Source organism: Pezoporus wallicus, unplaced genomic scaffold (assembly GCF_028554395.1).
Source record: "Pezoporus wallicus isolate ANWC-B61680 ecotype Strahan unplaced genomic scaffold, APGP_CSIRO_Pwel_v1 contig_380, whole genome shotgun sequence".
Lineage (NCBI taxonomy): Eukaryota > Metazoa > Chordata > Aves > Psittaciformes > Psittacidae > Pezoporus > Pezoporus wallicus.
This window is the reverse complement of record NW_026642520.1, coordinates 905,002-977,090: the sequence shown is the minus strand read 5'-3', so window position 1 is coordinate 977,090 and position 72,089 is coordinate 905,002.

Genomic DNA, 72,089 nt, shown 5'->3' with positions numbered 1-72,089 from the left:
CTGTGTTTAGTTTTAGCAAGGCTGATTTCAGATATCTAAAGAAAAAGAGGTTGGTTGTTTAACATTAAGACAAGAGCTATCTCCTGGCCTTTACTCATTATTTGCTTCAAGTTTTAAACCAGTCAAATGCAAAGATGAACAGTTTATTTCCAGGCACTGTCAATTATTATACTGCTTAGTTTGTTCCTTTATTCCACTGCAAATGTAAGGTAAGTAAATACATTTTAAAATTCCCTTAGAAATGTCTCTCTAAAGGTTTAATTTTGAAAGGAAGGGAAAACAACTCTAAGAGGGAAAAATAAAACACTGCCAAAGCTGTAATGCTTTCTTACAATTTCAGTACGTATATTTTTTTATTGATGTTTATAGAAAGTAACAAAAACATTGTTTCAAGCCTTTCACTATTTTTGTTCAAGTTCTATTCCCTGAATAGTGCTTTTAGAAATCCTTGCACCTGCAGGAAAAATTATGAAATCTGAGAAAGCCAGCTGTCAGGATTTTAATTCCTCAAGAAAATATTTTTATAAGAACCTGACATGCAAACATATGATGAAACCAGTAGCTTTCATTTAGTAGTGGAAAACAATATGTACACACAATTTTTACATGAGAAAAAAATTGTGGGTGTGGGTTGGTTTGTTTGTTTTTTGGTTTGGGTTTTTTGTTTGTTTGGGGTTTTTTTGTGTTTTTTGTTTGTTTGTTTATGTTTAAAAAACAATTTGACAGGGCATTTTTGAAAATTATGTGCTTGTATGTTTACATATTTTTTCTGTTGTTCTTTTCATATGAAGACCCCTGCCATCAGGCAATAAAAAAGCCTTAGTTTTATGTGGTGCAATGAGAATAGAAGTGAAATTTTCAGAGTGTTACATTGTCAAACAATCTTACTTTTTAATTTTTACTTTTAAAGTAAAAAGTCAATCACTAAATTTAGAAAATGTTTTTAAAATTAAAAAAAAAAATATTTGAAAATTTTTCATGACCTGCTGTTATCAGTCCAGTATTATTAGCCAAATTTTTGAACATACAATGGATTCCTACAATAAGATAATTTTCTTTTCTAATGAAATATATATACAGAAAAGTTGTGTCCTGGGCTCAGCAGTAGCAGTCATTTTTCTCCTTCTTAGTAGCTGGTGCAGTGCTGTGTTTTTGATTTTCAGCCTGGGAACTGCTCTGATAACACCAATGTTTTTAGCCATTGCTCAGTAATGTTTAGTCTGACCAAGGACTTTCTGAGCCTCATGCTCTGCCAGGGAGGAGGGAAAGCCGGGAGGAAGCAGAGACAGGACACCTAACCCAAACTAACCAAAGAAGTATTCCATACCACAGTACGTCATGCCCAGTATATAAACTGGGGGCAGTTACCCGGAAGGGCTAGATCACTGCTCGTGTCAGACTGGGTATCCGTCGGCAGGTGGTGAGCCGTTGTATTCTCTTCCCTTGTTATTTCCATTATCATCATTATTATTGGTGGTAGCAGTAGCGGTTTTAGTTACCGGGCTGTTCTTATCTCAACCCAGGGGTTGTTCTTATCTCAACCCATGGGAGTTACATTCTTTCGATTCTCCTCCTCATCCCTCTGCAGCGGGGGGAGGAAGGCAGGGGAGTGAGCAACCAGCTGCATGATTCTGGGTTGATAGCTGGGCTTAAACCAGGGCAGTTTTTTGGCGCCGAGCACGGGGCATGATGGGTTGAGATAAAGACGGATCTGACCAGAGTGTATCTAATCGTGTTTGTGATAAGCATTCATTGTTTTGGATTAGTAGTCACTCATCACAATGCTGATTTATTGGCTCTCAAAGTTGTTGCTCTTGATCTTGGAGTTTCAGCATGTCCTATCTTACTTACAGCCAGTACTTGCTGTGTTAGTGTTCATCAGCTGGGGGCCTTGGGCAAAGGTTCTTGTTTCATTGTACTTTATGGCAATGACTTGTAATACAATAGAGTCATTGATCATGAAATTGGTCTGGCTTGCGTTCCCAGTGTGGTCACCACCTCTGTACTTTGGGAGGTATATAATAGAAGTGTTTAGCAATTACACATATTTTTCCCCTCCTTTCTTTTTTCCCCAGCATGTAAAAATAGTTACATTAATTCTTGGCCTTTGCTGACCTCTGGTCTTCCAATGATCTGTTTTTTTTCCAAGCTAATGTTTCTCAGCCATAGACTAGACAATAGCCTCACTTACTTGTTTTGTTTTTTTTTTCTCTTTTATTCTGGGTTTTAGTATCAACATATTGTTGATGTTATTATTGTTGTTATTATCGTTGATGTTATTTCAGTGATACAGTCAGACTGCTACTAGAGTAAAAGACATCAAATGACTTTACAGGCCATATCCAAAAGGTATCAACATTTTATTAGGAAATCAATCTGAAAGAATAAAACATGATAAATGCATTTTCTTAGCCCATCTACAAAAAATATTTCTTATTGTGAAAGTGAAAGGAGCTCATCTCCTGGAGAAGAAAAGGCACCAGGAAGACCTAATAGCAGCTTTTCGGTACCTACAGGGGGCTTACTAGGAAGCTGGAGAGGGACTTTTTACAAGGGCCTGTTATGATAGGACATGAGGGAATGGTTTTGAACTTGAAGAGCATAGATTTAGATTAAGTATTGGGAAGATATTCTTTACTATGTGGGCAGTGAGACACTGGAACAGTTTGCCTAAAGAAGTTGTGGATGCCTCACCCCTGGCAGTGTTCAAGGACAGGCTGGACAGGCATTTGAGCAACCTGGTCTAATGGAAGTGCCTCTGCCCATGGCAGGGGGTTGGAACTATATGGGAACTATATGATCTTCAAGGTCCTTTCCAATACAAACCATTCTATGTTTCTGTGAATTTAGTTATTGTTGATAAATAAGAGCTGACAAAAATGATACAGTAGTTTGTTTGAAGTAGTTGTTTGCCACAGGGAATTCATTCATTATAGGTTTGGGTAAATACTATCACTCCAGGAGCTTATCCAGTCTTTTAAAGTAGTAATACAGGGGAATGTACTAGTAGGTCATTGAGCTAATACTTCAGAGAAAAGTATACCAAAATAGGTACATGTACGCCTACTTTTTTCTACATGAGTGTTGTATGTTCATTGTGTACACATTTGATGAAAAAACATGCCTGTGATCAATGTAATAATAGATTTTTCCTCTTGGAAATATTTGCATGACTATATACATGACATTTTTTAAAGTAGACTTTTATTTTGCTTTATGTAGTTTAGAAACAGTAACCAAGTTATGCTATCTCAAGGTTGCAATAAGAGTTTTATTTAGAATAATGTGGGACAAGATTTCTTTGAAAGATTTGGTTTTTTCACTTGCTTTCACACATCTGCCTGTGATTAAATTTAGGATATAGTGACTCTACACGCAGACAAAATTGTGGGGCTTTTTTCTGAGTTACAGATACACTGAATTTTATAACATTGTCTGCAGAACATTAGAATTAGAAACATTAGCAAACATTTCTAAAACTGAAAACTTCTGTACATCAACTGTAAAAGAAATTAACTGTAGAGGCAAGAGAAAGCTGAAAGCACTTAAGCATGGAGTATAGAAAGAAAAGCCTTTTTGCTTTTCACAGCAATTGTACTTGGCTACCTTGATGTTATTACATTACAATGCCTGTTAGACACTGTGTTTAGTTAAATTATGAAAAAAGTTCTTAAGTTTCCTCTCCTAAAATGCCTCATCTCAGATTTTGTACTTTCTAAAGTAGAAAGGTTGATTGTACCCATGTGAATTTTCCTGTGGAAATACAGATATTAACAAAAACCAGACTAAATATCCCATTACAGGAGCCTCTATGTGTTAGATTACAGGCGTTTCCATGTGTAAACTGAGAGCTAACAATAACTGTTTAGTAAGAAACCAAAGATTATTTTTTTTCCCCTTCTCTTCCCTCTTGTCTCTGTGTCCTGGGTTAAGCAGTAGCAGTTATTTTTCTCCTTCTTAGTAGCTGGTGCAGTGCTGTTTTTTTGACTTTCAGCCTGGGAACTGCGCTGATAACACCACTGTTTTTAGTTGCTGCTGAGTAATGTTTACTCTGACCAAGGTCTTTCTGAGTTTCATGCTCTGCCAAGGAGGAGGGGCAGATGGGAGGAAGCGGATTCAGGACACCTGACCCAAACTAACCAAAGAGGTATTCCATACCACAGCATGTCATGCCCAGTATATAAACTGGTGGCAGTTAGCCGGAAGGACTAGATCACCGCTCAGGTTGGACTGGGTATTGGTCGGTGGGTGGTGGGCCCGTGGGAGTTTGATTTTGGAACAACTCCAGAGGAAGGGCCACGAGGATGATCAGGGGACTGGAGCACCTCCTGTATGAAGATAGGCTGAGAAAATTGGGGCTGTTCAGCCTGGAGAAGAGAAGGCTACGTGGAGACCTCATAGCAGCCTTCCAGGATATGAAGGGGGCCTATAAGGATTCTGGGGAGGGACTATTCATTAGGGACTGTAGTGACTGGACAAGGGGTAACGGGTTCAAACTTAAACAGGGGAAGTTTAGATTGGATATAAGGAAGAAGTTCTTTACTGTGAGGGTTGTGAGGCACTGGAATGGGTTGCCCAGGGAGGTTGTGAATGCTCCATCCCTGGCAGTGTTCAAGGCCAGGTTGGACAAAGCCTTGGGTGGCATGGACAAAGCCTTGGGTGGCATGGTTTAGTGTGAGGTGTCCCTGCCCATGACAGGGGGGCTTGGAACTAGATGATCTTAAGGTCCTTTCCAACCCTAACTATTCTATGATTCGTATACTTGATGTTATATTGACAGTTACTGACAATCTGCTTTTTGGTAACTCACCAAAAGTTAGCACAAAGAATGTAATGTAATTGCTTTGTACTAGTACATTAAACTTTTCATGAAGTTACTGTGGTAGAACAGTAAATGCATATCAAGTTAACTTTACTTCCTCTATATCAGATGTATAAGTAAAGGATTATGCCTCTTAGACCTTGTCCTGGTTTAAACAAAGTCAGCCATAAATCATGCAGTCGCTCTCTCACTCCCTCCCTTTTTGCCCTCCCCCTGCTCCCGGAGGGATGGGAAGGAGAATCAAAACAATGCAACTCCCACGGGTCGAGATAAGAACAGTTTAGTAACTAAGGTATCACACAAATCAGTACTGCTACCACCAATAGCAATAATGATAAAAGAAATAACAAAGGAAGAGAATACAACACCTCACCACCTGCCGACCGATAACCCGCTCCACCCCACCCGACCGAGCACCAACCGATACCTAGTCCAACCCCACGGTGCCCTAGCACTTCTGGGTAACTCTCAGTTACCTCCTGGGCATGACGTGCTGTGTATGGAATACCTCTTTGGTCAGTTTCGGTCAGGTGTCCTGTCTCTGCTTCCTCCCGCCTTCCCCTCATCCCTGGCAGAGCATGAGGCTCACAAAGTCCTTGGCCAAACCAAAACATCATTGTTACCAGCTCTGTTCCCAGGCCGAAAGTCAAAACACAGCACTGCACCAGCTACCAAGAAGGAGAAAAATGACTGCTACTGCTGAACCCAGGACACCAGGGAAGTTGTGAATGCTCCATCCCTGGTGGTGTTCAAGAGCAGGTTGGACAGAGCCTTGGGTGACACTGTTTAGTGTGAGGTGTCCCTGCCCATGGCAGGGGTGGTGGAACTGGGTGATCTTAAGGTCCTTTCCAACCCTAACTATTCTATGATTCTATGATTGTATGATTATCCTCCCCATCTGTCTGGAGAGGGAGTTGGGAGGTAAGAACGGAGGGAGCGAGCAAGCAGATGTGTTGCTTGGAGTTACTGGGTGGGCTTAAAATACAGCACACATAGACAAGATTCTATGGGCAATTAGGAGAAATCTCTGGGTAGGTAGCTCTTGTCCTTCTGGGAGATTTCCATTTCCCACACCTCAGCTGGCAATACCATACTGTCACTGCTAGGACAAGTGAGGCTGTGGAATTCCTGATGTTTGCGAAAGGCATCTTCTTCTCACAAGTACTCAGTGATCCAACTAGGAAAGGTGCCCTCCTAGACTTGCTCTTTGTGAATCAAGAGGGATGCGTGTGAGGTGTGATGGTAGGAGGCTGTCTTGGCCACCCTAATCCCAAAGACCTTGAGCTCAAGCTTTTGGATGTCATGAGGGAAAAACTCAGCAGAGTTGCTACACTGGGTATCAAGAGAGCAAAACTTAAGCTACAGAGGAACCTATTTGGTAGGGTCTCCTGGGCATGAGCTTTTGAGGACTTCAGGGACCACGAGAGCTGCTCGCTTTTAAAGAACCAGTTTTGAAAGCACAGGAGCAGCAATCCCATTGTGTCAATAGAAGCCAAGCAGGTGCAGCAGAAGAGCAGCTTGGAACTCCTCCTGGAACGGGGGTGGGAACAGAAATTGTGTGCTCTCTAGAAGCAAGTTCAAGCTTCTCAGGAAAACTATTGAGATGTGGCTCACACATGGAGGGAGACATCACAAAAGCCCAAAGCTCAACTAGAGATGAAACTGGTCAGGGTTCTGTCAGACAGCAACAAAAGGCTTTTTGAAGTATGCTAATAGCAAGCAGAGGCCTAAGGAAAGTATTGGGACCTTGACTTTATGAACATGACCACTGAAAAGTGCAGATGAAGGAAAGACAGAGGTATTTAATGCTTTAGGATTGCCTCAATGTGCATGGTAGACCTGGGGCTACCCAGGTCCTGTGAGTCAGAGGACCATGGCTGCAGGAGCCATGACTTTCCATTGGTGGACACTGCCGTTGTAAGGGAGCAGTCTTTGGGGTCAGGGCTGGACATGGGCATCATGGGGAGAGTCCCACAGGGCTCTGCCCCATCTGGGCCCTGGGTTCCAGAACTGAGGTCACAGTGGTGTTCCATACTAACCCAGTGGTGGCCCAGCAACAACTCCAGTGCCTGTACAGATGGTGCTGCAAGTGGCAGCACCAGCGGCACTGGGGGTGCCAACCTCTTGTAGAGGAGCGCTCCCATCCTGAGTGTGACAAGTTTTTATTTGCACGCCTTCTTGTGCCCCTGTCAGGATGGGGCAGTGGCTCCGCTGCTGCTGGTCCAGGTGGGTTCCCCCACAGCTCGGGGATGCACCAACACAGTCAGGCCCCACTGCAGCTGCTTTGATCATGTCTGACATTGTCTGCCCAGCAGGGATGACCATGGCCCCGAGCAGCAGTGCAAGCCCCACCCGGTGTTGCCTGAACCGCTGCTCCAGGCATGCGTGCGGGTGACTCGGGGCCGTGACCAGAGGAAGAAGAGGGACCTCCTCCTCTTCAGAGACACCCTGGTCATCGTCAAGACCAAGTAAGACAGCCAGAGCCCAGCTGCCTTTCCTCCCAAGCCCTGCCCCTGGCACCAGAGCACCAGAGCAGGGACAGCCAAAGAGCAGCCTCAGGGCCCCGGCACCCTGGTGCTGGATGCACACGTGGCCATGCCCATGGCAGGTGGGCACTAGAGGGGAGCCAGCAGGCTCGGCCACCTCCAGCTCACTCCCTGCTGCTCCTCTCTGCAGACGTGGCAGCACCCTGCGCCTGCTGCTCTGGCTGGCCCTGGGCCTGCTGCAGGTGCTGAGCAGCGGGAAGGGCTCAGCTGGTGATGCTGCTGAGGAGGAGGAAGGGAAGGCCATCAGCTCCCTTGTCTTCCTCTGGCCCTGTGGCTCCTGTGTAGTCACCTTCTTGTGAGTCCCAGTGCAACATCCCACCAGAGGGGTGGGCCGCACCTCTGCCCTGCCCCATGAGGCATCATCTGCTGGGGCACAGCAGGCACTAAGGCTGTTTCTCCCCTCTTTTGGCAGCTCCCGAGCAGTGAAGGAACTCTGGGTCAACGCCCTCCTTAGGTAAGCCCTGCCTGGTACTGCAGCCTGGCTGCCCATGCTCCCATCATGGGGAGATGCTCCATGAGTGTCAACCAAACAATTAGAAAACACCTCTGCTGAGCTGGGCACAAGTACCCCACAGCTGCAGACAGAGGTGCCCCCACAGCTGCAGGCAGAGGTGCTCACACAGCTGCAGGCAGAGGTGTCACCACTGCCAAGCAGGCACAGCTGGCAGAGCTGCTTCATCCAGCTGTGTCCAGACAACACTTGCCCAGCCCCATCCTCGGCACTGCTGCTGCTCCTGCTCCACTGCCAGGTGGTCCCGGCTGTTCCTGGCAGTGTGGAAGAGCTCACCAGGCTGGCAGCAGAGGGAAGAGCTGGCTTGGGTCTCACACAGCTCTTTCTCTCCCCCTTCCCTGTGCACAGATGACTGGAAGGAGTTCAGGGAGCCAGGGTGACCCAGCTGCCGTCCATCAGGCTGCTGCTGAAGGAGCTGAGTGGCTGCCATGCTGTGAGTGTCCCTCCTGCCTCTGCTCTGTCCCCAGGGGCTCCTCCAGCCCAGCATCAGCTGCATTGCTCCTCACCTTCTGCTCTTTTCCCCTTGCCCAGGGGACGACACTGGATGCCAGCAGCATGGAGAAGCTGCTCCAGCACCAAGCCCAGGTCAGAGTCACTTGAGGAGCAATCTCACTCATCCCCACCTCTCACACACAGCCAGAGGCTGATGCAGCTCTCCAGGGAGCCTTTCTGCTGTGGGGCTCCTTGGTGAGCACAGCCCATTTCTTGCAGGCTGGTGCCAGGCAGCTGCCACTTCCTGGCCCGCTCCAGCAGTGAAGGCAGACGTGGCCACGTGGATGGTGAGTGTGGAGAAGACAGGGGCAGGATGGCCCTTCTCTCCTGCTCTTGCAGGAGGGCACGCGTGCTGCAATGGGGCTGCCGCTGCCCTTCCTGCAGGGCACGTCCATCCCCATCACTCTGTGGCAAAATGTGACAGAAAACAAACATCAATAATTTGCTGTCCATAAACAGAGTTAGTCGAGATGTTATCAAAAATGTTCCTTGGTGGAATTGTACCAAAATTTTAGCTTGCGACTCTGACACCGAAGAAATCACAATACCTCCAGTTAAAATTGCTTTAATGGCACGATGTGCATGTCGAGGACTGAGAACTGGAGGAAAAGTGATATAGGTCCCAATTGACAATGTAGACTGTAAATATTCTATGGTGCGTAATATAGGACATTTTGTTTGGGCAGCAAGTGATGGAACTTATCTGTGGATGGTCCAGCTAAAGAAATCACCTTAGGATTACCAACTCTTTGTCCAATTTGGAAGAAGTCACCATTCAAAGGCAGATTGGAAGCCCTGAAGATTCGAACAAAAAGAGATATAGGTGATAACAACAGTGATGATGAAGACACTTGGCAGGAGCGCTCCACAGGAGTTAAAATAGGATGGGCTTTTGAATCCCTATTTGCCCAAGTAGCAGCATATCGAAATAGAGAGATGATTGACAGCCTGATTGGCCAAACAAAAAGATTAGCCAGAATAACAAAGAAAGGATTCAAAGATTTAAATTTGCAATTACAAGCAACAACTAAAATGACTTTGCAGAACAGAATGGCATTAGACATGTTGTTACTTAAGGAACATGGTGTCTGTGGATATTTAAAGGACAGAGTGGATCATTGCTGTATTCACATTCCTAACGTGACTGCGGATATAGAACACAACATTTCCCAACTAACCAACATTGAACAAGAAATAGAAAAAGAAAAAGAAAATGCTGAACAAGATTGGCTAGGGACAATATTTAGCAGTCTGGGCCTTCACCTTACCGGATGGATTCGTTCCCTCATACAAACCGCAATTATAATATTAATTGTGTTTTTGATAACATATCTGATGTATTTTTGTATCCGAAGGGAAATAACTCGCAACAGTGCCTGGACTCATCGAATCACAGGAGCAGTAACTAGGGAACATCCAAAGTACCCCACACCTTCACCTACCTACCAGGAGAGAGCTACCTAAGAGAATGAAAATACGTGCTTAAGTTAAATGAAGTATTTTCAAAGGGCGGAAGTGTTAGAGAGGTTGAAGTTTTTACAATAAAATAATCATATAAAATAGTAAAATGATTATATTTGAGAAATTTATAAATCAATAGTGAGGCTTTGTATATTAGAAGATGTTGTAACTTTGCCGTTTTGTATCATAGTTACTCTGTAACTACATGATACAATGGTAGTCTTGGTAGCAAGAGCTAACATAACCGCATATAGTGAGGGGAGTATATGTGTATGTATTGTAAAACTCTACCCGAGCAGAACCTAAGTTTAAGATAGCCAAAAAGGGCATACCAGAAGCATCCTGGTGAAGATAAGAGAATGCTAACGTCCAGAAGACGACTGGGACCTGGCCAAGTAGAGAAAAGGTGAAAAGGACAACCTGAGGAAGACTTCTTACTTCATCTGAGGAAGACTCCTTACTTCATCAGGGCGACCACCAGAGGGGGCAGCGCAAGCGCAAAAGAGGCTGATGTCGTAATAGATTGATGTAGCAATCTTTGATGCATATGTATTAGTCAATGATGTAATCTGTGTTGAATATGTATTAGTTACGAAATTTTTAGTGTATAAATTGCGAACGCGATGTGACGGGAATCGGAACCAGATTTGGGTGCGTACCCCTGGTTCCTGGCGCCTCAGTAAAGCACCTCATATAACCATTCCGGTGGTTATGTGTCAGTTCTTACGCTAACAATCCCATCCCATCCCATCCCATCCCATCCCATCCCATCCCATCCCATCCCATCCCATCCCATCCCATCCTGCTGGCTCCTCCATAAAGAGGTTGTCCCCAGCACCTACCTCAGGACCTCTCTCCAGCCCAGCAACTCTCCTCCTCTGTGCCCTCAGGACCTGCTGGCTCTGCTCAATGAGCATGGCCCATCCACGAAGCGGATCTTCCGACTGCCAGCCAGCCAGCGCGCCTGCCATGAGGTCAGGGAGGCCCTGGACAGCGGGGTGCCGGTGCAGCTGGAAAACCAGCTCATGCTGCTGCTGGCTGTCTTCTTGAAGGTGAGCCCTGCTGACCCAGAGCCCTGCAGCTCCTGGCTCTCTTGGTGATGATGGGCACCTGCGGGAACACAAGCAGAAACCCAGCCACCTGCTCATGAGCCAGAGGGCTGGGGATACTGCAGGTGCTCCTGGAGGCAGTGGCCAAAGCCTCATGTGGAGCTCTTGGCACTGCAGGACCTCCTCCGCAATGTCCCCTCCAAGCTCCTCAACATCCAGCTGTTCGAGGAGTGGATGAATGCCATGGAGAAGACCAGTAGGCAGGAGAGGCTGGCAGCACTGAAAGAGTAAGTGTGGCAGCAGCCAGCAAGGACTGGCACAGCCTGGGATTCCAATGCAAAGCAGTGGCGTGCCTGAAATAGCCATGGCTCCTGCAAGCCACCTCCTGTTGCTGCGGGGTTTATGTTTGCAGGGAAAGGGGCACCAAAAGGCTTTTCTCTCTGGGGAGCACTTCCCACAGGCACTGGGGCTTGTTCTAACAAGAGCCTCTTTCAGAAGAGCAGGGAGGGAGGGAGGTGGTCGCATCTCAGCAAAGGCAGAACCTCTGCTTTAGAGCAGGCAGTGGCCTTGGGTGAGATCAGCCTGGGAGACCTGTGTTGTCAACACCAGCTTCATTAACACTGTGCTTCTGTTCCCTCAGGGTGGCCAGCAAGCTACCAGAGGCCAACCTGCTCCTGCTCCAGCACTTGCTGTGGCTGCTTAGCAGCACCAGCAAGAATGTGGCCACAACCAAGATGACGGCCAGGAACCTATCCATCTGCCTGGCATCAAACCTCCTGAGCCAACTCCAGGAGATGCCCCTGGATGTCCTGGCTCTGGAGACAGGGAAGGTACGCTGTGTTCACCACCTGGCTACAGCATTCCAAGCCCAGCCCAGCTTTGCTGCTCGGAGGGTCCTGGCTGCCTCCTCCTATCAGCAAAGCCACGGGGCGGCAGCCAGGAAGAGCAGCCCCACAGCTGCACCTGCCTGCACAGAAGCGTGGGTCAGGCTGGGAAAGGCTGTTTGAGCCCTCATCAGCCCCCTCAGTGAAACAGTGGTTTGCTGTGTGCAGGGAACGCAGCTCGTCGAGTTCCTCATTGACCAGCAGGAGGAACTCATTGGAGAGCAGGTGGCTGGGCTGGCCAGCAAGGGAGACGAGGAGACACCAGCACTACAAGCAGAGCTGGAAACAGCAGAGGTAAATGAAGTGCACAAGCAGTGTGACAACAAAAGCCTCCCCCCTCAGAAGATGGGGCTGCTGCTGCAAGGACAAGCACGGTCATCCATCAGCCTACAGCTCTGCCAAAGTACAGAGCAAGGATGATGCAGGTTGGCCATCCCACTTTGTGAGGTGATCCCACCACACCTGGCTCAGCTGAGCTGAGCAAACCCATCCAAGGTATGTGCCTTTTAGAGCTAGGGTAGCAATTGTGCAGGGAGGTCCTTGCCCCCTGCTAACCTGCACATTGCCATTGCAGGTGCCTCCCATTGCTCCCAAGAGCGAACAGCAGAGGAGCTTTTCTGGGGAGAAAAGGTAAAACTGCCTGGCTTTGATTGGTTCAAGGTAATCATGGCTTCGCCTGTCTAACAATACTGTTGAATGGAAAGGTTCCCTGGCTCTTCGCGGAACACCAGGAAGCAAAGAGCAACCTGGGAAGAGGGCAGTGACAGGCCACCATCCCGGAAGAAGACCAAAACTGAGCTCTCAGGGATGGGCAACTCAAAAAATTCAAGCAGGGGAAGAGCAAGGCACCCAGGTATGTAGCAGAGCCTGTGTTCCATCTTTTTGCCAAGCTCTGAGTATAGGAAACATTCCTGAGGTGCACAGGATGGTCCTGCCTTGGGGGAACATGTATGTCAGGAGAAACATGCCACCACAGCATTGCCTGCCAACCTGCGATTTTAGTATGGCAGTGTGAGGGATGCTGTTGCTTGGATTTTGGAAAGGACCATATCCCAGCTTCCCAGGCTCCCTGCCGAGCCCTGCTGCCTGGCAAGGGGGCACTGTGTATCTCTGTCAACTTGTCATGCTCTGAAGGTGTTGCATGTGTTGAGAAGGTACCAAAGCAGCACTGTAGTTGTCAGTTAGGAGACAGTAAGGAGCCTCTCTCCTGTGCTAGCAATGACCCTTTTTACAGCATACTTCCAAACAACCCAGGAGCCAAGTCCTGCCTGCTCCTCCCCTCATGTCTTCATCAGCACTTTCTGACTGCCCTTGTAGGTGCCCATTTACTGCTTCGATTCCCTGCATGCGCTCTGCTGCCTGGGCTTGGAGTTCCACCGTGTGGCCCCAGCACCACCTCGGCAGCGGCTAGGACAGAACCACCATGTCCTTCTGCTCTGGATAGAAGGTTCCACCACCTCGCCCCGGAGCCAGAGCAGAGCCCTCAGACCCATCCCAGCCCTCACAGGCGGCCTTGCTGGCTCACTCCTCAGCTCTGCCAGCCAAAGCCCACCCACTGGAGCCTCTCCTCAAGTGGTGAGCTGGCCTCTGGACTTTGTTACTACCGTTGTTACTCTGCTTGTGTCTATGTTTGTTGATACACTTGTTTCTGTGTTTATAACTGTGTTTATTCGTCTATTACTATGTCTTTTTAAAACAAATTTTAGGATATACTTTAGGATAGATTTAGGATATAGTTTAGGAAGCACGTTATAGGATGGTAGTTATTTCACATTGTGTTAGTACGCACTTCATGGGATCGTAGAATAGTTAGGATTAGAATAGGATAGTTAGGATTGGAAAGGACTTCCAGTAATTTCATGTAATGTCACAAGACTGCTCTTTGAATGGCTTTTCATCTGTATTAGTAAAAATAAGAAAGAATTACAAAAGTCATATCTCTCTCTGCCTTGCCATCTGCATCCTGCAGAATGGAAAACAGAAAATAAAGTGTATTGAGAGAGTCTTTGGATTAGGAAAGAAATGACAGAAAGATATTTATGAGTGCAGAAGAACTACTGCTACACCTTGAAAAAGATTCAGATAAGCTCTAAAGAGTACTGCCTGCTGTTGGAATACAGCTGCATATCTTAGACACCTTTTAAGGTCCAGAAGTAAAGAGAAACTTGCTTCTGAAAGAAAAATGAAGGCAGGCAGCAGATAGGAGCATTGAATTGCTCCACTGTACTTTCATTGACAACTGCTCGCGGTGGGGAGAGAGATGCTGAAACAGAAAGAAAAAAAAACAAACAAACCAACAAGGAAACAAAATAATAATAAAATACCCCCAACACAAAACCAAACAACCGCCTCCCACCTCCTCCCCAAAAACCCCGAAAAACAAAAAAATAAAAAATAAAACAAAAAAAAACAACCAAAACCCCCCTAAATCCTGTTTTGAAAAAAAAGAAAAATAAAAAATATACCCCTCAGATCCCTCTCACTCTGATGGGAGAAACACTGGGAGATGACAGCAGGTGTCCCAGGCATCTGCAAACAAAGTTGTCTCAAAACTGGATAGGTTTGAGGGGTAGAGGTGAGTGGCTGATAACGCACGTATTCCCCTTGCATTTGCTGGAATACATTGTGCAAACTGCCTGCAGTTCTCAGCATTGCTTCATATGTATTATGCCTCCTGGAGCAGGGGGAGGAAGGAGGGGGACTGAGTGACTGACTGCGTTTTGGTTTGCTGACTGGGCTTAAACCATGACAAGCTGGTATAATAAAATTGTGTTGGAGTTAATAGCTACTTAAACTAGTACATCATCCTGTGATCAACATTCAATTTTAATTCCAAGAAAGATATAATTATGGAATTTTCTTTATAATTCACATTCTGGTAAGCCCATAACATTTGGCAAGTATAAGAATTCATTTTAATAATCTAAATGTAATAGAGAGACAAATATTCACATCCTGAAACTGGAAAACAATATTATCTTTAACTGAGTGCTTAATTTAACCTTTTTTATTGTTGTTTATTATAATTTTTATTGATTAGCTATTCTGTATTGTATAGATTTTAATTACTTAAAATATGTAGCTCTACCTGAGGAAAAAAAGCCTGCTAATACATAAAATATTACTGATAATCAAATAGCTTTTCAGAAAATAAAGCTCTGCCAGGGCGATTGTGAGAAGAACGCTAAAAGCCATTCAGAATCCTTGATCAGCCTGTTGTACAGCAAGAGAACAGTAGAAACTTTTCACCCTTTTCTGTCTAGCTGTTCCTTATGAAAGAGTGAGGTTCTCAAGTTCAGCTATGTGATGGATAGCTTACTGCAGCATGTGGGATTTAGATTTCTGGTTTTTTTTCCTTGGCACAGTATAATACTGGCTAAGGCAGGAACATGAAAAATCATGAAAATATACTAGCCCAGTGATAAAATCTTTCAATTGTTCTTCCTTTATGGAAGCAGAGGATAACTCAAGGAAACCAACCAACCAACCAAACCTTACCTGGAGTCAGTTTGTTATATATTTGATTGCCAGTACATCTAAATTACAAAAATTCTCTCTTCTTGCCTTCCTGGATACAAGAAAATTTTCATTTCTTTATGCACTGACCAAAATGACTGGGTTATGTGAGGTGAAGGTAATTAATCTTCAGGTTCTTTCCTGAAGGAGAGGCTTAATGTACAAAAATAAAACATATATGTGAAAAATTAATTACGAGTACAGATAGATCAGTTGCTTGTACACACACACATATACACACATTAAATATATTTTTCTTCAGTGGAATATTTCCCTACAAAGAGAAAAAATTATTTTGCATCATTCTAGAGAATAAATTGGGCAAAAAAGATCACAAAGATAAAAAAAAAGGAACATGCGGCAAGGAAAGAAAGAACTATTGGTTAGGATACTAGCCAGGAACTCAGCACATCTGATTAACTCTTTTGATGGCCCCAGCTATCTATTGTCCTCTGCTAAGACTTAAGGCTAGACCTAAAATAACGTTTTTGGTCAGCTTTTTCAGAAAAGGCCTTATTTTAGACCATCTGGACTTCACACAAAGGAACATTTCAGTGCATTAAGTTCAACTTGGGTGAAATGAGTACATAAAGTCAAGACATCAAAATTAGAAAGACCTGTCTTAAAGTATTTGTGATCACGAATCATCTATATCTGTATATAAATGCTGAAAAGGCACCAACTTGTGATGCCAAGAGACACTGAAAAGTTTTTATATGTATTGGGTAGGGGTAGTTCTTTTTTAGTGCATCGCCTTTGGAAAAAGGTAATTCATGTGGTAAAGAGCACAAGCAGGAAATGAATTTACAGATATATATGATAGATAATCAGGAGCCTGGTGCATGAGTTTGAGAGACAAATCGAACTTTTGTAGGGGAAACTCCATAACTTGCAGTTTGGTTCACTTTATACAAGCTCAGTTGCCTGGAGGTCACATTTCTAGTCTAAAATAATTTTTTAACTCTGTTTAGTTCACAGAAAGATAAACCAGTTAATTCTATCTCAAAATATGAGTTAGGATTCAACTAAATGAGATACTCGCTTTCTATTTTAGGAAGATTTCTATTTAGACAAGAGATTCAGAGCAGCTGTGTGGAGAAGGGCTTGGGGGTGTTGGTCAATGAGAAAATGAACAGGAGCCGGCAGTGTGCGCTTGCAGCCCAGAAAGCCAACCGTATCCTGGGCTGCATCAAAAGGAGCAAGACCACCAGATAGAAGGAGGTGATCCTGCCCCTCTACTCTGCTCTTGTGAGATCTCACCTGGAGTATTGTGTGCAGTTCTGGTGTCCTCAACATATAAAAGGACATGGAACTGTTGGAACAAGTCCAGAGAAGGGCCACGAGGATGATCAGGGAACTGGAGCACCTCCCATATGAAGATAGGCTGAGAAAGTTGGGTCTGTTCAGCCTGGAGAAGAGAAGGCTGCGTGGAGACCTCATAGCAGCCTTCCAGGATATGAAGGGAGGCTATAGGGATGCTGAGGATGGACTCTTCATTAGGGACTGTAGTGACAGGACAAGGGGTAACGGGTTCAAACTTAAACAGGGGAAGTTTAGATTGGATATAAGGAAGAAATTCTTTCCTGTTAGGGTGGTGAGGCACTGGAATGGGTTGCCCAGGGAGGTTGTGAATGCTCCATCCCTGGCAGTGTTCAAGGCCAGGTTGGACAAAGCCTTGGGTAGCATGGTTTAGTGTGAGATGTCCCTGCCCATGGCAGGGGGGTTGGAACTAGGTCCTTTCCAGCCCTAACTATTCTATGATCCTGTGATTCTATAAGATTCAGATTTCCAGACCACAGGACCCTAAAATTAGAATTCTGAAAGTAACTATATCTGAGTGAAATATAAATTTGTATATTTTTATAAAGGAGGTACAGTTCTTCATTCATTGTCTGAACAAAATTTAAAGGAAGAGTCAGTTTTTTCTGATAATAAGACTGCTTAAGCATTTTGGAGGCAAGAATGAAAAATAAAATATACAATAAGGCACCAACAGTCTAGTTTCACCGTATCTGAACTAAAGTCTGAAACAATGAATTTCAGGTTTGTATCAGTGCTTATCCACAGGCGTAACTTATGGAAGTAGTCTAGGAGAGATGATAGTATTCAAACCTGTCCCCCTGTCCAATGTTTTCCATTAGTGGGCTTAAGTTAAAATCAGCACATTCATGTCAGAGATCCTCTGTTTTCCAAAAGAGAAGTAAGAAAAGGCTTGCTGACCAACATGGTACTGGTTGCTGGAAAATACATGCTCCATTATCTTACACATACTCTGTTTTGTTTGTTTTGTTTGGGTTTGCTTTAAATACATGACTGTGCTGTCATGTGCTGGGATCATGTTAATTTTCTTCATAGCATCTTGTATGGGGCTGTTTGGATTTGTGCTGAAAACAGTTTTGAAAACACAGGGACATTTTAGTTACTGCTGAGCAGTGCTTACACAGAGCCAAGGCCTTTTCTGCTTTTCACCCCACCAGTGAGTAGGCTGGGGGTGCACAGCTTGGGAATAGAGAGTCAGTGTCATGTTAATTTTAATTTAAACTCATTTAGAGTGGCTTAGATTTGCCTTTTTACTTTATATGGTGTGAACTACTTGTGAATAAAGTGCCTAAACTTCTGTAACAGTCAACATCATAGTTATAACACTAGCTCTACCTTTCATATTCAGCTGAATTTGTTTGCCTTAACCTGTATGTTCTTGTGTCATTTAAAATATCTTTGTGAATAGGGGTCTCTGTCTGGCTTGGCAAATAAAGCACCTAAAAAATAATCCTGCCCTCCCGCATCAGTAAGTAGAGGTCAAGCATGAAACACCGGAGCATTTCAAATGGTACTAAGACATCAAGATTAAAGCCCCTGATTTCTACCCTAGACAATTACAATTTGAAAAAAATCTGGAGTTCAATTCTCCATGAAATATTTTTTTTCTTTTTATGAAAAATAATAATTAGGCAGTTCTTCTTACTTGTATCCTTAGTAATATTATGAATTCATTAATAAATATGTATGCTTCAAAGCACTCTCCCTTAGGATCTTTGGAATTCAGCAATAAATAAATATTCATGGTATTGTTCTCTTTTTCCTAAAGGTTAACACCTGAAATTAAAACATTTATTTTTAAAGGAATACATGCTCTAAATGACTCTAGTTCAAGAAATGGAGCATTCATGAATACAGTGACTATCCTTTAAGCTGCTAATTGCTCAATATGATCTGACAGTAATTATTTAGGAATTACCTTTTTTTCCAGTATTCTAGGTATTGCTAATGAAAAACTGCTTGTTTTCCTTGTTTTCATAATATAATACTCATGGAGATTGACAGCATTTATGTGAGTAGTTTTAATTGAAAATGAATTACACATAGGAAATATTTGGTTAAGAATAGGAAACCACATAGCTGTGTTAATGCTTTGCTGTTTATTGTATGTAATAAATGAATTATAGTGCTTCCATAAAAAACAAATAATTTTAATGCAAATCCATGCTTATTTCTCATGATAGTCTGATGTAGTCTTTGTTATATCTCCTCATTGTTGCAACACTTTCTGTTTTAGAAACATTATTCATCTGCATATTTTAAAATAACTTCAAAATGAGTTTATGATTTAACCTAATGTTTAGCTTTTTCTTTTTAAAAAAATAAAAATCTTCCAGTATTAGATTTTTTTAAAGCTTAACTTTGTTGTTTCATATTTTTTCCTCATGATTGAGAGTACTGAAAAGTTCCTAATTACATAAAAAGGTCAAAGATAATTCAAACCAAATTCAGATTTATTTCTTTTTAATTTTGAAATATTCTAATAGTTTCTAAATTAAATTTTAGGTATAAACATGCAGACAGATGATGGACAAACTCTTGGGTTTTAAGTGCATCTTTATGAATTCTGAACATTTTACAGCAGATTTAAGAACATGCAGATTGTTCACTTTTGCTCTTTTCTGTCAGAATTCTTTGTTTCTCCACAGAACATGACAATATATTTAAGCCTTAAAGGATGGTTGTACAAAGTGCTTGCATGATGTGGAAGCAGAAAATTATTACAGTTAAAATAGTTGCTAGATGATGATTCTCAGATGCTTTTCAAGATGCATTAAGGCTGAATCCTTTACTGAAAGATGTAACATCAATGCTACAATCAAATTCTATAAAAATAACACTGACACTTCCAAGCACTTTGAGGAGAGCTGTGAAAGCAAAACCAAAATGAAGTATTACTGTATCAGACAAAAGCAACCTGCAGTTATTCCTTTTCAGATATTTACAGTATTATTCTGCATTAGATTCCGAATAAAACTACTTACCAGAACTATAACAGAACTGTTTTACATATTGTAGAAACAAGTAGAAATATATTTTGCAAAGATAATATAGTAAGTCAGTTAACATTGGTAAGATTGCTAAAGATGTTTGCAACCTGCTGCAGCTACAACCAGCACTGTTGTAAGAGAGGCCTTTTCAATATTTCAAGTTACAATTTAGGACTTTTTTTTTTGTTTTTAAATGCTTTGAGAAATAGTTTGAAATCACATTCTGATAAACTGCAGGATTTGGATTCTTTATAACTTTTTTTATGACTTTAGGATGGCTGTGGCTTCACTTCTCTTCAAACAGTTTTCTTGTGAAAAATGTCTATAGTTTTACATTATTACTTGAGCATATTCTCTTAAAGAAATTTAGCCCCTCTTGTCTTCTCCTAGCAGAAAACTGAAGGGATTCAGCTAAAGTTCCTCCCTTTCATGTTACATAATATAAATGCATTGACTCTTTGCGGCTGATAAGATTTTTCATGCAAATTCAGGATAAACCTTAAAAAACTGAATCTAATGTTCTGAATAATTTTGTTTACATTAAAATGTTCATAAAATATGAGAAAATAGTGGTAATATAACCTTTACAGATTGGAATAGTGGCAAAGAATGAAATAAAATTGAGGGGTTTAATACTGTTTTATGAAAACCATTTCAGGGATTTATTATTTTTTCTGTTGTTGCTGTTGCTTTCTATCTTTTAATTTTCAAAATTTATTTTAGGGTTGCTTTTATTTTAATGTCATTACACATTAATCCGCAAAGCTGCAATATTGCTATTACATTCTCAGTTCTCCCGTTTGTTACTGTCAAAGTTAATAAAATACTTTCACATTGTATTATTTTTTATATATAGCTGTTAAAACATTTTGAATAGCCAGCAGTCAGTGATTCTATCAAAATGGAAGATTAAATGTTTAAATTACAGCAATCCTTAATGGCTAGAATAAGATAATAAAATGTCACTAGTAGGCCAGAGGAAAAAAAAATGTTACAGATAATGAAACACAGAAAAGTAAAATACTGTATTAAAAATGACAAAAAGTTGAAATAATACTTTGAAATCCAAATTTTAATGCTTAATATTGTTAGAGGGCTGTATCATTCAGGATCTGACAACCCAAGAGAGATAAGGCTGCTGCAGCTCTATACCACAAGGTCCAGCCCTTAGCAAGGCTGAAAGTTCCCAGCAGACACAAGTACACAGAGCACGTGCACACACACCACTTATGTATATACATACATACATGGGCAACAGCCTCACTCAGAGCAGTCACATAAACACAATGGTGTCATCGCTTTTGCCTGGGCAAGATTGTGATCTAATGATGAGAATATAGATTTAGACGTATGTATGTATGTACAAAAGGGACCCCTCCCTCAGACATTCAGTCTGCCTAGTAGCTGCTCCTGGATCCCAGTCTGCTTATTTGCTGCTACCTGAACCCCCAAAGCCACAGCCCCACTCTAGCTGAGTATAGTATCTCTCGTTCATATACACCCCTTCTCCCTCACACCGCCCCAGGCTGTCTGGGAGTCCCCAGTCCCACAGCCAGCCTTCCTATGCTCTCACTCTTGGAGATCACAGGCGCTCTCACAGCCAGAGCTTGTTCTTAGGGACACATACACTCCCAAGTCACTACACCTGCTCTCTGCCTGGTTCAACCTCATCTTCATTCATGATCGCACACTTGCTCACACATCTGCACTCATTCTGGTTGCTGGCAATAGACTCCTGAACACACATGCACATGGATGAGAGCCCCCCTGGAAAACAGCTGAATGTGGAGCTCAAAGAGGCTAAACCAGCCTCCATCCCATGGTCTGACTTACTTATACTCCCATAGACACAGGTCAGAGAGCGCACGCCCAGGGAAGAGTTAGAAAGGAATTTAACATGAAGACAGGAGAGATGGCAGTGATCAGGCACATGGCACAGCCAGACAACCACACTGATCAGCTCCTGCTTATATGTGTACTAACCCATTTATTCCCTTATCCCTCTATTTCACACAACTGTTACTCTCTAAATCATCTAAGCCCCTCCCTTTTTCCTGCCTTTGGTACCTCCCATAAGTATCCCATAATGAGTCCTGTACAGTCTCAAAATGCTTCTCTGCATCTTATAATAGGTCCCACAACCCTAGGGAGCAATCCCCATGGATTTGAAAGGTGTTTTGAAGAACTTCTCCCTTTGACTCTTCCTGATGTGTTTCACACTTGGACATTGGGGCTGAGGATCTCCCGGGATAGCCATGGGAGGGGACTGGACAGGGTGTCCCTTCCTCTGAGTCCTCAGTTTGGGTTCCTGCTCACCACTGTTCCTCCCTCTGCTCCTCTCTGCTTGTGAAGATGTGCCTTTGATGGGCTGATGGCCCCTCTGATGGGCCTGGGAGTAGCCAGGCAGAGTTATATTGGGGGGTCCTCATCTGCCATGGTCTGTGTTCCTTTGTGGGTGTGAAGACAAGATTACTTTTTTATCCTATAATCTACCAAATATGTTTCTGGAAAAATAGCTTTTCCAATTTCACTTTAAATAAAAAAAAAAAGGAAAGTTTCTTCTAGAAAATCCCAGTCTTTTTTTCTTCCAGAAAATCCCTATCTGAATATAGATGATAATTTAGTGATATAATATAGAAGCTGAATTTATTCTGAAGATTTCTTTGGGCACTGAAGTGAATGACAGCAGAGGCAGTAATTAGTAGATAGTATACCAACACTATTGACAGTCTGAAGCATGACTCAAGGATTGTCAGAATCCTCAAGGACTGGAAGAAATAAATCATATCAAATAAAAGTCAGTCAGGATAGCAGCTGTGGAAAAAAGAATATAAAGGCTTATTTCAATTAGAGTCACACAGATGAAAGTGAGAAATATTGGGTGTCTTGCAATTCAATAAGGTATGAACTTCAACAACTTTGGTCTCCTGTGAAGCACTAAAAGATAACTGAAAAGCAAATTTCCAAGAGAAGCATCTGTAGTAGAACCTCCATGGAATCAATTTCAAGACTTCAGACTGTATTTCTAAAAGAAAAGTAAAATTAATATAACCTTAAAAAATAAACAGAGGTTAAAACTGAATAGGAAATATGCAGATTGACAGGGATAGAGCTTATGGGTGAGGGATGCCTGTAGTTCTAGCTTGGTGCGTTAATTGAAAAATAATTGCATCAGAGCTGGATGTCAAACAGCAGGTTTTACCTGATGCATTTTGCAGACCTACATCAATAATATTTTATCAAGTCATATTTGAGAAAGTAATGATGTCAATACAAAAAATTTAGTTAGAAAAAAGCTGGGATCAAAATGTTCAAACAAGTCAAGTACATTTTATGATAATGAATAGAAAGCACTCTTTTCTTAGCATTTGATTAATTAAACACTTATATATTATGTTACAATGATAAAAAGGTTTTGAACTTACACTCTGTTCTACTCTGTTTATAAAATAACTACACATAAAAGAAATCCCATCCAGTGCTACGCTCCTAGCCTATGGCATGATTACTTATCTACTCATTGAAGGAAGCCTTTTAAGCCTGAGAACTTCTTTTTCTTAGGAAAAAAAAAAGTTAAAGAAAAAAAAAAAGAAGTCTTTCCAAAGGCAGCAGAAATGCAGATATGTATACATTTACATGAAGGATGTTGAAGAAAAATAATAGTGTCAAATTGTTGTGAGATAGTATTAAATCTAATCTGGTATATTCCTGTTCAACCTGCTCTAAGTGGCTCTGCCTTGGCAGGCGGGTTGGACTAGATGATCTCGAGAGGTCCCTTCCAACACTAACAATTATGTGATTCTGTGCTTTCAAAAATACATATCACTATTTAGGTAATTCTTCTTAAAAAGAAATTAAACATTATGTAGATAATGTTATTTACACAAGAGGAAATAGAGCCTATTTGTTGTTGCCTTAGTCCAGTATTGATGCCACACATTAGGTCTAACTGCTTGAGTGTGCAGAGAACACACCGGCCATGGGAAAACTCAAGAGAGGCAGTGAAGGAGGTCCTGTGTGCAAACAGACTATGAAATTGACTGTACTATTGTTGATTTGTGACTTAAAATGTGTACTTAAAGAAATCTCTAGAAAATGCTGCCTAGAAGTCAGATCAGAAAGTTATTCATCTGCACTTCCAGCTGTTAGTCATAGTTTTCAGCTGAGATTTAGTAATTGCCCATGTCAGTACTTCAATCTATTTCAAATAAAATCAGATTCATTTAAACATAGAAATGAGTTGCAGTTTTGCCTGAGGGAGTACGAATCTGTATGAGTATATGCCCTGTATGCCAAGTACCAGGTAAGATATTAATGGAAAAGATTCTCCTTTAATGTTCCACTTGTCCTATCTTACTTGTCTAGTCTTGAAGGCACTCATTACAGGGAAGGGAAATCTTTGAAGTGAGTATGTGCATTTCATTCTATATCTGTCAAAAATAAAAACAAAGAACAAAATTGGTGAAAAACAAAATAAATAAAATCTATTGTTTTTTTAAGAACAGCTCAGTTTGTCTAAATGAATATCCTGAACATAAGGTTGAAGAGTCTCATCTTCTTTCCAAGGACTTATTTAAAACTTTGCCATAAGTGTGAAGTACTGTCACTTTAAAGGAAGAGGCTGAAGCTTTCCATCATGCCTTCTTTTATTTAGAGTTGTATGTGGACTAGTCTTTAAAGTATGCTATTATGAAGGGGGAGCTTTAGGATGAGAAAAGATTTAACAGATTTCTTCTATTTTGATTGAGAAAATTTAAATGTGTTTCCTTTGAAACAAGGGACTTCAGAAGAAAATTCAAAATGGGTGTTAGATACAAACTGGTCAGACCAATAAGAACAGCTTTAAACTAGATTTAGGAGCAGGAGGGGTTGGAGGTTTAAGTAACACAGAAAAGCCAGGGGCTGCTGGTGTGTTCGGAATCAGCAAAGGAAAACAATTGTGGAATACCACAAAGGAATTAGGGCACTTTCCTCTACAAAGACGACACAGCCTAATTAAAATATCTTTATAGCAATGCACGCAGTATGGATAACAAACAGGAAGAGCTGGAAGCCACTGTGCAGCTAGAAAGCTATGATCTAGTTGGTATCATTGAAATATGAGGGCATGAGTTGCATGATTGAAGTATTGCAATTGACAACTCTAATTTGTTGTAAAATAAATGGACTGACTGCAAATAGTGGAATTTGAAAAACAGTGATGAAAAGGTTGAGAGTTTATGAGAGATTAGGTCCACATTAACAAAGGAAATCTTGTGTTCTGTGTTTACTTCAGTCCACCCAACCAAAGTGAGCTCACAGATGAAACGTTCTTACTTCAGCTACAAGAAACATCACTGTCAGGGGCTCTGATCTTCCCAGGAGACTTCAGTCATCCTGACATTTTCTGAAAAAGCAGAAAAACAAGCTTTAAGCAGCCCAACAGATTCTTAGAGTACATTATGGAGCATAACTTCTTAAGATGGAGAGGAGCATTCAAGAAGTGCAGGATGTTTTACTCCTTCATTCCCATATAGTGAGGGGATCGGTGAACATTTGGGATTATACGTCCAGATCTAGAACACCGTTATCTCACTACAGGGAATATCAGGAATCAAACAATTCCCAGTAGCTAATGAAAAACAGTAACATTAAAATCCGTCCTGGGTTAAGCAGTAGCAGTTATTTTTCTCCTTCTTAGTAGCTGCTGCAGTGCTGTGTTTTTGATTTTCGGCCTGGGAACTGCTTTGATAACACCAATGTTTTTAGTTGCTGCTCAGTAATGTTTACTCTGGCCAAGGACTTTGTAAGCCTCATGCTCTGCCAGGGATGAGGGGAAGGCGGGAGGAAGTAGAGACAGGACACCTGACCCAAACTGACCAAAGAGGTATTCCATACACAGCATGTCATGCCCAGGAGGTAACTGAGAGTTACCCAGAAGTGCTAGGGCACCGTGGGGTTGGACTAGGTATCGGTTGGTGCTCGGTCGGGTGGGGTGGAGCGGGTTATCGGTCGGCAGGTGGTGAGGTGTTGTATTCTCTTCCTTTGTTATTTCTTTTATCATTATTGCTATTGGTGGTAGCAGTACTGATTTGTGTGATACCTTAGTTACTAAACTGTTCTTATCTCGACCCGTGGGAGTTGCATTGTTTTGATTCTCCTTCCCATCCCTCCGGGAGCAGGGGGAGGGCAAAAAGGGAGGGAGTGAGAGAGCGACTGCATGATTTATGGCTGACTTTGTTTAAACCAGGACGAGGTCTAAGAGGCATAATCCTTTACTTATACATCTGATATAGAGGAAGTAAAATTAACTTGATATGCATTTACTGTTCTACCACAGTAACTTCATGAAAAGTTTAATGTACTAGTACAAAGCAATTACATTACATTCTTTGTGCTAATTTTTGGTGAGTTACCAAAAAGCAGATTGTCAGTAACTATCAATATAACATCAAGTATACGAATCATAGAATAGTTAGGGTTGGGAAGAACCTTAAGATCATCTAGTTCCAAGCCCCCCTGTCATGGGCAGGGACACCTCACACTAAACCATGCCACCCAAGGCTTTGTCCAACCTGGCCTTGAACACTGCCAGGGATGGAGCATTCACAACCTCCCTGGGCAACCCATTCCAGTGCCTCACCACCCTAACAGGAAAGAATTTCTTCCTTATATCCAATCTAAACTTCCCCTGTTTAAGTTTGAACCCGTTACCCCTTGTCCTGTCACTACAGTCCCTAATGAAGAGTCCATCCTCAGCATCCCTATAGCCTCCCTTCATATCCTGGAAGGCTGCTATGAGGTCTCCATGCAGCCTTCTCTTCTCCAGGCTGAACAGCCCCAACTTTCTCAGCCTATCTTCATATGGGAGGTGCTCCAGTCCCCTGATCATCCTCGTGGCCCTTCTCTGGACTTGTTCCAACAGTTCCATGTCCTTTTATATGTTGAGGACACCAGAACTGCACACAATACTTCACGTGAGATCTCACAAGAGCAGAGTAGAGGGGCAGGATCACCTCCTTCTGCCTGCTGGTCACGCTCCTTTTGATGCAGCCCAGGATACGGTTGGCTTTCTGGGCTGCAAGTGCACACTGCCGGCTCATGTTTATTTTCATGGTCTTAAAGATAAATGAAAGTTATATGTTTAGTGCTGCATCCCTAGCTTTTACAACACCAGCAGATGTTCCTAGACCTGCCATTCATCCTAAGTATACATTGAGTTTTTTTAGAAGTAAAAGAGCAAACTTGTAATAAAACATGGCTTACATAAAAGTGAAGTATGCACAGAACACTACAATTCTCCATGTTTTGAACAAAAGTAAAATTTTAAGGGGAAAGCATGTGAGCTCTTATCCTTCACTTTACATAGAGCTATCCATAATATTTATTTTTAAATGACAAATTTTTAATTAGTAATGTAATGGCAACATGAGACCAACCATATCTGATACATAATAACAGATCTTCCATGTAGAAGCTAGTTCTGATGTTTGCAGTAGTTTTTGTTTTTTTTAATGACTGATTTTATTCTGCTTCTTTTTGGCAAAGGTCTAAAAGTCCTTCACAGTGAAGAACTGGTCTGAAGAGAACATTTGGGAAAAGATCCAGTCTTCCTACTTTTTTGGGATATCTAAATCAAAGGTAAGTACAGGTTTCAAGTGAGACAATCTTCCAAAATTCATAAATGTCATTCATAGTCAGTGAAGAGAGCATAATGCCTCCATCATACTTCTAATAGAACAAACGACATTTCCTTCTGGAAACCTTGAAAATGTGTTTATCTCTACTAAACATATAAACATTTAACATTACAATAGCCTTACAAGCTGCTGGTGCCTACAATGCACTGTGGTGCCTTTTGGAGTTGTCACCAATTATTCACATTAATTTCTGTCCAGACCACACCACAGCTCTCACCTAAATGGAAAAAAATCCTAAAAATTTTATTTGGATAATGATCCACATGTGTGAGGGACATACAAAGCAGATTGCCTGATACCATCCTTCATATGTATTAACCAGACAGCATTTTTACAGTATGAGACTTGAAAATGGCATTATGGAGTGTTACAGAATTAGGAAGCAATGATATATGACAGCAAAATTATATGATAGCAAAAAGTTACAGGTTTTGTTAATGTCATGTCTTCTTATTCTTTCTTTAACACTAAGGGAAATAAATCACTACAGTGCATGGTATTCCTAATTAGGCAGACTGAGGATCTCACGAGGGCAGGGTAAAAATGGGGATTAAATACATAGTAGAAAAATAGTTTATCGTGACCTATATGCAGATACGTCTCTTGAGATAAAGACCTTATTTATTAACAATTTTCTCATTCCTTTGATATAGTAGTGGCAGTAAATAGAAATTTTAGAGTTTTATGGCATTTTAGGGTTGTGTGGTCTTTTGCTTTTTTTTTGTTTGTTTGTTTGTTTGTTTGTTTTGTTGTTTTTTGTTTTTTGTTTTTTTTTCCCCTGAGGATCATCTGGACTTCATTCTGTGAGAAACAGGAAAAAGATTTAAATGCAAGTTACAGTGCAGTGTCCTGCAGCAGTACAGAAAATATTTCACCAACAGAGGCTAGAATCATGACAAAAATGCTTAACACAACTTACTTGGCTTTCAGTACAATTCATCAGGAGTACCTTATTTTAAAACAACACATGAAACACTGTAAATGGCATATAAAGAGGACACACAAGAAGGAAAATATCTTGATACAGTTTGAATTACTACATTAGTCTATCTGGGAATAATTGAATACGTGTTTATCACAAATGCACTTTCTTAATTTTCTTCAGAAAGAATACGTCTAAACTTACACTGTGCAACTGATAGCAATTTCAAGAGGAAAATGTATTCATTCAGCTGTAGTATTCATGTCAATATCTGCAAAACTATCACTTCTGCTCTTTTCCACAGAATAAGCACCTACAGTGTGGTTGTAAATACTAGCATCATGCACTGCATGTTGAGTTTATGCCTCTAGCCAGCCTGTACATCTGTAACTGAACAAGAAAGATTTTGCTGAAAAAAAACTTGTCAGTATCATTCAACTTATTCAGAATGAACATCATTAATTTTTTCATTTAATGTTTTGTGTGCTATTTTTTCTTCTGTTATTTCTGTATTATACGTTTTGGGTCTGTGCATCCAAGCTATTTTAATTGTCCATGTGTTTGGTATCTTAAATATCTGTTTTACGGGGAATATGCAGTATTTCTTCATTAATTTCAAACTGAGAAGTCATTCTCTGCAGTCAGCTGAATGCCTACTGAATGGTGAAGTGGACATTAGACTTGCTTGAAATGCTGAATTCCTCGAGGCTATAGCCTACATTTTTCACTTGGATATCCCTACTTCTTGTAGTAGCTAAACAATACTTATCCATTAATTTAACTGCTGATAGAATTTTTTCCCTTCTGAAATAAAAATGGGTTATTACCATTTTATTTCATTGTATGGCAAGGAGTAATAGTTTTCAACTGAGAGAGGGTAGGTTTAGGTTAGATATAAAGAAAAAAATCTTTACTGTGATTATGATGAGGCACGGGAACAGATTGCCGAGAAAAGTTGTGGCTGCCCCATGCCTGAAAGTTTTCAAGGCCAGGTTGGATGGGGCTTTGAGCAACTTGGTCTAGTGGAAGGTGTCCCTGGCCACGGCAGGCATTTTGGAACTGAATGATCTTTAAGGTCCCTTCCAACTCAAGCAATTCTATGGTAACAGGATGCTTGAGTAGAAGTTTAGAATACCGAATGTTGTACTGATTTCTGGCTCAGAATACAAAAGATACTTTCAAAGTACATCCCTTATAAATACTAGTTTGCAATAAGACTTAATTCTTTTTCCTCTCAGGCCTGTTTGAATCCTATTTTCATCCTAGTTCCAGTTTCTTTATTTTCAGACCTAAGCACTATCTCTTAACACAAGAAAGCAAACTTTCTCGGTACTTTCCTGCCAGTCAGAATTGTCAGAACAGACTTCTGAACCTGTTCCTGATTCCCATAAATATGGGTAACTAAGGAAAGGCTGAAAGTTAAGTTTGATGAATCCTACATTTTGTGGCAAGAGGACAAAGAAAAAGTTGCTAATCTGGAAATAAATTTTTATTACATTGTACACTTTGTTTTAAATGTTGGTCTTATATTACTAAGCAGCTAAGCTGAGCTAAAGAAAATAGAGAAAGCAGGGTTCCACATTTATAGAACTTTTTAATAATGTTGTTTCAGTCCAAAACAAACTGCTCTTCAGAGCACTAATCTGTTTTCTTACTTCAAAAATAACTAAGTCAATAAATCTTGGAACGGTGATACTAAGAAGAAAACATATGGCCTAGGGGAATATCAGATTGCACCATGAACCACAGTGCCATGAGAATCTTCTGCAGGTGCAAGCATTTCACTCCTCATAAAATTCCAGTCCTTTTCTATAGCAATAGCTAAAGTTTGGATTTATTATATATATATATAGGACTAAAGAATCTCAGTTCTGAAACTTCAAAGATTTTGCAAGAATGAGCCAGAATTTAAACGTTTCATTAATATAATATACTGAGGAGTGAGTTATACAGTACCAATACATTCTTTTTTGCTGTGCATGTTTTTATAGCTATAGTTCCAATTGAATCTTAGAAGAAAATTGACTGCACTTGAGATGTATCTGTGAACACAAATCACCAAGATTTTTTTTGAAACAACTGACACCGTAAAATACCTGGATGTACTATAGATGTCATTTTCAATGTATAGTTCTGAAGTTCAAATCAAAGTCAAGTAAAAAGATTGTTGAGATGTAAATCTTTTTTTATCTTGGAATCAAACTGTTGTTCGTGATTGATATTCTATCTAACATTCAGAAAAAGCATACTGAACATTGTTTTATGTAATAAAATATATACTAGACTTAAAAAATGACAAGAATATATTTTCAAAAAGGATCTAAACAATGTTATGTTTGTGTGAAAACAGTATCAAACTTGTTTTTGTTAGCATACTCCTCATTTTAATGTATTTTTATACCATTCATTAGTGGTGTCTCTCAGAGCTTGGTGTTAGGGCCAGTGTTGTTTAATGTCTTCAGTGGTCATCTGGACAAGGGGATTGAGTTCACACTCAGGAAATCTGAAGATGACACCAAGTTAGGTGGAAGTATTGGTCTGATGGAGGATAAGAAGGCTGCAGAGGGATCTGGCTGTCCAGATCTCTCCCCTACAGAGGGATCTGGACAGGCTGCATCGATGGGCTATGGGGCATGAGGTTTAACACGGCAAAGTTCTGAGTCCTGCCTTTGGGTCAGGACAACCGCATGCAATGCTACAGGCTTGGAAGAGTGGCTGGGAAGCTGCTCAGCAGAAAAGGACCTGTGATGTTGACCGACAGCTGCTGAGCATGAGCCAGCTTGTGCCCAGGCAGCCAAGAAGGCCAACAGCATCCTGGCCTGTATCAGAAATAGTGTGGCCAGCAGAAGCAGGGCAGTAATCATCCACCTGTACTTGGCACTGGTGAGGCTGCACCTTGAATACTGTGTCCAGTTCTGTGCCCCTCACTACAAGAAGGAATTTGAGGTGCTGGAGCTGGTCCAGAAAAGGGCAACAAAGCTGGTGAAAGGTCTGGAGCACAACTATGAGGAATGGCTGAGGGAGCTTGGGTTGCTTAGTCTGGAGAAGAGAAGGCTCAGGGGGGATCTTATTACTCTCAGCAACTGACTGAAAGCAGGTTGTAGTGAGGTGGGGGTCTGTCTCTTCTCCCAGGTAACAAGTGATAGGACAAGAAGTAATGGCCTTAAGCTGCTCCAGGGGAGGTTTAGATTGGATGTTTCTTCACAGAGAGAGTGATCAGGTATTGGAACAGGCTGCCCAGAGAAGTGGTGGAATCACCGTCCCTGGAAGTGTTGAAAAACTGTGTGGATGAAACCCTCAGTGATATGGTTTATTGGTTGATTTATCAGTGCTGGAGTAATGGTTGGACTTGATGACCTTAAAGGTCTTCTCCAACCTAGCTTATTCTATGATGCATATTAAAACACCCAAATACATTTTACGTGTTTCATTGCTTACCATAATCCTATATACTTAGAATCTGATATTAATTTGAATGCAAATGTTAATCATGCTTTATGATTTTTTTTTCGTTTTATTTCTTTACATTCTGAATGTTATTTGTCTAGGTTTTCTTCAAGAAACTAGCAACAATAAATCTCAGACAATGATTGCTTAATAGCTCCCACTATGTGAATGCATAGACCCGAAGTCATAATTCTATACTCTCATCCTGTTGAATACTATTTATATAAGTACTGCCTCTTCAGAAGTTATTTTTGGAGCCTAATTATTGCAATTTATCACAGGAAAAGTTCATCTGCCAATGTAGTTTCTCAAAATGACTTTCAAATCAGAGGCTGTCATACATGTAAAATCTCATTTCCACCTTTAATTTGGAGTTCATAAGTCTAAATTTTTATTGTTTGCAGAAAAAAAAATTATATCGTCTTCCATTTTCCAAGTTTCCTTGCAAATATCTTTCAAGATTTTTGTTCATGCTATAAATAACAGTTCTGCTGTTCCACAAAAAGACCTCTCAAAAATATATGCTTTTGTACTCATTTCTAGGCCTTGTGCATCTGATTCCATTTGGTCCTTACAATACAGAGCTAAGATATACATGTAAAAGAGTGATCTTTTTTTTAATCTTTTGGTAACTTTTGTTCTACTCATAAGTACCTATATCACTAGTGAAACACTTAACACATTAGCATTACTAGCTTCTTCTAAGATTGTACCTGCAGAAAAGTTGTAATGAACAGGACTAATTCCTTCGTAAGTAAATTAAAAATAACCTAGTTTTGTTTTGCTTTTTTTACATTTTCCAAACAACATACTTACTGGAAATATAAAAATATTTTTTTAAATTTCTCTATTCAGTTTTTTTAATTAAATTTAATAACATTTTAATATCAATTTTACAGCTTCTCAGTAAGAAAAAGAGAGAAAAATTCTGACAGAAATCAGAATATTTTGAACCATTAGCAGAAGTTTTTAAGGTATTTCTTATTCTTTCTTTACTAATGTTTGAAAAACTTCCATGATGTTACAATGTTTGCACCTGAGCTTTTCAGATATTGAAATATTTTTCAGATATTGAAATGTTTTCAAAGTTTTTCAGCTTCTCTATGATACCTGGAAATTCATATATGCTCTTCAAGCTTCCTTTTTTGAACAAAATCCTTGAAGATACTTATATTTGAAAATACTTGGTTTAGTTCTGTCTGCTGAATAAGCTGAGGCTTCCTATATGCAGAAGATAACTCACAGAAGGCAACATATTTTAGTAGCTATAATAAATCTTAGATATGGACTTGGAGCCTGAAAAAATCATTACCTATTTCTTTAGATTTTGTAAATAAATTCAGCTAAAACACATTGCATCCAAGGCAACCAAGTATTTTTATGGATTTGAAAATATAAATTTTGTATTTTCAATATGTGCAGTGTACTACCTATTTGTGGTGATTTTAACTTTAATTTAGAGATTCAAATATTTACACCTATTGGGTTTACATTATAAAATCCAATTGAAAATTTGCAGTTACAGAAGTAAATTACATAGTTGCTGATAATTAGTAAGAAGATTAAATTAAGATTATATGTCTGCTATTCAGTCTTTTCTTCTTCATTTTCACTATGAGGAGAATTACATAACATTAGTGCACCAAACTGAATGTGCATTTAAACACTAAACCCTAAGAAAGTAGTATGATAGATAGCACAATGCATATTTATATAATACTACAGGTCAGAATTGTGCCAAAATAGAAAAAAATTACAGCCACAATAATGAGATACTAATATATTTGTCAGGATTCCTGACTAATATAAAAGAAAATCTTTTAGACACCTGAAAGAATGAATTTCACAAAAAAAGAAAAAAAAAAAGTGGATTTTAAAAAGAATTATCCTTAAGAAAAAATAAAATTAAAAAAATGGTTGGAGACAGGGATTTCTATTTTGTTTGGGTTTTCTTTTTTGGTTTCCTTTTTTTCTAAAGTCTTTCACATTCCAGAGTCTGGAGACGAATTGGTCTAACTATCTGTAATGTAGACATCTCCTTTACAGCTCAATAGCTAGTCCTTATTTAAAGTCAAAAGAGAAAAAATATGTATTTTTAGGGCACATCTCATCTTTGATCTGTAAAATAAGTCAGATGACTCATTGTCTAAATTCTTATTTTTTCTGTTGACTAGAAAGAAAGCCTAATTGTAGATATATTCAACATAGAATTAAAAAATTGGATGTGATGATTTCACTCAAAAAAACTTTCAGAAAGGAGTAAATAAACCCTTTCTACTGTGTAAAGAGTTATAGAATCATAACTGTGGGAGCAGACTGTTATTGTAAGGCAAATATTGTTTTTTATCTGGAAAAAGTAAGCCTTCTAAACTAAATATTGCAATAGAATATTTCCTGTCCTTGCAGTTTTGCTATTTATACTGCAAAACTGTTCACATCATTCCAAGTAATAGTTGTGGACCCTGCCAAAAAGCATTCTCCTGAACAATTCCTGCACACAGTATGGTAAGGTATTGGCTACACGGGATTTGGAGAAGGCTGAGGTTCTGAATGACTTCTTTGCCTCAGTCTTCACTGGCAAAGGCTCTGACCAAACCATCCAAGTCTTGAAAGGCAGATGAAGGGACTGTGAGAATGAAGACCTTGCGCCCACTGTAGGAGAGGAACTTGTTCAAGACCATCTTAAAAATCTGAACGTGCACAAGTCCATGGGTCCTGATGAGATCCATCCACGGGTCCTGAAGGAGCTGGCAAATGAAGTTGTGAAGCCACTGGCCATCATATTTGAGAAATCATGGCAGCCAGGTGAAGTTCCTGATGACTGGAAAAAGGGAAATCTAACCCCCATTTTCAAGAAGGGGAAAATGGATGACCCAGGGAATTACAGAGCAGTCAGTCTCACCTCTGTGCCTGGCAAAATCTTGGAGCAGATTCTCCTGGATGGCATGCTAAGGCACATGAAAATCAACAAGGTGCTTGGTGACAGCCAGAATGGCTTCACTAAGGGGAAATTTGGTGTCCTTCTATGATGGGGCTGCAGAACTGATGGACAGGGGTAGAGCAGTTGATGTCACCTACCTGGACTTGTGTAAAGCGTTCGACACTGTTCCACACGACATCCTTGTCTCTAAATTGGAGAGACATCAATTTGATGGATGGACCACTAAGTGGATAAAGAACTGGCTGGATGGCTGCACACAAAGAGTTGTTGTCAATGGCTTGATGTCCAGCTGGAGACCAGTAACGAGTGGTGTCCCTTAGGGATCGCTGTTGTTAAACCGGTCTTGTTTAACATCTTCATCGCTGACATGGACAGTGGGATTGAGTGCGCCCTCAGCAAGTTTGCTGATGACACCAAGCTGTGTGGTTCGGTTGATGGGCTGGAGGGAAGGAATGCCATCCAGAGGTACCTCGACACACTTGTGAGGTGGGGTGATGCCAACCTCATGAAGTTTAACCATGACAAGTGCAAGGTCCTACACCTGGGTCAGAGCAATCCCAGGCACAGCTACAGGTTGGGCAGAGAAGAGATTCAGAACAGCCCTGAGGAGAAGGACTTGGGGGTGTTGGTTGATGAGAAAATGAACATGAGTCGGCAGTGTGTGCTTGCAGCCCAGAAAGCCAACTATATCCTGGCCTGCATCAAAAGGAGCGTGACCAGCAGGTCGAAGGAGGTGATCCTGCTCCTCTACTCTACTCTTGTGAGACCTCACCTAGAGTATTGTGTGCAGTTCTGGTGTCCTCAACACAAAAAGAACATGGAATTGTTGGAACAAGTCCAGAGAAGGGCCACGAGGATGATCAGGGGACTGGAGCACCTCCCGTATGAAGGCAGGCTGAGAAAGTTGGGTCTGTTTAGCCTGGAGAAGAGAAGGCTGCGTGGAGACCTGTTGTGGTTTAAACTCAGTCAGGTAACTTGTTCACTCACTCCCCCCCTTCTTTCCCTCCCCCTACTCCCTGAGGGACGGAGAGGAGAATTGAAAAGAATGCAACTCCCACAGGTTGAGATAAGAACAGTTTAGTAACTAAGGTATAACACAAATCACTGCTGCTGCCACCAATGATAATAATGATAAAGGAAATAACAAGGGAAGAGAATACAACACCTCACCACCAGCCGACTGATAACTTGCCCCCCTCAGCCTGACCAAGCACCGACCAATACCTCCTCCAGCCCTGCAGTCCCCCAGCCCTTCTGGCTAACTCTCAGTTACCTCCTGGGCATGACGTGCTGTGGTATGGAATACCTCTTTGGCTAGCTTGGGTCAGGTGTCCTGTCTCTGTTTCCTCCTGGCTTCCCCTCCTCCGTGGCAGAGCATAAGGCTCACAAATCAAAACATCCTTGTTATCAGCTCTGTTCCCGAGCTGAAAGTCAAAACATAGCACTGCACCAGCTACCAAGAAGGAGAAACGTGACTGCTACTGCTGAACCCAGGACAAGACCTTATAGCAGCCTTCCAGTATCTGAAGGGGGCCTATAGGGATGCTAGAGAGGGACTCTTCATTAGAGAATGTAGTGACAGGACAAGGGGTAACGGGTTAAAACTTAAACAGGGGAAGTTTAGGTTGGATATAAGAAGGAAATTTTTTCCTTTTAGGGTGGTGAGGCACTGTAATAGGTTGCCCAGGGAGGTTGTGAATGCTCCATCCCTGGCAGTGTTCAAGACCAGGTTGGACGAGGCCTTGGGTGATATGGTTTAGCATAAGGGGTCCATGACCATACCATATGCCCTGTTAGAGATATGTGCAGAAATATTGTGAGATCTCTCCTCATAAAGGCATAAATATGTCACTGACTTTTCTCCCCTTTAGCAAACTCAAAGCTTAAATTTCTTAGATTACAGGTATTTGTATTTTCAGTGCTAGTTTTAATGTTTTAGGTAGTGCATCTGTAGTGGTACCTTAATGTTTTTCCACTGCTATTGCAGACATAAAGCCCAATCAAGCATGCATTGTAATAATATAACCTAACATAATAGAAAATAGGTAACAGGCAAACTGTAAACTGAAGTCAGTAATAACAAAGAAGTCTGAGATGCTAATATAACATTTGTTTCTTATGCTCTATTTAGGACTTGCTGTAATGAAATACATAAAATATTTTCTATAATATTGGAGGTTGTGAAACTAATGAACTGCATGCAACCAGAAAGGTTAGTAGAAAAGATGGGGAAAATGCCAAAGATCTTGTCTCAAGGGCTCTTTTTTTTTTTTTTTTTTTTTATGAAAATGGAAAAATCTGAACATATGCCTTTTAGTACCACAACAAAATATTTAAGTATGCACTTAAACCCTAATGATTCCCAGTTGGAGTTAAGAGTCCAAAAGTAAGATCACTCTCGGAGATTATTTTAAATGTAATCCAAAGTATATAAACAGTATTTGTGCTTTTAAACACTTAGGGTTCTGAAATACAGGTAGATAAATCAATACAGAAGCAAACAAATTCTTTTTCTCATGTAATTAGAATACACAGAAAAATAATGGAACTTGAAAGCTCTTAGTATCAATTACTGCTCATGGATCATTTCCATGAAGAGGTTTCCTGGATTCGTTTTTTTTCTTTAAAGTTTTGATAGCATGTTCTTAGAGGAAAACAACTCTATTCATCATTTCTACTGTCAAGCACAAGGATGTTCATATAAGAACATGCTGCTTTACATTAACATAAAGACATGCAGGTGGTGTAATGTCATTGCCAAGTGGGAGCTGCCTACAGGTCTGTTACAATTAGCCATCTAAGTTTATCTAGTGGCCAAGATGTATGTTCAGCACAGCACAGGCCTGAAGACAATGTGATATTCACAGGCCTGCAAGTACTCATGTTAATTGTTGGGTGTATTACTAACTTCTTGATATGCAACAGTCTTCTCATTTAGAATCATTACTGACCATTTGTGTTTCTGCAAGGGTATGTAAACCTTTCCAAGAAAATTAAGCTGAAAAACACAATACTTTGGGACAAAATATCTGGGGGATCAAAATAAAGAAAAAAAAAGTTTAATTCCTGAATATTAATTTCTTTTAAATTACGTAGGATTTGTAGTCCCTTCCTTCCTTCCTGGCTCCCTCCCTTCTCTCTGCTGTGTGGAAATCTTCTGTGAGAAGTTTATTGTAAGGGTTACAAAAGGGGAAAATAATTGATTTGCAGAAACAATTAAAGTGGCATCAGTTTAATTTTTACTTCTGTATGGTACTTCCTGAATCTGTGCAACAGATAGATCCTTCTTCTTAACTAAAAATAAAACACAGAAGTAACAAATCCTTCTGCAGGATGAAGTGAAAAACAAGTTTCCTTATGCTCATTGTGAATCCATTTTTTGGTTAGCCTGAAAAGTCAAAATCAATACAGATTAACAATATTCAGAAGTTTCCGTTTACCCTCCCTGATATACTTGTTCTGGTAAAAAGCAATGTCTCACTAGCTTAGGTATACAGCAAACTTTAAGTTAAGCAGTTATTCATCCAGCTTTGTTAATAGGGTCTAGTAAATTGATGATTACAATATGTTTTAAAGCATACTCTTGATTCACTCACATTGCTCTAGTTTTTATACCAACACATGTCTCTGAAATCAGTGTGGGACCTTGGGTATGACTCATTTTTTCAAGCTGCTGACATGGCTTCCTTCCGGGGTTTTAATTAACCCAATTGTGGTACTTTCTTTATGCACCCACTGAAGTTCCCATCTACCTTTCAAGAGCATACAAACTCTTTTCCCTAGGAAATTTGTGAATGACAACTTTGTTTCCACCTGGAAATACCTAATTTGTGTCAGTAAACATCATAACACAGATGTTATAGCTCACAACCAATACTGCTATTTATCTATCTACACTTGTCCTTACAATCATTTTGGGTTTAGTTTCTGTGAAACACAAAAGCTGTTAAACTTCACTTGTTTTTATAATAAGAGGAAAAAACAACTATAAAACATGCTGTTATTTCTAATATGAAAATGAAGTTTTTTGGTAATAATTTGTAGGAGATAAAAGAGTTTACTCAACAACAACAACAAAAAATCTTTACTGGAATGACTTTGTATAGGTTATCGTGCACCATAGATTTTTAGTTGTTGTTTTTTTTTTTGAGGTTGTGAACATTTGCATTAGATGTAATATATCATCTTGTGAGAACAAAAGACAAAATTTATGGATAAAGTAACACACTGGTTATGACTTGGTTTTGTATTTCAAACATTGACCTGTTAAGTTTTCCAAAGTGAGGCTTTTATAGCAACATATAAGCATTACTACTGATGTAATGTAAATACTGATATAAATTATTTTCTTTTAAATTGAGGAACAGTACAGTATCACAGGTATTGGATTGTAAACAAGTAAACTTACCATAAGACTCTTTAGATCTCCAGATTCCATCAACCATATTGAACAGGGGTTAAACATAACTGCTGAAAATATGCCTGGGGCTAGATATCTACAGCACTCTCATAAAGTGAAAAGTCTGATACAGATCTTAAGGGAGACTAGTATCTTTCTGGATCACCTGCTTACAGCCAAGTGGTATACTCTAATGAGCCTCAAGCTGCATGAGATTCCTATGATGAGTCCAAAGAATTGTGGTTTTGTTTTTCTTTAAGTATTCCAGCAGCTGAAACTCATAAAGAACAGACACCATATCCAGCTACATTAAGTTAGGGGTATACAATCTGGAGTTTAATTCCACCTTGATTTCTGCAATCTTACTCTATTTTTTATCAAACCCTATCCATCCTTGTGTGTTCAGAAGTATTTTATATTACTCATTTACTTGTACCCAAAGTAACCCCCAGCGGATGCTCTAATTAACTTACCTAATGTCATTGGATTTGCACAGTTAGATATCTGACCAACTCTCAGGATTAATGTAGAGCTTCAGGTGAGCACTTCTAAAAATTAAATTGGCTGACCTGCCCATATTGATGTGGCACTTAGAAGTAATAATCACATCCATGAAATAAATCACATCCACAAAGTAATCCCAGCCCTTTTAGCTCCCTAACATAAGCAGAATTATCAACTAAAGCAAACAATAGTTTACTTTCATGCAAACAAGCTTTTAAAAAACAGTTTCATCTAAATGCTTTGATAAAATGCCTTTCCCTGGGACACCCAGACCCTGATCTATCATGACAAAGCATTTCCTGGAGACTTTTTGAAGTGAAGTTTAATAAGCTTTCATCACTTTGATCCTAAAGAAACTTTGGGACTTGAGGGAAAATAACACAGTTTAAAATGTGTCAAAACTGAATAATCAGTCCTTGTTTGTTTCATTGAAATGGCAAATAATATAATTAAATGTGCTCTGCCTTGCTGGCACTTGAACACACTCCTTTTATCTGGAACTGCACCTGTGATTTAAAGTTAACCATAATATTCTTCCCTTTCTTCTCTAAGTGCCAACTTATTAGTTAAAAGCCTGCTGCCATATGGTGAAGCACTACTGTCTGAGGAAAAAAAAAGTAAAAATCAATTTAAGTAAGCTTCTAAAGAAAGTTCTTTCAGAAGAAAAGTTTATGTGATTTCTCAGTCAGAAATACTGGCATTTGAGTTTGGCATTTAATCCCCCAAAAAACCCCAAACATTATTATATGTAAGAAAAAATGAATAAACAAACAAAAGCAAGGGATAAGCATGCCCTTTTCATTATGCTTCACATATGCCCTTTATTGGACATCATGAATTTCCTGTCAGCCCAATTCTGCAGCCACTTGAGGTCATTCTGGCATGACAGCACAATCCTCTGGCATATCACCTACTCCTCTCAGTTTGGTGTTGCAGCTACTCAGTTTGTCAGCAAGCTTGCTGAGGGTAGACCCTCCCCCACCATCCAGATCATTAATGAATATGTTGAACAGGGCTGACATCTGGGGTTCACTGCTAGTTACTGGCCTAGACTCTGTGTTGCTGATCCTCACCCTCAGGCCTGGCCATGCAGACAGTTTTCCATCTCCCTCATAGTCTGCTCATCCAGTCTGTACATCAACAGCTTGTCTATGAGAATCTTAGAGGAAACAGCGTCAAAGCCCTTACTGAAGTCTGGTTAGACAATATCCACTGCTCTCCTCTCATCTGCCAGGCCAGTTATTTCAACATAGAAGTTTATCAAGTTGGTGAAGCATGACTTCCCCTGCTGTAGACATGCTGACTACTCCTAATAATTTTCTTGTCATTCATGTGCCTGTAAATGGTTTCCAGGATGAGCTGCTCCATCAGCTTCCCAGGGATCTAGGTGAGGCTAACTGACCTGTATTTCTCTGGGTCCTCTTTCTTCCCCTTATTGAAGATGGGAGTGACATTTGCTTTCCTTCAGTCTCAGGCACATCTTCCAGCTACTGTGATCGACCAAATAGTGGCGTTGCAATGACATCAGCCAGCTTGCTCGGCACTCATGGGTGCTTCTCATTATGGCCTATAGATTTATGCATGTCCAATTTGATGGGTTAACCTAATATTCCATTTTAAATGTGCATTCACTCTAATTTTTTCAGTCTGAAATGATTGTCACAGAAGAAATAAAGGAATTTTATTAAGCCATTAAAGTCTGCTTTCTGAGGCAGGAGGGTTTAGAAAACATCTTTTTTAACAAAGGATTAGCTTGCTAGGTAATCTGTAAATAAACACATTGACTCTCTCAATGATACCTAATTATCTTATCTTACCTATCATGGGGAGCATTCATAAATTATAAAGATAATGTTATCTAAGTTGTAATATTAGAAAGGGAAACATACAGAGCAGTAGAAAATTGGTTTAGGATCAAGTATCTACTTTACATTTCTGTAGCTCTATACTCTAAAAAAAACCCCTCAGAAAGTTCAGAAGAGAGTGATGAAAGAAGTAGCTCAGATTCTTTCTGATCTGAATGAAATGAAAGCAGTACAGGGTTGAGGGAAGGAGCTATTCACCAGTTTTGGACGTGTCAGGTGTTCTCTCCTGGATCTTTATAAAGTCAGCAGAGAATAGCTGACTATAACTAATAGTGGAAACAAGCAAATATTTTAAGTGATCTAACCTACTTTTAGATATGTTCCTCGAGATGACATAAATCATGACCTTGAAGCCCCTTTTTCTCTCAAGTGGTTATAAAAATATCTAAGGTTGAGTAGCTTAGATCTGGACACCTTTTTCTCATAGATTTTAAGTAGGCAACTAATCCCATCTGTTTCTTTGTTGTGAGCTTTTTTTTTTTTCTTTTCTTTCTGTTGCAATGTATTTTAGATCCTTTGAATATCATTACTGTGGTTTAACCCCAGCCAGCAACTAAGTGCCAAACAGCCACTAACTCCCCCCCGGTGGGATGGGGAATTGAATGGGAAAGGTAAAGGTGAAAAAACTTGTGGGCTGAGTTAAGACAGTTTAATAATTAAAACAAACCTTGCTCACACAAGCAAAGGAAAACAAGGAATTCATTTAACACCTTCCAACAGCAAGCAGGAGTTCTGCAGGGCTCCATCACATGTGATGGTTACTTGGGAAGACAGATGTCATTGCTTCAAACATCTCCCCTTTCTCCTTCTTCTTTTATTGCTGAGCATGATGCCATATGGAATAGAATATGCCTTTGGTCATTTGGGGTCAACTGTCCTGTCTGTATCCACTACCCTGCCAAAGTTTGCACCCCCAGCCTACTCACTGGTGGGGTGAAAAGCAGAAAAGGCCTTGGCTCTGTGTAAGCACTGCTCAGCAGTAACTAAAATGTCCCTCTGTTTTCAACACTGTTTTCAGCACAAATCCAAACACAGCCCCATACAAGATGCTATGAAGAAAATTAACATGATCCCAGCACATGACAGCACAGTCATGTATTTAAAGCAAACCCAAACAAAACAAACAAAACAGAGTATGTGTAAGATAATGGAGCATGTATTTTCCAACAACCAGTACCATGTTGGTCAGCAAGCCTTTTCTTACTTCTCTTTTGGAAAACAGAGGATCTCTGACATGAATGCGCTGATTTTAACTTAAGCCCACTAATGGAAAACATTGGACAGGGGGACAGGTTTGAATACTATCATCTCTCCTAGACTACTTCCATAAGTTACGCCTGTGGATAAGCACTGATACAAACCTGAAATTCATTGTTTCAGACTTTAGTTCAGATACGGTGAAACTAGACTGTTGGTGCCTTATTGTATATTTTATTTTTCATTCTTTCCCCCCAAAAGCTTAAACAGTCTCATTTTCAGAAAAAAACCTCACTCTTCCTTTAAATTCTTTTGTTCAGACAATGAATGAAGAACTGTATCTCCTTTATAAATATATACAAATTTATATTTCACTCAGATATAGTTACTTTCAGAATTCTAATTTTAGGGTCCTGTGGTCTGGAAATCTGAATCTTCCTCCAAATAGAGAGGGAATATCTCATTTAGTTGAATCCCAACTCATATTTTGAGATAGAATTAACTGTTTTATCTTCCTGTGAACTGAAGAGAATTAGAAAATTTTTTTAAACTAGAAATGTGACCTCCAGGCAACTGAGCTTGTATAAAGTGAACCAAACTGCAAGTTATGGAGTTTTCCCTACAAAAGTTAGATTTGTCTCTCAAACTCATGCACCAGGCTCCTGATTATCTATCCTATTTATCTGTAAATTCATTCCCTGCTTGTGTTCTTTACTACATGAATTACCTTTTTCCAAAGGCGATGCACTAAAAAAGAACTACCCCTACCCAATACATATAAAAACTGTTCAGTGTCTCTTGGCATCACAAGTTGGTGCCTTTTCAGCATTTATATACAGATATAGATGATTCACAAATACTTTAAGATAGGTCTTTCTAATTTTGATGTCTTGACTTTATGTACTCATTTCACCCAAGTTGAACTTAATGCACTGAAATGTTCCTTTGTGTTAAGTCCAGATGGTCTAAAATAAGGCCTTTTCTGAAAGAGCTGACCAAAAATGTTATTTTAGGTCTAGCCCTAAAAGTCGTAGCAGGGGACAGTAGATGGGCTGGGGCTATCAGAAGGGTTAATCAGATGTGCTGAGTTCCTGGCTAGTACCCTAACCAGGGGGTTATTCCAGATGATCTCCAAAGGTCCCTTCCAACCCTAATGATCGTGTCACTTAGCCTACTTGCTGGCAGGTCTGAGTGAGAAACAGATAAGACCTTGACACCATGTAAGCACTGCTCATTAATAGCTGAAACATCAGTGTGCTGTCATTAAAAATCCAAGCCATAACACTGTATGAGCTACTAAGATGTAAAGAAACTCTATTGCAGCCATATCTAGTACATGTTGGCTTTCCCCACTGTCGTGATTTAAACCCAGTCAGACAACTTGTTCACTCACTCCCAGTGAGTGGTGCCGAGCTGACAGCAATCGAGGTCCGTGCCCCCCCCCCCCGCACCGGGGCTCTCCCCTTCCCCGCTCCCAGAGGAACGGGGAGGAGGATCGCAAGAGTGCAACTCCCACGGGTTGAGACAAGAACAGTCCAGCAACCAATGTACAACACAAATCACCACCGCTACTATCAACTACAACAATGATAAGGGAAAATAACAAGGGAAGAGAATACGATACCACCAGCCAAGAAAACGAGTTCCACCTGGAAGCCTGTGTCCTTCCGGGTAACTCCCAGTTACCCCTCACCCTGGGCATGATGTGCTGTGGTATGGAATACCTCCCTGGCTAGCCCGGGTCAGGCGCCCCGTCTCTGCTTCCTCACAGCTTCCCCTCCTCTCTGGCAGAGCATGAGCCTCACAAAGTCCTTGGTCAGGGTAAACATCACTTAGCAACAACTGAAAACATCGGCTTCACCAACACTGTTCTCAGGCTGGAAGTCAAAACACAGCACTGCACCAGCTAACACAAAGGAAAAACATGACTGCTACTGCTGAACCCGGGACACCCACACAACTCACTCCACCCACCCCACAGTTCAAAAGAAAATGTAAGGATACAAAAGAAGGTTTCCATTTACAAGGATACACATTATTATAATTTAAACCTCTTAATATTCTCCACTGTAACACAGGATAACATACTCTGTTTTATCAGAGGCAACGTAAATAATGTACACACATGCTATTTTAGTAACATTGAGGAAAAAATTATATTTTCCTCCTGTTACTCTCAGTTGTTTTCTTATTGTGCTTCTTCTCAGGAGAGAAACTTTTATGAGATCAAATGTGATAGGTACTGTTCCTGTTTTAAAACATAATGCACTGAAAAAAAGGACAAAAAAAAGCTGTGTAAATGCAAATGTGAGTGAAGTCCTGTCATGGAGAAATAATTTAGTTACATGGGCAATATCAATGATTTTTCTGCAGAAGATAACTTTTTTAAGAAAAATCTTGCATAATGATGGATGCAAAAATATATTGGAAACATTTATTTTTTAACTTTTTCCTTGGGTATTTTTTGGTTTGGACATAAAAGCAGCAACAGCCTCAGTTACTGAAAAGCTTCATCAATCTCATAAGATACACAAGTTGAGCTGTCTTAAATAATGAAAATAGCAAGAATCAGTATTGTTTGATAGAAGATTTTGAATTTTAAAATATTCTTACAATTGCATATTCGAAGTTTCATTAGCTCTCCTTTTGTTTCTTTTAGTTTTCATTTATTTAGAAAGAAATCAAGAAGGTTGAAGTATTGATCATCTTTTTAAAAAGCTTTTGGATTATAAAGAAAAAAAGAGGAAAGTGTTCATCTCATGAAATATATATATATTCTAGCTGACTAAATAATTCTAGGTTCCCTCTCTTAACTTTTATTGCTGAGCATGACATCATAAGGTATGTAATATCTGTTTTGTTAGTCTGGGACAGCTGTTCCAAAGTGACACCCCTACCAGAGTCCTCTCACAGCATCCACCTCCAATATCTTTCCTAACCCCAGCCTACTGGCCTTTGGAGGTGGCAAGGAGCTGGAGAGACAGCCAAGAGAAAAAAAAACGTTAGTGTGTTATCAATACTGTTCTAGCTACAAATACAAAGGACAGCACTAGGAGGGCTGCTATGGGAAAAGTTAACTCCTACCCAGACAGACCCAATACAAATAGGATATAAAAAAAAGAGGAAATCAATAACATCCTGCAGACACCTATTTCTACTTTTATATATTCCTACCTTGGACATGTAAAATAGTTGAGAGGACCCCGCCTACCCTAAATGTTGTCATCAGGCCAGATTTACTCCTTTCAAAAATTAAGATCTTGATGCTTATCTGAATTAAGAATGCACGGGTCATATAAATCTTGTCTCAGTGAGATTTACATTTTTCTGCAGATAGATAGGTGCTTAGAGGAAGTAACAGCACTGCAAACTGTTAACATCACAGTTGGGTGACTACAGCCCTTGAGCAAAAAATATGGATCCTCTGGTCCTTCTGAAAGCCAAAGTTTAATTTCATCACTTCCTCTGGGCAGTAGCTGGGGATGATCATGCTGCACAGCCATTCCTTTGAAGTTTGACCACTGTGCCTTGAAGTAGATTCAGGCTTATAGCCAAAAGAAAGCATAACTCATTCCAGGGGTAAGGAAACTTAATCTGGAAGAGTGCATCTCACTGTTAATAGAGAAATCTGGGCTGTGGTCCTGATCTCTAGATTAATTTTTCTAAACCAGTATTAAAGGAGGAGTTTTAAATTCTCTAAAAGAAAGAAAGTAATTGCAAATCAACAATCCTCTTTGTGTTCAGTCACTGGGTATATTCAGTTCAGTTACCTGTAAAATAAAATCTTTAAAAGAGTGAGGTTTACTTTTAGGCTTGTAACCCAAAACAGAAAGAAAAGCCTCTCTGCAGTTCTGGATGAAGTGCTCAAGAAGCATAATTTACATCTTGTCCTTTTCCTTAGCACTTCTAATTAGTGTCATCATGCAGCCATGCACTAAATATACTGGCCGACCACTGCATTGTTGACTGCACTGAACTGCCATTTGGGATGTCAAATCCTGCAATGCAAACTGTGGTTAACCCAAGTCTTTCTGTCTGTATTCTCATCTCCAAAGTTTAAGTAGCTTAATTATACTTAATTCCCTAATTTTTGCTTAACTAAATGTATATTATCATCTCAGGATACACTATATTTTCTGTTAAGATGTGTCCCATGGTGTTTCACATCTATGCTATTTGGACATAGGATGACCAGGAAATGTACCAGGACCAGAATTTTGTTCTGTTTGTGTATTCTTCATAGTGACTTACATTTTCCTTGATGTCATTTTAAGTGGAAGTATAGTCTAACATATGTTTATTTCTGCTTTTTTTTTTTAATAGACTATGAACTTTAAAGTTAATTAATTTTTTCCCCTATCTAGAGCCTAGGTTTAATTTTGAGTCTATTAATGTATGCTTTGTTGAAGGTTGACGATGGTTTATACACTGATGACAGTTTATAACTAATATGTTGCTGCACAGAGTAATAAAAAAGGCTTAGAAATCTAAATTCATAATGAAAATTAAAAAAAAAAAATCCATCTGCCTGACTGGTATAGTATTTTCTACAGGAATAATTGGAATAATGTAAAAGATAATAGACTATTATTAGGGCATCCTTTATTGCAGTGAGGAGAAGCAATAAAATAGCTTCATTTAAGCTTCTAGAATCTCCATATATCTGTCTGTATTATAAGGGGAAGAGAAAATGAAAATAAAAATAAAATATGGGAATAGCAGATAACACGATACCTTTACTCTTGTACATGTTCTTCCCTGGGGACAAATGTAATGAATGTATGCCTAAATACTGCCATTCAAAACCCACAGTTATGCACTTTCATGTCTTGAAAGTTAAACCATATTTTCACTTCTTACCATTTCTAAGCTAGCTAATACTGGGTAATAGGTAATAATCAGAGGGGGAAACAACAGCTGAAAAATATTCAGGAGGTTCATTTTTAGCCAAGATGCCCTGGAGAATGAAAGGATACAAAGAATGTATTCAAATTTTGAATTTATGGCAATGTGAAAATGTGTTATTCTATCTTTAGGAACAGTGTTTCAAGGTAAAGAGAAATCTCATGTACTTTGTGTTCTTAAAAACGTCTGGTGCAGAACCAACAACCTTAAAACCTTTTGGAAGTTAATACTCTATTTTATTGGAATCTGTTAAAAGGGAACAAAAGGGAACATTTGTTGTGCCTTGAGCACTAGTAAAAAAAGAAAACATATGCATAAGCCATCAAGTTGTACTGCATTGTTATTTACAGCTTTTCTGATTACATTCTTCAGTATTAGTGAATGCTTCATGTCATATCAAACACCACCCAATAGATTGTGTATTGTCTTTGTATGGCTTTTTCTCACTGAATTTTTGTGTTTATAGGTGAAATGTTTTATACTTGCATTTTGTCTGCTGTTGTTTCTCTCCCTCCCACATTTGGAGCATGAATAAAAATATATCTAGACCAGATTAGAAAATATCTGACAAATAAAAATACTGAAAAATACAATGAAACACCTAATGTTATGAGGAAAAAGAGTTAGGAAAACATTCCTTTGCCATCCTATGATCTGACTGAAAGCCCACTAAACATTTTCACTGGCCACAGCAAGCTCAGGCTGTAATTAAACAGTTAAGAAATGGTACCATAAGCAAAAAGCATTTCTTCTTAACAGAGCTGAATGTCTAACTAGTAACTTGTACCTTCTCACTTTACATCACACTACTTAACCCAGAATGAATCAAAGCTGGATTCAAAGAGAATTCATCTTGAACTTTGTGTTTGTATCTCAGCTCTGTGATTTGAGTTGGATTTCAACATCTACTGTTTTGATTTTGCAATGGAAATCACTTGCCGTGTTACAGAGAGAGAGAAGAGAAAAGAGGAGCATAAAAAATAGAAAATTTTGCCTTTAGTGGGCAGTAGGCAGATGCCTTCTACAGAAAAGAAGAAAATTCATATATTCTTTATGTTTTATCACTTTGGGATTCTATGAATGGACACAGAATTTATAAAAAAATTAACTATGTTTTTGAACTCTGTGAAACAGCATTCTCTCTAAAAGTGAAAGAATCATTAATCCAAAAAACCCAACAGTACCATAAGATTAGGACCAGGCCTCACATTTCTACACACCTTAAAACAGTGTTGGTAACCTTTTATCCTCTAACTAATATCAGGTTTTTCAGCTCTCCTCTTTGTGCTTTGGTATGTCATGGGTATCAATTATCTACCCTGATGGTTTCAGACTGTGCAGCCTAATATTTTTCTTTTGTATGTAACATTTTTTCACCTTCAATTTAGTAATGAAAGAGCTAATAAGAAAAAAGCAACACAGAGATGCATTTCATAGGTGATTATTTGTATAAAATCTATTTACTGTATACATTAGAATGTATAATAATCATGTATAAGTGGGTTAAGAAATAACACTGCCACAATGTACTGTATTATTTAGTCCAAAAGCACTGGGTACTCTTCACCAGACAACTAACATAATAATATCCCCATTTATATAAATTTTTAATTTTGTTTATTTAAGTATCATTTTAAATACAATATATAGAAAATATGTATTCTATGATTATTTGAGTCTAGTTACATCTACACAATTTTGCTAGTTTTATTTATCTCTATACTTACTACTGTATACTGGGTTGAAAATATAATCTACTGTCTTCCATATTGTCAGCTTACTTTATTCTTCAATATTCTCTGCACAGCTGAGGACTCTAAACCAGATGGCTAGCCATCCTTAGTGATGATTTTTTTCAGTAAGAATGAATCTTGCTCTCAAAAAATATGAGGTCAGCTTTATGGAGTAATTTGATTTTCATATTAGTGACAGCAACATTATAATGCCCTTTAAAATTCAGTTTCTATCAACTTCCAGAAGATTTTGGGAAAAACACTGATGTTTCTTAAAATATTTTGGGAATGGAAAGAAGATTTTTTTTTTTTCCAGTTTTGTCTGATGATTTTCATACAGTTATCACTTTTTATCATGAAATTTGTTTTTCTAAGCTAGACCTGTGTCATTGAATATGAAGATAAAGAGGGAAAGGGTAGTAGGTGGAAGGAATTGGAGCTGAAAGGTGAGAAAGGAAAGCTAACCTGGAAGGATAAATTGAGTGGAAAGAAAAGATAATAAAACAGAAGAGTAGAAATAGAACGCAGGCAGGGTGTGGCAGCATAAAATTATTATAAGAGTTTTGTCTCTGTAGACATATACAAATGTATGTACAGACAGAGCCTTTGAGAATTCCATAGCAAAACTTCTTAGTGATTTCTGTCTTGGGCACAGTTTGTTTTCACCATCAATCTGATGATGTAGAACATTAATGCATCAACACAGTGACAGCACTATGATGATATACTACAGTAATACATCATCAGAATAACTGTGATAAGAACTGTCATGCTTGTGATACATTAGTCTGGTCCATCATAAAAGAAACTTTTTTGCTGAAGAAATGTATTATGGATAACACTAAATTTTTGTGGCCATTGTTTATTTATTCATTCACTTTCATAGAAGACAGTATCAAAAGCAGAATGCTTTTTAAATTACATTGTTAAAAACAATAAAATAATGTTAAATAAAAGAAGGAATATTTGGATTCTTAAAATGAGCAAGGAAGTAGGAACTCAACCATTGACTATAAAACTTCAAAATAGCACATGCTACCACATTTCTTTAAAACTGATCTAAAACTAGCACTAAACTAATCTAAAACTGGGAGTTTGTTTGAATGGAGATATCAGCATAGATAGACTGTAGTGCTTCCGTTTGGGTTTCAGCCTCAGCCAGCCTTGCCATTGCAGTATGTCACATGTCACCTTGCAGTTTTTTAGAATGATAACTCTTTTGAAGGATGTCATCCTTCTAATTCCTGGAGACTTCAAGTTTCCAGGTAGGCTTGCACAGCCACCAGCTAAACTGTCATGATTGAAGACTAAGCCTATAGGTGAGCAGGGCAAGCAGCAGACTGACAATGGGTAAAGTGTACCACACTGCACGTGCAAACTGTCAGTGCACACCCTAGTCAATGGCTCTCCCTAGGGACCAGTTATATGTGGCCATTTGTGGTTTGAACTGACTGCAGGGACCTCAAGCACTGCTGCACTGTTGCCTGCCCCTCTCATGGGTCCTGTCACCAGGCACCTAGTCCCTGCCTTTAAGTTTTTTTAGTGTTTTAAGTCATACATTTGGTAGATGTGTTAACAGAGACAATATTTTATATAGTGTCCTATTAAATTGCATTGGAATAATTTAGTTTAAAAATAGCAAAATCACATAGAATCATAGAATCATAGAATAGTTAGGGTTGGAAAGAACCTTAAAATCATCTAGTTCTGACCCCCCTGCCATGGGCACGGACACCTCATACTAAACCATATCACCCAAGGCCTTGTCCAACCTGGCCTTGAACACTGCCAGGGATGGAGCATTCACAACCTCCCTGGGCAACCTATTCCAGTGCCTCACCACCCTAACAGGAAAGAATTTCCTCCTTATATCCAATCTAAACTTCCCCTGTTTAAGTTTTAACCCCTTACCCCTTGTCCTATCACTACAGTCCCTAAGGAAGAGTCCCTCTCCAGCATCCCTATAGGCCCCCTTCAGATACTGGAAGGCTGGTACAAGGTCTCCACACAGCCTTCTCTTCTCCAGGCTGAACAGACCCAACTTCCTCAGCCTGTCTTCATATGGGAGGTGCTCCAGTCCCCTGATCATCCTCGTGGCCCTTCTGGACTTGTTCCAACAGTTCCATGTCCTTTTTATGTTGAGGACACCGGAACTGCACACAATACTCCAGGTGAGGTCTCTATGGAAACATAGTTTTTCTTCTGCTGACTAGCATCATTTTCTGCTAAGCTTTTATGCTGACTTGAGTATTTCTACTTGGTATTTTTCCTACTCAGCACTCTTTGAGATCTTAAAGCATGAATTGAATATATTTTAGCAAGTATCTATCTGTCAATCTGCAGGCAATTAATTAATGGACAGACAGAAACCTTGGAACACTGCATATTTAGTTTATTGATTTTAGTACAATATTGTATGTTATAGCTCACTGTACAGCCTTCCAGCTGTCATACATAAAAATTGCTGTTAGTCCTGCTTCTGATAGTAAAGAGTCCTTAAAGAATGGAACAATAACATTTGGATGAGTAGAGATTAGAGCAAAGAGGATTTGAGGGAGAAAAAAAAAGTAAAAAAATTCTTTATTAGAAGAAATCCAGTATCATGTGTCACTATTTTGATACAAATATCAGTATCAACACAACCTTGTTTGATGTGGGAGCTAGAAAAGCTTTTTCTCTTTTACTGGTGCCTACTAATACAAAATAAAGTCCTACAATGTAAAGACGATACTAACATTTATAGGCTCAGCAAAGGCACTGATTTTATTACAGATAATATATCCTGCCCCAGGGAGCTACTGTTTTCCATGGGTGATAATCATCTGCCTTTCCCTCTATCTACAAAGGCTAATGGATTTGTTACCTTTCCTGTTGCTGACATCCCTTTCTGCCAAAAAACCTTTTGCCAAATTATGTAACTGATAAACATGATTAATTTAAACCCAATAAATTGTATTCTTAACTAGATGTTTGCAGCTTTTGAAGAAGTGCTTGCATTTCCTCCTCACATGAGTGTGTTTCTTGCCAGTAACCTCACAATTCTTGAATTACTGAGATCATCGTAATGGTGACATACCAGCACGTGTAAAGGGAAAAATGTAGAGAAACAGATGATAAGAAGGAAACAACAAAAATGAAACAAAAATTTTTTGTGTTTTTTACTAAAATTTCATCCCACCCTTGAGGTAAATCAAAAGGATTAAAAGGGGAGGACAAGTTGTACTGGGTGTAGGTGATGAGGTGTTGTCAGTGGGGGCTGCAAGGGTGACCTCTGTGAGGAGACAGCAGGACTTGCAGGACTAGGACATGCTGGACACAGCTGATTCCAGTCAGCTCCAACAGACCCACCACAGGGCATGGCTGAGCCCAGCAGCCAAGATGGTGGTGCCTCAGGTAAAGCACATTTAAGAAAGGGCAAAAATGTTGCCTGGCAGTGTGAGGTGTGAGGAGGAAAAGCATGTGAGAAAGAGTCCTATGAACACAAAGGTAAATGAAGAAGTGAGGAAGGAGGGGCTCCAGGCACTGAGACAGTGATTACTCTGCAGCCTTAGGAGGACTGGAAACAGAAGATATCCACCCTGCAGCCCAAGCTGGAGCAGACTCCTGTCAGTAACAGTGGCTCAAGGATAGAAGCCCATGAAGGAACAGATTTTCTAGTAGGAACTGTGGACTGTGAAGTAGCTACACTGGAGCAGTCAGCTCCTGAAGAGCCACGCAGAAGGAGGGGAAAAGAATGAAGAAGAATGGGAGGGAGAGAGGAACTGTTATGAAGAGATTCTGTGTGAGCCAAAGCATGTGGGGACCTGATGTCAGGTATCTTGTCAGAGCTCAGTCTTCCTGCACTGCCAGTAGTGAGGACAGATCTGTGGACATTTCTAAGAAGCAGTGCTAGAAGTTATGCAGAGATAGCATGAGAACTGAAAGTATCTGCCCTCCCATGTCTCCCTGGAACTTTGAAGATGAAGCCTGAGTAACCTGATGCTGATAGTTACATATGATAACATTTTCTTACAAAATGCCTTACAGATTTATGAACTGACCAAGGAAATCCAAGATCTAGGTGAGATAGCTTAAACTGAAAGACATCAAAACTCATGTCTTCCTTTTCCTTCCCAGTAAGTACATCCTCCTAAGCAGTTCTTTCAAGCACAATACACTTGAGCTTTATGCAAGTTGTGAACAAACAAATTAAATGGGCATATACTCCTCACAGAGTTATATAATGAAGATTATATAACTGGAAGATAATAAATTACAGAGATGTATTTCCCTTTGTTGCAATTGCTCATACTGGAACTAGACAACCTTAAGGTCCTTTCCCACTCTAATCATCCCACGATTCTATGATTCTCTGTAATCAGGTCATACTGCTTATTTCTGAAGTTAGTACTTCTGTTCCATCAGTGTCCATTAAAAACTGAATTACTTTTTTCCATTCTGAAAAATTCAGGTATTTTGACATTTGTAAAATTTAAGGGCTATTTTCAAATGCTGAAATTTTCAATGGTATGTGAAACTTCAATATACAATTGTTTGGAAATACTTAAATATTTAACTATTACTTTTATACAATTTCAAGCACTATTATTTTTATTTTTGCTGAAGCTTTGTTTTTTCATTAAAAAAAAAAGTTGAAAGAAAATACCGTTACCTTCACTAAAATTGCTGCAGAGATTTATTCTTAGCCTAAGGAAACTTACAGTACAGTTGTATCCCAATTGCTCAGGATTTACAAAATGTTTATAATGTAGGTCCTGTTGGGGGTTTTCTGGTATTATAAAGTGCTTTAATTTCTAGGTTAGGTAACATGACAAACAACTTGCCAGCAGTTTGCACTGCTGAAAGAGCTCGCAGAGGCAATTTATAAAACCAGAAAGAGAAAAGCAGAGTAACGCTTACACAATAGAATAAATATTCTTCCTTTTCCATTCAGCTGGCTATTTCCAAATAAGGCTTTTGACCTGTCCTCTTCTTTTAGAATATATTGCAGTGTTTGTGTTATTTCAAAGTGCAGCACACTAATACTCAAAGAGGACAAATATATATATATGTCTGTGTGTATGTGCATGTATTAGAATTGTAGCAATGTGATGAATGATTGAAAAAGAATTCATCAAACTTTGTCACGTACAAATTGCTACACATCTGACTGTTATTGTTACTAACTTTTTCAAGTTTCTTGAATTACTATCAGAAAAATATGCTAGTGATAAACCAAACACCTTGTTTTTCAAATACTGAGACTTATTTGTATCAGACACTATTCTGAAAATAGCCTTATAGTCTATTTTACAGAGACTCTGGAATTTCATAACTCACGATATATTCACACCATCTGCGTAAGACATGAAATGGCTCCCAGAGGGAACTTCATGTGTTACAGTAAGGATTTTTATGATGAAAAGTTTTCTGTGTAGCTCAAATATGATTCATTTTGCATATCTGCCAATCAGTTAAAGCACATAGCTATTGAAGTAAATAGAATGCATATGAAGCGTTGAACAATTACACAAACAGATACACTGCCATCATACTATATATTGAGCTTTTTTTAGTTTGTTGAAACAAACAAGACTATTTACATATTCCACAGAGTTGTTATACAGCTTAGAGAATGCCTTATTAAATAACTGTGACAAAAGTAGACAAAATATATTGCCGGTGCCTAATAGATACATTTGTTTGTTGGCTTTGTGCACTGGTATAATGAAATTTATAACTTTTTCAGTTCAACTTTTTTCCCTTCTCCACTTCTGGTCTGCAGCTTAAAGCAAATTGATCTAAGTAATTCTGGTTTGGGGGGCACTTGGGGCTGTGTTGTTTTTCAGTGCAGAACTGTATCAAAACAGTTCTGAAACAATTTAGATCTTTATAGGTCCAACATTAGCTGATCTTAGGTTGCTCAGCCATGCTTTTGGCTCTTCATGAAATTAATGTCAAACTATGCTTAAGCCTCTGAAAACTGATGATGAAGAACTAAAGAAGCAGATCTGTAAACCATGAAAAATCACCAAAACCACCTTAGATCGAAAAAATTTATTTTTAACCCTATATCTACCTATAAAGATATTTTAAGGAGGGACCATTTGTGAAAATAAAGAACAAGGAACTGTATGCAATGAAACAGCAATATGACTGCAGAGGAACCGTAACTCAAAACTTTAATAAAGGAGAACAAGATAATGGCAATAGAAAAGGTTTAGGACCATGCTGCTCAAGCTGTCTAGGTACCTATTCAAATAATCAGTGCAGCATAACTGGGTCTAAAATTTCCATTTACTCAAATGAATTATGCTATGTTGAATTAATTTAAAATGAGATAAAACTAATTTCTCCCATGCAGCTTGGCTTAACTGTTAAAGACCTAGCCACAGAAAATTGTTTTAATATGGCCAGCACAGCTTCATAAGCTGGCTTTATATTTATTGGAATGAGAAAACTCCCTGCCTCATGTTGGCATATGCAGTTTTCTTAGTTGTTTTAAGAAAATGGCTGTCTAAAGAGTCGATACACCTCTATGATGAATGTGAATGCCAGTACAGCTTTGAGAAAACAGCTGGTTACAGTCAAGCAGCAGAAATTCCAAGTAGAAATATTTCAGACTTCTGCCTCTTAATAATTTTAGCCCTCTGAATCAGGACCCTACCCACATGACATTCAAAGCAGTGAACACTTCCATGAGGAGAGGTACTAGACTATTATTCTGAAGCCAGTTAATAGACCCATCTTGTTCATAGTTGCCTACTGAACATTTAGACTGAGAATGGGGAGACTGGATTATATGTCCTGCTTTTTCTTAGGGATTTAAATTTCCATTTTTCCTTTTTAAAGCAATTACAATCTGTAGGGACCTTTGAAGTTAAAATGTATCACTTTTATAATAAAGCTGGGTCACAGTAATTTAACGGCAGCTACAAAGAGGACAGAGGCTCTTGCTTCACAAGGAGCCACATGGACAAGTGTGGGGGGTTGATCCTGACTGGGCACCAGATGTCCATGAATGCTAGCCTATCACCCCCTCTCCAAGCTGGACAGAGAAGAAAAAATATAACAAAAGGCTTGTGGGTTTGAGATAAGAACAGGGATTAATCACTCATCAATTCCTGTCATGAGCAAAGAAGACTCAACTTGGGGAAATTAGTTTAATTTATTGCCAAAATCAGAAAAAGTATAATGAGAAATAAAACCTAAATCTTAAAACATCTTTTCCCCAATCCCTTCCTTTTTCCCAGGCTCATTTTTACTTCTGAATTTTCTACCTCCTCCCTGCAGCGGCACAGGAGAATGGGGAAAGCGGTTGCAGTCGGTTCATAATACGTTGTCAGTGCTGCTTCTTCCTCCTCACACTCTCTCCTACTCCAGCATGGGGTCCCTCTCACAGGACATAGTTCTCCATAAACTTCTCCAACGTGGGTCCTTCCCATGGGCTGCAGTTCTTCACAAACTGCTCCAGCGTGGGTCCCTTCCATGGGGTGCAGTCCTTCAGGAGCAGACTGCTCCAGCGTGGGTCCCCAGTGGCATCACAAGTCCTGCCAGCAAACCTGCTCCAGCGTGGGCTCCTCTCTCCATGGAGCCACAGGACCTGCCAGGCGTCTGCTCCAGCACTGGCTTTTCATGGGATCATAACCTTCTTCTGGCATCGACCTGCTCTCCATAGGGTCCTCCGCAGGCTGCAGGAGGATGTCTGCTCCACCATAGGCCTCCATGGGCTGCAGAGGTACAGCCTACCTCATCATGGTCTGCAGAGGTACAGCCTACCTCATTATGGTCTGCACCTTGGGCTGCAGGGGAAACTCTGCTCTGGCACTTCCTCCCCCTCCTTCTTCAGTGATCTTGGTGGCTTTAGAGTTGCTTCTCTCACATGTTCTCAGTCCTCTTTTCAGCTGCAGTTGCACATGGGTATTTTTCCCCTTTCTTAAATATGTTACCAGAAAGCCACTACTACCACTGCTGAGGGACTCAGCCTCATCCAGCAGCAGATCTGTCTTGGAGCTGGCTGGCATTGGCTCTATCTGACATGGAGGAACCTTCTAGCAACTTCCCATGGAAGCCATCCCTGTAGCAATTTTGCTACAAAAAGCTTGCCATGCTTTTTGTAGCCTTTTTTTTTTTTTTTATTTGACTAATACAAGTCAAGGGGGAACAGGTACTAGTTGCTGCAAGTTAGGTTTCATCTTTACATAAGAAAGAAATTTTTTTACAATGAGAACAACCTCTCCAAAGACATAGTGGGGTCCCCATTGCTGGCAGTTTTCAAGATGCAATTATATAGGATGTTAGATAATCTCATCTAGGCTCCCTTTCTCACAAAATTTGGACCAGATGATCTTTTGAGGTCACTTCCAGTGGGGGCTGCCCTATGATCTTATGATTCCATTTTCTCTAAGGAGAAATGAAAGCAAAATCCTAGTGAGTAAAGAATGAAAGAGCTTATACTGAGAAGGAAGGGTCTTAGGTTACAGATTTGCTTATAAATTCTGCATTTAAGCTGTAACCGGAAAAAATCAGGTGAACATCACTGGCAGCAAGGAGCCCCAGGTTCTCCTTATGTCTCTGGAAACTCTTTCCAGTCAGGGTAGCTCTCTACAACCCTATCTGTTTCTGACTCAATTTAATTACAATAAATCCTTCTCATTTGACTTCAGGAAATAAAAGCTTACTTCAACATTAGATTCTTGCTACAGTGGACAGTGTTTCTTAATTCAAGATACTTTACTTTGACACACAAGAAAGACTTTTTAAAATTGACACACATAAACAACTTCATTTTGATCTGGTTTAGATAAAATAAATGTTTCACAAATAACCCAAAGTACAAACAGACTTAGAAGCCACTGTCAGATGCATCAACTTTCTTTTTTCGGTATCAGCAGCCAGCCATTAATTTGCCAGGAGCTAAGGTGTTAGAAGGCTGTGGTTCTTGCTATTAGAATAACAAGGATGTTCCATTTTTTTCAGGTTACGTATAGCTTTTTTTTTTCTTTTTTTCTTCAGTAGTCTTTATGATGTGGCATCCTAAGAAAATAATCTAATGTTTTGTTAGCACAACATAATTATGCTTCTAGCTGATTTAGACTAACTGAATAGTTACAAATGCAGTATCGTCCTAAGGTTTAGGAATACTTCACCCAAAAAATAATGATCTGTTATGTAGATACTTGTGTATATATCCAAGTTTTTTCATAAAATCATAGAATGGTTTGGATTGGAAGGGGCCTTAAAGATCATGTAATTCCAAGCCCCCTGCTTGGACACCTTACACTAGGCCAGATTGCTCAAAGCCCCACTGAAAACTTTTTATTAATATGTTTTCAGTTATAAAAATATCATTGGCACATATTTTTTTCCCCAGTTAAGATACAAAATTCTTCATCTCTGAGAAAAAGCAGAACTTCAAAGTTGTATTTGTGTCTGCTGGTAGTCACACTGTCTAGAGGCAATTTCAGCCCTTATCAAAGTAATTTTTCCTTAGAAGAAACAGAAAAATTGTTCAGGAATTTCCAACAAACAAGGCATTCTCAGGCTATCATTCAGATTTTGGGAGTGTTTCAATTATCATGATTATATATATTTCAAATGTCCATTTACAAAGCACAGGAAAGTCACTCTGTAGCATATCAGTGCATCATTAGTCAGTTTCGTGGCTTACGCTTTTCATGATAGGCACAGGTTTAAAACCTGTAAATATTTGATAGTCATATAATTTGAAGTTAACTACTGTGATACAGGGAAACCAGAGTGGTTTGAACCCTTTTCTGCAAAGTTTTTCCTGCTGAAACATTTATGTCCTGGCAAGGCTGGAACAAGAAGCACGCACATGTTGATTTTGAAGTTATTTTCAGTATGAAGTTTCTGAGATTCAGCACAGACTTTCTGATCAGAGAATTGCAAAGCAGAAACAGGCAGGAATCTGAAACCTGTCCGTTTCAATTTAGAATAAATTATTTCTGTACAAGTCTATTTTGCAAGGGTTTCAATAGTTTTGTTTTGCAGTCCAGAGGAAAAGCATACTTCAAAACCTCAAAACTTGATGAAAAACTTCTGACATTCACCCTATAAGTTGCCCCAAACCTACAGAAATTACTATAAATAATGTAAGGAATCAAGTATATTTTTTAAAATTACTTCTTTCTTTTCGTACTTGCAATGGATTTGAGAAGAGTAAACTCTATTTTTTTTTGCACTTTCTAAACAGTGGTATTCACACATGCTACAAAATACCAGTATGGATCCACTTTGTTCTATGCTATTTAAGTTAGTTATTTTAATGGGGCTTTTGCTGGGGCAGAGTTAATTTTCTTCATAGTAGCTTTGAGTGTTTTCAGTTATTCCATTACACTGAGAAAACAGTTAAAACTTTAATGCAATTTAAACTTCCCAGACTTTAAATCTCAAACTCATAATGCTATCAAATGTGCATGTCACTGGAAGAGATTCAGAATTTAATCTTTAGGCATTCTGCAATTATAATGAATTAAAATCTCTGTAGGAATGAAAGATAATTCAGAATTCAGTACAGAATATTCTAAGTGAGAATGACCAGACTTTATCTTCATTTAGCACCTTCAATGCTCCTAAAATATTGCAAAAAACCTGAATGATAATTACATAACTTCTGGCACTAGTTTGTAATAGTTATTTTTAGTGAATGTTCATAATTATATTACTATACAGACATGTTAGATATGTTAAATGCATTCTCTTATATCAAAGTCTGTGAATATTTGTTAACCTTAGCACTGAGCATTCCTTCTCTAGCTGAGTTAAATTTAAGCGCTATTTTGTTGCATGTAGTTGGGATCTAGACTGACTCTCACTAACCTCAGTAACTATCCAGACATATTTAATTAACAAGTACTTATATAGATTTAATCATTTCAAAGGTATTTAACAGTAATACAAGACTTTTGGTAATTTGATCATTGAAAGTCAACATATTTTTAATATCATAAGAATTGAATGAAGCTGATTTAATTTTTAACAGACAGACTAACCCTCTTTCCTACAGCTTGAAGAATGTTATTGGAGTCAATCATCAAAACATCAGGACTGAAATTTAAGATACTTTTCACTGTACTAATTCCTCTCAGTGGAATTACATAAAGTTTGGGATTCCTGGAAAGATATTTTACATAAGCCTAAAATTATAAAATGTATTGCTGCACATTTATTTCTGAGAAAAAAAAATATATATCCCAAAGAAAATCTACAGCTAGTTCAATAACTATTAGTATAAAAATATAATTTTTGAAACTAATTTTGTCACCTTCAAATAATGACATTTATCTGTCCAATTTATTCTCTAGATCTCTGAAAAATGTAAGACGCAGAATCAGACCAATTAGGGAACCTTTTGGCACTCCAAGTTTTGAGGATTTCACTGCAAGGAAACTGAACTGATAGTTTTGGGGATTGGGGGGGAGGCTTTCTTGTTTGCTTGGGGGAGGGGGTGTTCAGTTTTTTTGGGGGGGAGGGGAGGGTGTTTTGTTTTGGTTTTTTTTGTGTTTTTTTTCAGGTTTGGTTTTGTTTTGTTTCATTTTACATTAATTGACATTCTTTCATAGTCTCTGGGTTTATATCTTTTAGGTGTTTGAGATGAATGGCTTCTTGCATCATATTCTGTTTAATAGCTCCTTATATTGTGAAAAACCAGGTACACTGGGCTAAATTACAGTGCTGTCTACCTCACAGAATTATTTGTAGAACCATATTAAATTAATTATGACTGACTGAAATCATTCAGCTTCCACTTGATTTTGACAGACTTTCTAGTTGCTCAGTTTTCTATAATTTCTGTGAATTCATATATTCTGTGAATATATTAATATATTCTGTGAATATAATGGTGAACATATCATTAAGAAAATTCACTTGTATGTATACTCTGCTTATATCTAGTCCTTATTTAAATTAATGGTGCAGTATTGACTTCAGTCTAATTTTGCTCATTCTTTTTCATACACATTCAAGCATGGATGCCTACACCTCTGAAAGTGTATCTAGATGAATATGAAATATTTAATTGAAATATTTCCTTGAACAATGAGTCATTTCAACATCATTGTGAGAAAGTGGTGAGCAACATTATAAGGGTTAATTATATAGTTCTTTCTCCAAGTGAGACACATTTTAGACAGATAAGTTGCATTAGTTCTGTCAATAAATACCCTACTGTGAAGAGCAGTTCTTGACAACAGCATGGAGCATGAATCCAGCTATGTTAATGAGGCCCCATTACCCTCCTTTCTAAGTAAAAGAAAATTTAGAAACAAGCATTCTTTGCAGGAAATTATCTCCATTAAACATTACTCAATTATAAATATTAATCTATGTAGATTTATAGTATTCTGATAGACAATTTAGTGAAATAAACTAGTAAAGTTTTTTAGAATTAGCAGCATACTAATAAGGTTGTTTGGCTAACTGTGAGTAAAGGTTTATATATATGTGTATGCATGTAATGTATGCAAATATGTATATATAAATGTATGTATACATGTGCAAACACACAAGTACATATTGCTAAGGAATATGGGAGTTCAGATTTTTGTTGTTTTCTTTCACTGCTTCAATTTAAATCAAAATATGCCTTGAAATATGGAAGAATTTATGTCTGTGGCACATATTAAATGTCCAGAAACTGACAAAGGAGGAGATTAACAGAAATTATTCACCATATTTATTACCATTCAAGACTCTTGCAATTTAAATAATCCCTCAATAAGCAGAAAAAATGTCTATCAATATCAAATATTGATAGTCTTATATATCATCTTACATTTTTACATGCGACTCCTGCTGAAAAGTATAAAAAAATTATGGTTGTTCCTCTGTGGAGAACAAGGTATTGTATTACAAATTACATTCTAATTTTAAGCCAGTTGGCTACATCTTCGTCATTGGTAATGTTTCTTAACAGCGATTTTCACTAATAGCAGCCTACACTGACTGTACTGCCAAATTTTATTTACAGTGAATTTTAATTGAGTTCAGTTCTGTCTATATTATAGCTTAATGATTCTGTACTGATTTTTTTTTCTTTCAAACTGAGGAAGTGGTCATCAGTGGTATAACTCTCCATCTGATTGTGGCAGTTTACTCGCGGACTTCATTGTAAACAAGATTATGCCTACCTTGAAATTAATTTGTACCTTGTATTAGGCAGCAGGATTTGGCAGACACAATAACTAAACATTTATTACTTTTATTTTATTGTGATTGATTCTCACCACAGACACTCACCAGCCTTCTTAGTTTAAGTGTTTTTACATGCATATAGCAGGTTGCCCAGACTGCAGGGGTATTTTTTAAAAACTCTCTCAGAGCACTCTTCTGTCACTTCCAACAGATCTCTTCTGATTCCTGCTAGCCATTGTAAAATACTTTTTCTTTCCTAATTGCTTGCACTGCTATCTCTCAAACTAAGATATGCAGATTCTGCAGAAATACTCTGCTGATTTCCAGATACACTACAAGCTGCCTTGTGTTGGCAGCTTAACCAGTTGCCTGGGATGACCTTGCAGGACAGCACAAGGACCACACCCCTTTGGCGTAGAATCATAGAACCATAGAATAGTTAGGGTTGGAAAGGACCTTAAGATCATTTAGTTATAACCCCCCCTGCCGTGGGCAGGGACACCTTACGCTAAATCATATCACCCAAGCCCTCATCCAACCTGGTCTTGAACACTGCCAGGGATGGAACATTCACAACCTCCTTGGGCAACCTATTCCAGTGCCTCACCACCCTAACAGGAAAGAATTTCCTTCTTATATCCAACCTAAACTTCCCCTGTTTAAGTTTTAACCCGTTACCCCTTGTCCTATCACTACAGTCCCTAATGAAGAGTCCCTCTCCAGCATCCCTATAGGCCCCCTTCCTGTACTGGAAGGCTGCTACGAGGTCTCCATGCAGCCTTCTCTTCTCCAGGCTGAACAGCCCCAACTTCCTCAGCCTGTCTTCATATGGGAAGTACTCCAGTCCCCTGATCATCCTCGTGGCCCTTCTCTGGACTTGTTCCAACAGTTCCATGTCTTTTTTATGTTGAGGACACCGGAAATGCACACAATACTTCAGGTGAGGAGTCTAGTTGGAGGCCTGTAACTAGTGGAGTGCCTCAAGGGTCAGTACTGGGACCAGTATTATTTAATATATTCATAAAAGATTTAGATGAGGGAATTGAGTGTACTATCAGCAAGTTTGCTGATGACAAAGGAGTGAGGAGTGGCTGACACGCCAGAAGGCTGTGCTGCCATCCAGCGAGACCTGGAAAGGCTGGAGAGTTGGGCAGGGAATAACTTGATGAAATATAACAAGGGAAAGTGTAGAGTCCTGCATCTGGGCAGGAACAACCCCAGGTTCCAGTATAGGTTGGGGAACGACCTGTTAGAGAGCAGTGTAGGGGAGAGGGACCTGGGGGTCCTAGTGGACAACAGGATGACCATGAGCCAACACTGTGCCCTTGTGGCCAAAAAGGCCAATGGCATCCTGGGGTGTATTCGAAGGGGGGTGGTTAGTAGATCGAGAGAAGTCCTCCTTCCCCTCTACTCTGCCCTGGTGAGACCCCATCTGGAATATTGTGTCCAGTTCTGGGCCCCTCAGTTCAAGAAGGACAGGGAGCTGCTGGAGAGAGTCCAGCACAGGGCAACAAAGATGATTAAGTTAGTGGAGCATCTCCCTTATGAGGAAAGACTGAGGGAGCTGGGTCTCTATAGTTTAGAGAAGAGGAGACTGAGGGGTGACCTTATAAGTGTCTATAAATATATAAAGGGGGAGTGTCACGAGGATGGAGCCAGGCTCTACTCAGTGGCAAACAATGATAGGACAAGAGGTAATGGGTACAAACTGGAACACAAGAGGTTCCACTTAAACTTGAGAAGAAACTTCTTCTCAGTGAGGGTGACGGAACACTGGAACAGGCTGCCCAGGGAGGTTGTGGAGTCTCCTTCCCTGGAGACATTCAAAACCCGCCTGGACACATTCCTGTGTAACATTATCTAGGTGTTCCTGCTCCAGCAGGGGGATTGGACTAGATGATCTTTCGAGGTCCCTTCCAATCTCTAGCATACTGTGAAACTGTGAAACTGTGAAACTGTGAGGTCTCAAAAGAGCAGAGTAGAGGGGCAGGATCACCTCCTTCGACCTGCTGGTCACGCTCCTTTTGATGCAGACCAGCATAAGGTTGGCTTTCTGGGCTGCAAGCGCACACTGTCAGCTCATGTTCATTTTCTCATCAACCAACACCCCCAAGTCCTTCTCCTCAGGGCTGCTTTGAATCTCTTCTCTGCCCAACCTGTAGGTGTACCTGGGATTGCTCTGACCAAGGTGTAGGACATTGCACTTGGCGTGATTAAACTTCATGAGGTTGGCATCAGCCCACCTCACAAGCATGTCAAGGTCCCTCTGGATGGCATTCCTTCCCTGCAGCATATCAACCGAACCACACAGCTTGGTGTCATCGGCAAACTTGCTGAGGGCGCACTCAATCCCACTGTCCATGTCAGTGATGAAGATGTTAAACAAGACCGGTCCCAACACTGATCCCTAGGGACGCCACTCGTTACTGGTCTCCAGCCGGACATTGAGCCATTGACGACAACTCTTTGTGTGCGGCCATCCAGCCAGTTCTTTATCCACCGAGGGGTCCATCCATCAAATTGATGCTGCTCCAATTTTGAGACAAGGATGTCATGCAGGACAGTGTCGAACGCTTTACACAAGTCCAGGTAGATTACATCAACTGCTCTACCCCTGTCCATCAGTTCTGTAGCCCCATCATAGAAGGCCACCACATTGATCAGGCAGGATTTCCCCTTAGTGAAGTCATGCTGGCTGTCACCAAGCACCTTGTTGATTTTCATGTGCCTTAGCATGCCATCCAGGAGAATCTGCTCCAAGATTTTGCCAGGCACAGAGGTGAGACTGACTGGTCTGTAATTCCCCAGGTCATCCATTTTCCCCTTCTTGAAAATGGGGGTTAGATTTCCCCTTTTCCAGTCATCGGGAACTTCACCTGACTGCCATGATTTCTCACATATGATGGCCAGCAGCTTCGCACCTTCATTTGCCAGCTCCTTCAGGACCCGCGGATGGATCTCATCAGGACCCATGGACTTGTGCACGTTCATATTTTTAAGATGGTCTCGAACCAGTTCCTCTCCTACAGTGGGTGCAAGGTGTTTATTTTCACAGTCCCTGCGTCTGCCTTTCAAGACTTGGGTAGCTTGGTCAGAGCCTTTGCCAGTGAAGACTGAGGCAAAGAAGTCATTCAGAACCTCAGCCTTCTCCAAATCCTGGGTAGACAGTTCTCCTGAGAGCTTCCTGAGGGGGCCTACATTCTCCCTAGTCTGTTTTTTATTTGCTATGTACCTGTAGAATCCTTTCCTGTTATCTTTAATACCTCTCGCTAAGTTTAATTCTAACTGAGCCTTAGCTTTCCTAACCTGGTCCCTAGCTTCCCGGACAACGTCCCTGTACTCTTCCCATGCCACCTGTCCTTGCTTCCACTTATTATAAGCCTCTTTTTTTCAATTGAATTTTCCTCAGGAGCTCCTTATATATCCAAGGGCTCCTGGCCCTCCTGCTGCGCTTCCTTCTGGTTGGGATGCAACACTCCTGAGCTTGTAGCAGGTGATCCTTGAATATCAACCAACAGTCTTGGGCCCCCCTGCCCTCTAGGGCTGTATCCCATGGAACCTTCTGAAGCAGGTTCCTGAAGAGGCCAAAGTCTGCTCTTTTGAAGTCCAGGGCAGTGAGCTTGCTGCATGCTCTTCTCACTGTCCTGAGGATCTCAAATTCAAGCGTCTCATGATCGCTGCATCCAAGGCTGCCCTGGAGCGTCACATTTCCGACAAGCCTCTCCCTGTTGGTGAGCACGAGGTCAAGCATGGCACCTCTCCTTGTCGGCTCCTCTATTATTTGCAGAAGGAAGTTGTCTTCCACACAGTCGAGGAACCTCCCGGATTGCTTGTGCCAGGCTGTATCGTCCTTCCAACAGATGTCAGGGTGGTTGAAGTCACCCATGAGAACAAGGGCCTGCGAGCGTGAGGCTTTTCTTATCTGTCTATAGAGTGCTTCATCTGCAGGTTCTCCTTGATCAGGCAGTCTGTAACAGATCCCCACAGTGATGTCTCCCATAGCTATATTCCCTTTAACCCTGACCCACAAACTCTCTGTGGACTGCTCACCTGTCCCCAGACAGAGTTGCATACTCTCCAGCCTATCCCTAACATAAAGGCCAACTCCCCCTCCCCACCTGCCAGGCCTGTCTTTCCTTAAGAGCCTGTAACCTTCCATTCCAACACCCCAGTCATAGGAGCCATCCCACCATGCTTCTCTGATGCCTATTATATCATACCCCCGTAGACGTGCACACATCTCTAATTCCTCTTGTTTGTTCCCCATGCTACAGGCATTTATATAGAGGCATCTGAGCCGAGCTCCAACTGAAGCCGGCTGGGATATCTCTACAGTGCTCCAAGCATTTATTATAGATACTGGCAACTGACTGTGTGTGTTGGAATGGAATGATGCCCCCCTCCCCCAACACATCTAGTTTAAAGCCTCCTTGACCAGTCTGGCAAGCCTCCTACCAAAACTGCTCTTTCCCTTCTTTATCAGAGCAGCTCCACTAGCCCCCACTAGACCTGGCCTACAAGCTTGGGTCCTGTCTTCAAGACACCCAAACCCCTGACTATGACACCACCCTTTTAACCAGTTATTAACCTGGCTAATCCTCCTAGCTTTTTTTAAGGCCCTCCCCTGTGCCCTGGAGAATTGACGAAAAGACCACTTGAGCTCCAGAGCCCCTAACCACCTCCCCCAGGGCTCTGTAGTCCTTCTTCATGTTCCCCAGGCTACTACTATCTATATCCCTAGCACCCACATGTATCACCAGGAGTGGGTAATAGTCTGTGGGACTTACTAGAGCAGGCAGCCTCTCTGCCACATCCCTGATCCATGCCCCCGGTAGGCAACACACCTCCCTTGAGACGGGGTCTGGCCGGCAGACGAGTGCTTCTGTCCCTTTCAGTGTAGAGTCCCCTACTACTACTACCCGCTGCTTTTTCCTTACAGCACCAGTAGAGATCTTCTTTACCAGGGCATCAGCTGACTCTTTCTGGCTCGAGTTCATTTCCTCATTAGCCCCCTGCAGGACATGGACATTAGCCCCCTGCATGGATATGCCATGAAATTAAACCTTACTTGGAAACCACACTTAACAAAAACCAAGGCATGGCAAGTGGCAACTCAAATATTTATATACAGTATTCTAAATCAAACACCACAATATTCAATCTTTTTAAAAGGAGAGAGGTCAGGAAGAAAAAAAAGAAAACACCATATTTACTCTGTTTATGCTAAGATGTAATCTGAAACTCCACTATCTATCTTACTTCATTTAGCCCTCTTGAGAAAGATGCAGTTTTTTTGGCACATCCAAAGTATCAGTTATGATGCACCTGGCTAAAACTAATTTTCTACAGTGTAGGCTTCTTGCCTAAGCTTATCACTTTAAGTGATGTTTGTCATCGTGGAAGATAGATAGGCACTTCTAGAATCTCATCTTAAAAATAGAAATCTAAAGTGTGCAAATGAATTCCATCCTTGTAAAGATTTGTGGTTTGTTTTTTTTTTTCCCACTGACTACAAAAGCATCCCAGAGCAATTGTTTCAGATGCGTGTATACGCATCATAAACATTTCTGACAAATTAATTCTACACAACAAATCTGGAGGTCTAATGTCGCAGTTTTATTTCAGTGACCTATTTTCAGTTGACAAGTAGTTGCTTTTATGTAGTCCCTTCTGGAGTCTTCCAGGGATATCATTAGGATCAATTTATTCTTTAAATCCGAAGTAATTCTAAATCTTCCAGATGAAATCTTCCAAATCTCTCTAGATGAGATAATTTAGCACCCTGTCCAATTGCATCCAGTTCCCTTGATTGTCTTTCAGGCCCTTCCTGTAGCTGGGTGTAACACTTGCCCTCTTCCAGTCATAAGGGATATCTCCTGATCACCATTTTTCAAATATTCTAAACAGTGGCCTTGAAATAATGCGAGTCATTTCTCTTAAAGTCCTGGGGTGGATTCTGTCTAGGCCCATAGATTTATGTGGTTTGAGTCCCTGCAAGAGGCTGCAGACCAGCCTTTCCTTCACTACTGGTGGGTCTACATGAATGTTGTCATTGTTACTTCATCCTGTGATGATAAAAGTAGAGGTAAAGAAGGTATTAAGAATCTCTGCCTTGTCAGCAATAATAGCTGGTTTCCCTGCCCTGTTTAACAGTGGGTCTATATCTTCCCTGTGCTCATATATCTGAAGAACTATTTCTTCTTCTTGACACCTCTCTTGGCCAATTTCAGTTCTAGCTAATCCTTAGCCTTCAGCACCGCATCTCTACACGTTCTAACAAGGTTCCTGTAGTCCTTGATGGCTATTTGGCCATATTTCCATAGCTAGTATGCATCTTTTTTGCTTTTAAGCACATCCAAAAACTCATTATTAAGCCAGGGTAGCCTTTTGTTCTGCTTTCTTCCTTTCACTGCATAGGGTATGGACTGTTCTTGTGCTTCCAAAAAGCGATCTTCAATAATTCCCAGCACTCGCAAGCTCCTTTCGCAGGGAATGGAATTGGCTGGGCTCTGAGCATACTGAAGTTGGCTCTTCCAAAATTCAGTGTCTTTGTCCTATTACTGATGTTCAGCATGGTCAGTAGGATCTTAAACTCTACAATGCTGTATCCAAGACTACAACTGGTATCCTGTTATCAAGTGAGTCTTAGTTCCTGAGCAGTAAATCTAACAGTGTGCTGTTCCTAGTTGTCCTGTCCAGCATTAGCAGCAGGAAGGACTCCTCAATGAATTGCAGGAACCTGATGGACAAGTTGTATACCCCTGTGTTGTTTCCCAGCAAATATCCCAGTAATTGAATTCACCAATAGGAACGCGTTCTGTTGGTCTGAGAGTTCCTTAAGCATCCAAAGCAAGGTTTCATTGGTCTCATCATCCCTACTAGAACACCAGTAACAGATACCTAAGATAAGACTCCTCCTTGGTGATGATCCCTCTAATTGTCATCCAAAAGAATTCAGAAGAACTTTTGTGCTCTCCATAGCTCACCTCCATATACTCAAATTTCTCTTTTACAATAAATGAAACTCCCTGTCCTTTTCTTCCTTTTCTATCTTTGTAGAGCAGTTTGTAACCACACATTAAGGTCTTCCAGTCATGTGAATTTTCCTGCCAGGGTTCTGTGATTCCTATGACATCATAACTCCCAGACTGGATAGGGAATTTCAGTTCCTCCTATTTGTTGTCCAGACTACCTGCATTGGTGAATATGCACTTGAGGTGTCTGGACTTGGTTTTCTCACCTTTGGGAAGCATTCCTCACTACTCTAGTAGGTGAGTTCACTTACCCAGTTGCTTTTGATATGCAGGGGTCACAGCTTTGAACACTATCCCTGAAGTTACCTTAAGGCACAACTCAGCTAATCTACTGGTAAAGATTCTCCTGCCTTTTCTAGATAGGTGGATACCGTCTCTTCCCAATATGCTGTATTCATTAAAGAATATCCCATGATTGTAGAAGCCAAAACCCTGTGTCCTGGGTTCAGCAGTAGCAGTCATTTTTCTCCTTCTTAGTAGCTGGTGCAGTGCTGTGTTGTTGACTTTCAGCATGGGAATGGTGCTGATAGCACCCATCTTTTTAGTTGCTGCTTAGTAATGTTTAGTCTGACCAAGGACTTTCTGAACCTCATGCTCTGCCAGGGAGGAGAGGAAGCCAGGAGGAAGCAGACAGGACGCCTGACCCAAACTATCCAAAGAGGTATTCCATACCACAGTACGTCATGCCCAGTATATAAACTGGGGACAGTTACCCGGAAGAGCTAGATCACTGCTTGGGTTGGGCTGGGTATTGTTCAGTGGGTGGTGAGTGGTTGTATTCTCTTCCCTTGTTATATCCCTTATCATTATTATTATTCGTGGCAGCAGCAGTGGTTTGTTTTATACCTTAGTTACTGGACTGTTCTTATCTCAACCCATGGGAGTTACATTCTTTTGATTCTCCTCCCCACCCCTCTGGGAGCGGGGGGAGGAAGAAAGGGGAGTGAGCGAGCGGCTGCATGGTTCTGGGTTGCCTGCTGGGCTTAAACCACAACACTGGAAAAACATCCAGTAAAAATGCATTCATGATCAGTGCCATCATTTTGTTCATATCATCATTACCAAGAGAGAGGGAGATTCTGAAGAATAAGAACATTGTGTTACAAAATGTTTAATTCATGCACTGTGATGACCAAAATACTTTACTCAAAATTGCAAAATCACATATTCCCCCAAAATCTAACTTGGATCACGCTTGTGCATGGTTACTGCTTTTTACAGCACTCGTCTAGGAGGCAGTAGGGATTTGTGTTCAAGAAACCAAAATTAAAATTCCTGGCCCCAGAGTGAGTACTGACATCCTAAATGTATTACATAAAAGCTATGTGGTGGCCCAAGCAAGTCCTATAGCTGTGCTTTAAAACAAACGTAAAGTTACTGCCTGTAGCAGGCTCTAGACTGTAAATCCTAATAAAACCTTACTCAAGACTTCAGATACTTAGTTTCCAGTGATTTAGGTGGAAAATTTATATAGAAAATATTCTCAGCCTTGTTCTTTTAGACAAGCAGAAGAAACCTGCACTACAGGTTCTCCTCTGTACATATCTGGGGAAGGGTAACAAAAACCGAAGGAGAAAGTCCTTCATAACCCTTGTGTTACTAATCAATAACACATGACTTCTTGATCTGATTTGATTTAATTTAGTTTCAGAATGTTGAGGGTTTTTTTACTGAATGCACATTTACTATATTTGTTATCAATATTGCAAGGTTTTACAGGTTTTTATTGTTTTGAGAAATGGGTAAATGTGCCTAGTTTTACAGCCATCTTTTCTTTTTTTTTTTTTTTATAATTATTATCACTGATTAAATTATTTACCCAAGCTTTAATTGTTTCACATTGCTAGTGGGCACCAGGGGATATCCTGTTCTTCCTGTTATTTTTTTTTTTCTATATTTCTATATAGAACAGAGTATTAAAATTTTTAGGCTAATTACAAATTTACATACTTTCTATTCTGATTTTAAAGGAAATTTCTGAGAGAATTCCAGTAGATTCTCTCACTGTAAATATCATTCTACTTTCCTTGTAAATCAATCTCCCTTGAATAAATCAGTAAACCATGTCTGAACTTCCCACATTACCCTGTCTCAAAAGAATACTTAGACCTAATTCTTGTTTGTCTCTTTAAAATATTCATCCTCGGACTGTATTTTTGAAAGCAAGCTACCATGTTACAGTCTTTTTTAATTATAGTCTGCTTTTGAAATTAATCATAAGGAAAATAATTTTACCAGTAGAGGGAGATATAATACTAGCAAAATATTTTCTTTTATATGACTTATTACATTCTGGAGGAAGACTTTTTGATTAGGATATCTTTGTGTTAATTGACCAGAGATAGACAAATATTTCCAGTGCTGCAAAAACATAAGCATCCAAAGTCAATGCTAATGAAATATTTATAGCCCAAAGTATTTCCTGGAGACTAACTGAAATTGCTCATAACAGCAAAAGTTTCACTGGATCTACTTGGATTGTATCTCTTGTCACTGATTTCCTGCACACATTAGATTAACAGGTAGTGCATACACCAGCCATGTGAAGTAATCCATATTGTTTCAGAATATGAGTTTGGAAAACATTTTATTCCAATAAAATCATACCAGCCTTATTTCCATTGCACTTAGAAAATTAAATTAGACTATTTGCAGTTTTTATCATCTGAGCAGAGGCTCTGCTTTTCAATAAAGAGGTAGGCATGTCTAGAAAGAAAAAAAAAAAAAAGTCAAGC